Raw genomic sequence first — 72,089 nt, forward strand, 5'->3', positions numbered from 1 at the left:
CTTTAATGTGTGTGCACTGTTTTATGTTTGCACTAGCTTTGCACTAGTTGCACTTTAATGTTGTGTATTGTCCTATGTAGCACCTTGGTCCTGGAGGAATGCTATTTCGTTTCGCTGTGTACTGTAAACACTGTATACTGCTGAAATGACAATAAACTTCTTGAACTCTTGAACTTGAAGTATATATGGTGAGCACCAATTAATCTCAAGTGAGCACCTATAAATATTCAGAACTCACCTAATTTTATCTTTTACACACTCAACTGAATCTAACACTCACTAAATATGATCTGATGTTTATTGAAAATTATTTGGTGCTCACTTAAGCAGTACTTGGTAGTCACCAGGTTTGAGTAAATAAATAAAATACATTGCAACTCTTTTAACCATTGTAAATGCATGAGTGGTGATACTGGATTAAAGAATTATGAAATGGAATCATTAATTCTGACAGTAAGCTTTAATATGGATGGAAAGTATATATAGCATTCACACTGCTTCTGCTGTTAATTTTCTTGGTACTGCAAAATGAAACATGATGGTGAGGTACTGGGTATTCTCAGAATCTCAATGGAGGCTTGATTAAAGAAAAACAACTAGGTCCAACATCTTACTGTGCTGCTGGTGAATAACAACAAACTTTTCTACATCTATGGACAGATCACAGGGTGCATTACATGGTTTATATTCAATAAAGATGTTAATAAAAATGTTTCTGTCATATTTGGTGTTGAATTACCATACAACAATCAGCCACAATATTAAAACCACTGACAAGTGAAGTGAATAACATTGTGTATCTTGTTACCATGGGTATATTATGCAACAACTGAGAAGCCAATTATTGATATTGTTGTTGAAAGCAGGAAAACGAGCAAGTGTAACGATATGATCGTCCTTGACAAGGGCCAATTTGTGATGGTTACTATATTTTCATAGAAATTCTTCAAAACTTCAGGGCTTTTAGGGAGTTCCTGATTTGCAGTAGTGAGGACCTACCAGTAGTGAGGACCTACCAAAAACTGTTGGCATGGTTAGTAAGCCCCATATGCAGCAAACTGTAACGCACTGGGTGGCACGGTGGTGCAGCAGGTAGGTGTCAAGGTCACACAGCTCCAGTTCGAGTCCTGCTCCGGGTGACTGTCTGTGAGGAGTGTGGTGTGTTCTCCTTGTGTCTGTATAGGTTTCCTCCGGGTGACTGTCAGTGAGGAGTGTGGTGTGTTCTCCGTGTCCGCGAGGGTTTCCTCCGGGTGACTGTCTGTGAGGAGTGTGGTGTGTTCTCCCTGTGTCCGCGTGGGTTTCCTCTGGGTGACTGTCTGTGAGGAGTGTGTTGTGTTCTCTCTGTGTCCGCGTGGGTTTCCTCCGGGTGACAGTCTGTGAGGAGTGTGGTGTGTTCTCCCTGTGTCTGCGTGGGTTTCCTCCGGGTGACTGTCTGTGAGGAGTGTGGTGTGTTCTCCCTGTGTCTGCGTGGGTTTCCTCCGGGTGACTGTTTGTGAGGAGTGTGGTGTGTTCTCCCTGTGTCTGCGTGGGTTTCCTCCGGGTGACTGTCTGTGAGGAGTGTGGTGTGTTCTCCCTGTGTCCGCGTGGGTTTCCTCCGGATTACTGTCTGTGAGGAGTGTGGTGTGTTCTCTCTGTGTCCGTGTGGGTTTCCTCCGGGTGACTGTCTGTGAGGAGTGTGGTGTGTTCTCCCTGTGTCCGCGAGGGTTTCCTCCGGGTGACTGTGTGTGAGGAGTGTGGTGTGTTCTCCCTGTGTCCGCGTGGGTTTCCTCTGGGTGACTGTCTGTGAGGAGTGTGGTGTGTTCTCCCTGTGTCCGCGTGGGTTTCCTCCGGGTGACAGTCTGTGAGGAGTGTGGTGTGTTCTCCCTGTGTCTGCGTGGGTTTCCTCTGGGTGACTGTCTGTGAGGAGTGTAGTGTGTTCTCCCTGTGTCCGCGTGGGTTTCCTCCGGATTACTGTCTGTGAGGAGTGTGGTGTGTTCTCCCTGTGTCTGCGTGGGTTTCCTCCGGGTGACTGTTTGTGAGGAGTGTGGTGTGTTCTCCCTGTGTCTGCGTGGGTTTCCTCCGGGTGACTGTTTGTGAGGAGTGTGGTGTGTTCTCCCTGTGTCTGCGTGGGTTTCCTCCGGGTGACTGTCTGTGAGGAGTGTAGTGTGTTCTCCCTGTGTCCGCGTGGGTTTCCTCCGGATTACTGTCTGTGAGGAGTGTGGTGTGTTCTCTCTGTGTCCGTGTGGGTTTCCTCCGGGTGACTGTCTGTGAGGAGTGTGGTGTGTTCTCCCTGTGTCCGCGAGGGTTTCCTCCGGGTGACTGTGTGTGAGGAGTGTGGTGTGTTCTCCCTGTGTCCGCGTGGGTTTCCTCTGGGTGACTGTCTGTGAGGAGTGTGGTGTGTTCTCCCTGTGTCCGCGTGGGTTTCCTCCGGGTGACAGTCTGTGAGGAGTGTGGTGTGTTCTCCCTGTGTCTGCGTGGGTTTCCTCTGGGTGACTGTCTGTGAGGAGTGTAGTGTGTTCTCCCTGTGTCCGCGTGGGTTTCCTCCGGATTACTGTCTGTGAGGAGTGTGGTGTGTTCTCTCTGTGTCCGTGTGGGTTTCCTCCGGGTGACTGTCTGTGAGGAGTGTGGTGTGTTCTCCCTGTGTCCATGTGGGTTTCCTCCGGGTGCTCCGGTTTCTTCCAAAAACACATGAGTGAGTGAGTGTGTGTGTTGCCCTGTGAAGGACTAACACCCCCTCCAGTGTGTATTCCTGCCTTGCGTCCAATGATTCCAGGTAGGTTCTGGACCCATCTTGACCCTGAACTGGATAAGCACTTACAGATAATGAATGTAATACCCTTTGTCCTGACACCTTTCTGTCAAAATTGCATTAACTTTTTTTAGCAGTTTGTACCACATTGGCTCTTCTGTGGGTTTAAACCAGGTGGTTTAACAGGGCTTTTGTTCCCTCACGTATCAGTGAGCCTAGGGCACCCACAACCCTGTTGTAGACACTAAACACTGCATACTTGGAACACCCTACAAGATCAAAAGTTTTGGAAATTTGTCTAGCTCTGGACCTTATCCAACCCCTAACAATGGCCATAGTAGCGAGATGCCACCTGTCCATGTGTTTGGAACATTCTTTATACTCATATTAAAAACATGAGGCCTAGGCCTAGGGCCAGTTTCTATGTAAAGGGCCAGAGGATAGTGCTTGGATTACAACGCCCAGGGAAAGGATCATATTTTCATGATATATGATACTGGTTTTATCCTATTTTATTTAAATTTAATAACTGAAACCTTTAAAAATAACATTCCATGGCTGTCACAAATCTTTTTTCTCCTGTGCTTCATGTTTAGATATTGGACTTTTATTTTTCCTGTGCAGGATGTGAGTATGGAAGCTTAAAATCCTTAGATATAATCTAAAAAAATTCACACAATAATATGTGTAATTTCCAGGGTTAAGGAGGGGTTACAGCTATGCAGTACATATAACCTGGCCCATTGGCCACACTAGTTTGTGTGATGCCCTGGGCAAACCCACCCATTCGTACCACCCCAAAACACACACACACACACACTAGGGGCTGTGAACACACACCCAGAGTGGTGGGCAGCCATCCCTGGTGCCTTGTGGTTTAAGCAGCTTGCTCAAGGGCTCCTCAGCAGCAGATTGACGGATCAGGACAGTGCTGTTCATTCACTCTCACCGTCGCCAATTATCCTGCCGGTCATGGTAATCGAGCCAACATCTTTTCAGTCCTAAGCTCTCTTCAGACCATTAGGCCACGGCTGCCCAAAAAAAGTTCCGCAAGCAGAGAAAACAGCAGAAATCAAAGAAAGTGAACAATGTGAAAATGACTAAAAACCAGTGTTTCTGTTCCTCATGCATCTTGGGCAACTTGCTCATTCTCAACAGAAGCTTGAACCTGTTGGTCAGAAGAGGTCTATTTAGACAGGGTAAGAAAAGTGCTGTGTTGTTTTATTCTTGTGGTATTTACCCAATGAATATCATAGATGCTTCTTTAAGACTCCAGAGCTGTGTTTACTTGTGGAAAAGAGGTAGAATTTGTTCCTTTTAAATCAACAAGTTATGTACAGAGGTCCTGTAACTTCTCTGTCTGTAAGGATGTTTTTTTTTAGTTTACCATTACAAATTAGTTTTCACATTTTGTTTCTAAGGAAAATATCACAGCTACAGTATAATGACATTAAAGGCTTCACATGATCAAAAAATAGAAGGAATACAAATGTTGACCATTTCAATTTTATGTGACTAAAAGCACAGAGAAAACAAATTGTGTCTAGTCTTGTTATCATTCATCATCTTCCCCAGGAAGTTAGTCCTAGAGGCTCAAAGCAATGGAGTGAAGGATCAATGGGCAGGATCTGGTCCAAAACACATCAGGGTCATTCTGTCCACAGGTACTGTATAAAGCTGATGTGACAAAACTGATAAAGAGACATATTCCATTCTTTCACTGCAATATTGCAGCATGTTTAATGTGTAGCATGTTTAACTTCAATTACAGTGTTGGTAGTAAGTTAATAATATGTGGTTGTAGTCTTGGAGGACACATACCAATACATAGCTTTTTGATAATTAGGAAACCTGAGGCACCGTTGAGTAAAAACAATAACAATGTTTGCAATATTTACTAGTTTTGTATTACGAAAATATACATATTTTAATTTATTTGTGGTATATATATATATATATATATATATATATATATATATAGAGAGAGAGAGAGAGAGAGAGAGAGAGAGAGAGAGAGAGAGAGAGATACACATATCCACCCACCCCTAACTCATCCTGCCACCAGATGGAGGCAGAGACCAGTCTCTAAATCATAATCAGAGTAATTCGAAACACCTGTGTGAGCTCTCATTTAGCAGCTCCCTGGAGGCTCTCTGTGCTCAGTCTTAAGGAAAGGAAGAACACCTTCTGCTTATATTTAGAGAAAAGGCTGTTAGGATGATGTTACACCTGTAAGGAATGTGTTAGACTCTGCAAATTAACCTTGGGCGGATAAGGATGTTGAGTGTTGTTTATCTTTTTAGCCTGTAGTTATTAGAGAGAGAGAAAGAAATAAAGAAAGAGAGAGAGAAAGAGAGCGAGAGAGAGCTGTGGAGAATTGAACAAACTGATTCTCTACCTTCCCCAAAGCTCAGGTGAGTCTACACTAGGTCACATGCAGCAGGGGGAGGTAGTGGGAGTCTCCAGAGATGACTGACAGATGAAGTGTGTATGAATCAGGGATATATAACATTGTGGGGCTCAAAGCCTGTTTACACTCTCATTAAGGAGACTTCTCTTACACGTGGGACCAGTAGCTGTGTTGTAGGGTTAGTGTTATGGTGACTTTTCGACTTGAGCACCATTTGTTCCTGGAAGATGGTACGTTTTTAGTCCTTGCTCACATGCAGTTCCACCTGAGCCTAGGTGGGGTCTAAACTGTATGTAAACATTGCAGAGCACCGATTAGCCAGAGAGAATTTTCTGATGGAGAAATGCAGATGTCCGGCACAAACTCGTCCATGTATAAACTCTCCAAGCTACAGTATCGACCACGTTTGTTTTTGTCTGATTCACAACGGCAGCTTGCAAAAATACCCCATGGTCTGGGGCGAGGAGATATGTTCAGTCCTCCCCACCCTGCCCCCCAAAAAATGTTCAAATACATGATGAATAAACAATGCTTAACATTAGCCTTGTCATTGTTGTGGTTTCCAAAACCCATGGTTCCTACCCTGCTCAAAAGTCACATAGTAAAGTTTCTGAAGTGCTGAGCCTGGAGTGGTAACATCAGAGTCTCTTTTTTCCAGTGGAGCATCATGATGATTTAAAGCTATAATTCTGAGATTAAACTAATGTAGAGTTGCTTTAAGGTTTGGATTGTGGTTGGAGTGATGTTTCAGATTAGAGTTTAGGCTGATTTTTATAGAGTTGTCATCAGGAATTCAAAAGTGAGTCGGTGAACTGTAATAAAATAGAAGATATTTAGTAGAACTTCTGTGGCAGTAAACAAACATGCTTTAGTGCACTGGGCCATTGAACACACACACAGACAGATGTGGGCAGCTATTCCCACCACCCATGGGGCAGTTGTGGGTTTGGCACCTTGCACAAGGGCACCTCAGCCATGGACTTAGGGAGGAGGCCAGCGCTGTTCCCCTTAAAGTAACGCTCCCTGACACAAACAAATCATAGTACAGACACAATCTCAACACACAGTGAAAAACTACGGAGCCCCTTAAAGGACTGGGGGAAAAATAAAAAAAACACTATTGATTTTGCGTTCCCTCGCAAATACTTTGTGGGCTCCGTAGTACTGTGCTTGCTGTTGATTATGTGCTTGCTGTGCGTGTCAGGTGAACTATGAAGCAGCTCGTTGAATTTTACTTTGATCTTGGACTGAAATATAAAGATATGTGTGTGTGTGTGTGGTAATGTTTCTGGCAGAAAATGGTATCATTTTTACTGTAGCTTTAAAAAAACAGAATTCCCAGATAAAACGAAATGCATGGTGTAGCGACCGGCTCGCGAGCTCCATAGCCGTGTCTGGAGTGAGCGCGCTGAGCCACGCCTCTGTAAAAATCAGTCCGCAGCGTGCCCTGAAATCTGTGTGTTAAGCCACTACCTTACACCCTCCACCTTGTTATTGAATGACCGGATTTTTAAGAGAGTCTTTGCTTGGTAAAGGTTTTTTGTTAAGATTCTTAGCTTGACCCCTACCCCAGTCAATAACAATAAAAAAACCCAGCCGTCCACACTTTTTTACTTTTTTTTCACGAAGCCGCCTACGTCTCATACACTTGTCACTATGGAGATACGTGGAACTATGCCGTTCTGACTAGCACTTTCAGAATGCTACCGAACGTATATAAACTTGTTGTTTACAACTTCCTCTGATGATATGTGGCAGTTCCTTACATATGTACGATAACGATTCGCACTGGCAACTACTACAACGGAGTTTTAGGGCCACAGCGTTGAAAAAAAAAAAAACAAGATTCCGAGATTAAAGTCAGAATTTGCAATGGAGCGCAATGTATTTGCGAGTGAACGCAAAATCAATGGTGCTTTTTTTTTTTTTCCCCCCCCAGTCCCTTTAGGGGCTCCGTACATTTCCGCCACATTAAATAATAAAAAAATGCACTAACTTATTTTTCATTAATATGTAAACTGGTATCTCAATTGAGAAGTTATTCTACTAATTTTATTCATGATTTTTTGTGGTTTTATTTCGTTTACAGTTACAACCCACAGTTAATCTTTACAAGGAGAAGCTTATTACGATCCCGCCAGCTAAAGGAACAGGTAATTCAGTGAGAAACATGTAGCCTATATCCAGTATAATTTTAGCATAAATACAAACACAAGCTATATGCAAGTTTGTACAGTTCTGCTTAAATGCCATATTTTGTCATTTTTAAATGTCAGAAAGTTAACACATTCTCTAGAGGGAACATATTTAAAATGGCATTTTGATGGTTCTTGTTTTTGAGTACATTCTTGCTTAATTAATATTATTTTATTATCAACTTATTGGAGAAAATAACAACTACAGTTTTAAAGGTGCCATTACTCTTGTACAGGCCAAATTTTTAGTATTTTTCTAGAATGTTAATTCATTAATGATCTGTAACTGTGCATAAAACATACATCAAGTATATAAAAAATATTTACTCCATACAACAAGCACACACACACACACACAATAAAAAACACCGTATTTTTAGTTGTAGGAGTATGAGAAGTTTTCAAACGATTAATGTTACTATAGAATGGGATGTTGATAGTAAGATCTAAGAAATGTTTGATTTGTCCCAAATGATTAACAGAACCATAAAAGAATCTAAAATCCCCATTTAGATTCTGAAAAAATTACTGAAAAAAATACTTTTTCATAGTAAAAAAATCTATTAAAACTATTTCATAGATAATTATTTTAGAATAAAACAAATATCTGATTTTTTATGTTTAAAACAGTAAAAGTAAAAATTACAACAGAATTTCAGTATATTCTTGTTCACAAAATTATTAAATCTAAAATACATTTTGATAAATAATTAATTGTCCACACAGTTATTTTTGGTATGAATTTTTTTTTTTTTTTTAAGTTTTCAGATTCAGATTCCCATTCTGTCACTAGGTGGCATAACATAATGTAACAGTGATTAGCCAAACCATGTACAGGACGATAACCACAAATAAACATAAAATCACTACTCATATTCATATATATTTATGAATAACTATACAATAACTTGCTTTCATGGATGGTTACAGGATGGATGACTTGAGTCAGTTCTTGAGGGAAAGAAATGTTCCTGAGGAAACAATAGAAGCCCTGAAGCATGAGAAGGTACTGTTTAAAAATATATTCTAATTAAAAACTGTCATCAACAAATGTTCAAATGCTAAAACAAATCATCAAATGTTATCTATCCTAAATATGTATTTCTAATAAGTGTTCCATTATCCATGTTTAGATTGATAGGAGGACCATACAGCTGATGACAGATGAGCAGCTGAAGGCTTATTTACTGTCATATGGTGATCGTCTAGCTGTAATGGGATTTTGTATGCGCAAGGAAAGTAATCACCACTAAACTGGGAAAGCAAAGCTTTTTGATCGCCTAAAAAACAGATTATCCAGAAGAAAACTTTCTGATGAAGGAGACAGCAGCACGAACCCAGGGGAGAATTGTCAACCAACTCCAAAAAAGAATGCCCTGAAGACCACGAGAAAGGTAGAAATAGGGTGGATGAACTATGATGATGAAAAAGAGATTTTTAAGCAAGTAAGGACAAAACGTCGAGGGGGAACATGAAGTGTACATGTTTTAAAGGAAGCTCAAAAATAAAATAAAAAATTTGATAGACCAAGCCATCAACCTCTTTTTTCCAAATGGGAAACATATTCTTGGGCCCGTAACAGATTTTGAGCTTGATCTCAAAGATTACCAAGAGGTTGCAGCTGATGATGCAATCACAGTTATACAACTGTACAGTGACACAAAGCTCTCTCTTCTGAGGTTTTACCTGAAGAAGAAAAGAAGTGACAGTTCAAACAGTCAGAGCAGAGATTTGGCTCTTCGTTTGAAGGAAACAGAAGTCTCCCAGAATCACTCTTCTGCTTCTTCTCTTTATGTTGCTACAGCCTCATCATCAGCAGGATTTGAAAAAGTCACCCCAGACGTGATATTTCTTGGAAGTAGCATCAATGATGATGTTTTCCCCTATATGACCTTCCCCTATATCCCACAGAAGAACTAAGTACTGTCAGCGAACATGTTTCTGAGGACAGCAACATTGTGTTTATAGGAGACTTCTCTGGAAGTGGGCAACAAAATGTGGATGACACACAGCCTGTTGAGGAAGAAGATATGTCATCTAGTGGGAGAGTAGAGAGAATATTGATTGTCCATAGAGGGCAGGTACTGCCAGAGCCCATAGGACATTTCTGTGATGATGGAATTCAAGATGCTGACATTAAAATTCAGCTTGTACTTCCAAATGGAGCACATGGACATGCATATGATGACGGGGGTGTTGGGGGGGTTGTGAAGAACTGTCTTTCCGAAATTTGGAATGAGTTCTATGACCAGTTCACAACTGGAAATACATTTAAAGTTCCTTTCCTTTGGCATAATTTTGGACAGAAGCACTGGGAGAGTGTAGGGCGAATAATTGCATTTGGATGGGCAAGGGAGAAGTATCTTCCAACGAAGACTGCACCAATTGTGTTAGAGCAGGCTGCCTTTGTAGGTTTAAAAGCGATGTAGTGGAGAATTTCCTCAAGTACATATCTGAATCAGAGTATGTAGTGTTTGAAACATGGAGATCTGATTTTAACAGTGTTGACCAAGAAGAGTTAATTGAGATCTTGGATAATCAGAACTGCAGAAAAGCACCAACTGCATGCAATGTAAAGGAAATCCTCCAGGAGCTTGCTCACAAGACACTTATCCAAGTGCCTGCCTACGTCATAGATCAGTGGACAAAAATTCTCAGCACAGTTTTTCAGAACTTTGAGGATCTCAGAGCAGTATATGGAGCTTTGCAACCAACTGGCAAAAAGTTTCTGAAGTCACTCAGCTTCCCAGAAACAATGAAAGACAACCAGAAGGACATTCAGCGGCACCTGACTACCTACCTGAGGAATGCTAATTTTCAGAGTCTATGCTTGTTCCTTCGATTTTGCACAGGTTCTGGTCTATTTCTAGAGAAGAAAATCACAGTTGATTTTACCCAAATTCAAGGATTCCAGAGAAGACCTGTGGCACACACATGTGGCTGTGTACTGGAGTTGTCAGTGCAGTATGTCAGCTATCCTGACTTTAGTCCTGAGATGAATAAGGTCTTGGAATCTAATGTGTGGGTGATGAACATAGTATAATGTACTCCATCCAATTGGGGTGTTGAATATAACACTGTCACAGGTATTTTTACAGGAAGTATATTTGTCCCAAACATTTCCTTTGAGCCAGCATGCTGTTATATTGTATGGCTGACCAGGTCTCACTGTAAACGTTAGGGATTTGTATGATTGTTGTCATTGTGGATACTCTGTTGCACACATTTGTTTATGTTAATTTTCAACAGTTTTACTTAATTCTAAACAATATCTTGTGGACTACAAAATCATATAAAATTCTAGATCACTTTATTTGGCCAAGTGTTCATGCATCATATTGAGGTATAGCCTCTAGGCCAACTGTTTTTCATGTACAGCTTAAATGTTTTCACCAGTTATCATTACTCCTGTTACCATCGCCAACTCTCAGATGTTCTCTTATTCAAAGTGTTTTTAATAACAGTGTACTGTTACCATGAATTTTATGGTGAACACTTTTTCATAATAAACGTTACATTTTCATTTCAATAAACATTAATTTGGTTGCCTTTGAAAGCTGTTTCCACCTATATGATAAATTGTAATTACCCAAGTGACATCATTGTACAAGGTTAGTAGCCTAAATGGCTACTGAATATGTACAATTTTCCAGAAATATATCAATATTTCTGTATAAAACTCTTCTGATATTAGTGTTTTTCTTAGTCTGTTATCTGTGGACTGCCACCTCCAAGGGTCTTCAACAAGAGGCAGAAGTGGAATTTTCAAACAATTTATTTAACATGGTAATACAGGCACAGAGATGGCTAATACAAATGTACCTCATAATTTCCCACCCTTGCTCCTGGAGTAGCTCTGCCCTGGGCATTTTAGTGGTTTCCCCACCTCAACTTCAGATCATGATAGGACCAGAGAAGACATTAAAATCCAGGCCAGTGATAATCCAGAACCAGGGTTACTGCAGGCCAGTGGGAACCCTCTGATGTACAGTGTGGGCCATTTATATCGATACATCTTAATAAAATGGGAATGGTTGGTGATATTAACTTCCTGTTTGTGGCACATTAGTATATGGGAGGGGGGAAACTTTTCAAGATGGGTGGTGACCATGGTGAAGTTGGCCATTTTGGATCCAACTTTTGTTTTTTCAATGGGAAGAGTGTCATGTGACACATCAAACGTATTGGGAATTTCACAAAAAAACATGTGTGTTATTCTTTCATGAGTTATTTACAAGTTTCTGACCACTTATAAAATGTGTTCAAAGTGCTGCCCATTGTGTTGGATTGTCAATGCAACCCTCTTCTCCCACTTCACGCACTGATAGCAACACCGCAGGAGAAATGCTAGCACAGGCTTCCAGTAGCCGTAATTTAAGGTGCTGCACATCTTGATGGTATGGTGTGGTATATGGGGTACAAAGATACTGGGGCCATTCTTCATCAGTGGAAACCTCAAGGCCCCTGGATATGCGAAATTGCTACGTGATGATGCGTTTCCCTCTTTATGCACTGAAGCTGGCACGTTCCCTGAGTCTTTCCAGCAAGATGGTGCACCACCACATTATGGGTGTCAGGTCCAAGCATTCCTAGATGAACAGTTTCCTGGAAAGTGTATTGGTCGTCGTGGGCCAGTTAAACTCTTCAGCTGTATTGTGTGCATGTGTGTGTGTGTGTGGGTCCAGTGATTCCCGATGGACCGCGACCCTGGACAGTGAATGTATGAATGAGTGAATGAATGAGTTTGTACATTCCCCCGTGCTGCTGTATTTATGCTTTGAAGTAATTGATGTAATGTATAATTCTGTGTAGAATACAGTGGACACTGACTGTAATTAGTGCGCTGTCATTTAACAACTTTCCCAAAGTCACTATCAGCAGCAGCCTTTAATCCATCGACGATGAACAGATCCCTCCCTCAGTTCACAGATACACAGTACACTTCCTGCAAGACGACACACATCTGTCTGTCTCTCTGTCTCTGTCTCACCCTCTCTGTCCATCTCTTTCTATGGTACCATCTCTGTCTGTTTGTCTCTCTCTGTCTGTCTGTGTCTGTATAACTTACCATCTCTGTCTGTTTGTCTCTCTCTCTGTCTCTGTCTACTCCAAAAGTGTGTAGACCTCTGTTATAGTGAGTGAACTCCTCTGTTTTAAGGTGGACACATCATGCACAGTTTGCAGAATCAAGCAGAAGATGAAGTGAGATGCTGTGGAGCAGCTGCACATGAGCCTCAGGCCACAGCCCAGGGCCAAGTGTGAGTTAAAGGTGAAATCAAGACCAGGAGCAAAAGATCATTTTATTAGTTTTTATTTTAGTTTTTTATGGTTTGTGTGAGTTAGTGTGTGTGTGTGTGTGTGTGTGTGTTTTTTTTTTTTTTTTTTTTTTTTGCTGATGCAGATGAGGCTTCCTTTCTCCATCTTCCAACTTCTACCTCTCCGTATTCATTCTCTCTCCTTGTTCCTTATACATTTCTCTCTTTCTTCTTCTGTGTGTTTTCTCTCGTTGTTCTTTTCTTCTTGCCCCCTGTCTCTCCCATTCTTTTCTTTCTGTCTCCTCCTCTCTTTTTCTCTCCTCTTCACTCTCCTTTCCTATCAAATCTTTCTTTCTTTCCTCTTCTCTCTCTGTCCTCTTCTCACTTTCCTCCATCTTCTTCACTCTCTCTTTCTCCTCTTCTTTCTTTTCTTTCCCTTTCTCCTTCTTGCTCTTTGCATTCTTTCTTTCTTCTGCTCTTCTCTCAATTTCTATTTCCTCCACTTTCTTAGTTCTCTCAAACAACTTCTTTGCTTTTCCTTTAACAGTTTTCTTTTTCTTTGTGACTTCCTTCCTTTCCCTCTCTTCCTCCTGCTCTCTCCATCCTAGGAGAAATGAATGTTTTTTAACTGCACAGTGTAACACTGTTGTGTAGATCATTTTCTTCTTCAGGGTCCAAACCCACAATCTCCTGATGACAGGATCAGGATAAAACCGCTGTGCAACAACTTCAATCACCATGGCAACCACCCAACAACCACCTAAAAAACCCTGAACAGTGTCCTAGTGTTTCACTGCTCTGTCTGTAACTCTCCCACAAGTTGGTTGTGACTGATTTTACTCACCATTCAGCAGCTTCTTTAGGGGCTGAACTACAGCCCACAGCTGGTCCTCCACATTTGCCTCGAGCTCAGCTACAACAGCAAATAAACACAGTCAGTGTGAGACACAAACAGCATTTGATTTGAAAATGAATCCACTCATTGGTAAAGGCAGTGTTATCGTGATGCTGATGATGCTGAATGTTTCTGTTACGCACCCAAGAGACGGCTGCTGGTCTCTTGCTCCCTGAGGAGGCTCTTGGTCTTTTGGAGGAGGTAGATCTCCTCAGGGATCAGAGCCATGACCTCCATGGCGAGCTTAACTGTTTAAAATGAGTAAATATAATCAGTGTTACACTGGGTCATTATCATAGTTCCTGGTGGAGCAATACTGATACTGAACACTGAATATTGGCTGATACTGATCTGAAACCGCATTATTCAACACCACTAGGCCATTAATGAGCTGTTCTGAACTTAGCTGTTTAGTGACACTTTAGCAACCACCTGCAGTAACAACCATTGCCTTTCTACACCCTGTCATCCACCTTAAACACCAGAGCCTCCAACTAGTCACCACTTCACAAGCAGAACCCTGCGTCTTTAGTATTCTCTCCGTCTTTCTGTGATGACCTGTTACAGAATGACAGTTATTTCAGTTTTTGAGAAACGGTAACTGGAATAACGTAGCAAGCACCTGAGATCCCGCCCACGTCCTTAACGCCAGGTGGAGGCTCTTGTGTGTGATCTTTGTGTGAAATTGTCTACACTTACTCAGAGGCTGGTCCTGCTGTGGCCGCTGTGGGCTGTGGTTGTTCACTGGATTAAAGAGAAATTAATTAATAACAGTGATTAATGAACACAGATTAATGCTGATCTTCAACAGAATTCCCACCAATTACCTGAACCTTATTAAAATGCAGTGGTCTTTTTCTCCCCCAGAGATCAAGAGGAAATATAAAGAGATTCGCAACACTTCACATACGAAGTGCCTCGCCATTTGCTATCATTAATTACCATTAATTGTATTAAAAAAGTTGGGGTGGAAAAGCTAACTTACTGTTCTTTTAATGCAACAGTGAATATAAGGCAACAGTCACTTTAATGTGGCACAGGATTCAGTTTACTTATTATTTAAGGTTGCATTGGATGCTCAGATTGAATTTTATCCTTCCACCTTAAATAGTGCAGACCCAGAGCATAACTGCTGCACTGTTTAAGGTGGAACAGGAAAATTAAAACATGAATTTGGGAAATAATTACTTATTTCTAATAATTAATTAGTGATTAGAAGGTCTCCTACCTTAATGAACTTAAATAAAGAAAGACAAAAAACTTAGGAAGAACAAAGGAGGGGAAGACCTGTCAGGTTTTTTTTTTTTAATTGTCCTATCCACCTTAAATTATATAGTCTCCAAATGTAACTGTGACAACTTTTAAGGTGAAATAGGACAATGCGAACAAGTTGTGAAATGATTACTTAAGAATGGAAGGCTAATTAAATGAAGAAACCCCAAATATGAGAAGACCTCATTTACATACATTTGTGCATTTTCTTTTTTTCACATGAACATAAAGAGAGATATACAACTGCAGACTGTGAAAGTACAGTAGAGGTACAATGTTGGTCATTAAAGGTACAAACTGTGTAAATGTACCTTTAAAGGTACAACGATGTTTAAGAGTCCAGTTTTGTTCCTTAAAGGTACATTACATTCTCTTCTCCAGCAGGAGAGATACATGTTTGTAATCTTTCATTATAGAACTGTGTCATATAAAAAACATAATACAAGTCCTGGAGATGAAACGGGGCATATGAAATAAACACAATTTAAAAATCTACAATTATAATAAAATAAGGTACAGTTATGTTCCCTAATTAAAGGTACAAATATGTATCCCTGAGGGTACCACCACAGTGAGAAATTTTCTGACAATATATTTGTGAATATTATTTCAGAAGCTCAACATATTTTTGACCCTAATCCTGTTCCATACTTTTACAACTGTACATTTTCAGTGATATTACCAGGCTTTTCCAAGCCAACGTAAAGCTCCTTGTAGAACTTTCTTTTTCTAGTAAACTATTACTTCATATTTCTTCAGTAGCATGTCCCACAAAGACATTTCAAGTTGATTTTCACAAAATAATTAGCATTTAACTCATGAGCCGACCAACAGTTAATAACACACACTGTTCCCTTTCTAGTTCAGTACATAGTACGATATTCTCAGGTATCGATATTAAATAATCATGAGCTACTATGAATATTCAGTTTCTGTAAGGAATTGTTTAGCAGTCATTACAAATGTGTCAGTAACTGCTCTGAATATTCAGTACTCTGATTGATTCAGTATCTGCTGTAAATAAAACAGATTTTTACTGGTCTACTCACTCAGATAAAGATTCTCCCTCTCTTCCCTCATTGTGAATGTGGGCTCTTCTTGATGTTGTCTCATACTGACCTGAAACATCAGCAGCGCACACTTTTTTCCTTCTTCACCTTTCTGACATCACACGCATCAAAGTTCCTTTGATCTTTTTGACGTCAGAGCACACGGATCTATAAGATGTGGTGGAATGTTGAGGCCCTCAACGTTCTGCAGCAGGTGTTACGCCCATCTTCTGAAATCCCTGCTCCGTGATAGAAACCAATGATGGAGAAACAAAGCGGCTCCGAACCAGGTTCTTTTGGAAAGTTCGGTGAAGTCCAATCAAGACCAAATTTTACATACATATGTAGAGTCTTACCCCGAAGGAGCACGTATAATATGACTCAAATCCATCGAAAGGAAGTGCTACAATTAGACAATTACAAGTTATATGCAGTTTCTGTGTTCATGCTGGATTTCTGTTACTGGGAGGGCCTATATGCCACACAGTGATGAAAGTTTCATATTTTATTAATAATTATTAAAGTTCAGGTCCTTAGGATTCCTCTGATACCACATATGTCCATGTTACTTAAATATCCACAGAGCAGTAGATGATTAAAAAGTCTGTACGTGCATTTCTAACATGAATAACTAACTACTCAGCAGCACTATGTGACAGTAGTGAATTGTTTCACAAGCAGGTAGCACTCTAAGTCCAAATATTGCTTTGTTCATCTACCTTCATGAGATCTTATTTCTTTGTACCAAAGGTCATAACATATGAACATAAATATTTATCATAATTAAAAACGGCACTCACCAGTCCTCATGGTCTCTCTGTGCTGATGTTCCTTACACCAACACTAAGGCCCCAGTGTGCAGATCCTTGCTTAAATGGACATCTCATGGACACGTGACTTCCGGGTAGTGAGCGATGTACTTATTCAGATTCCATGTTGTTGTTGACAATTACTATACACAATGGCTGCCATCGGCCACTGAGATTTTAGCAGCTCTTTGAAAGTCTTAACAAGGCCCGATCATAAAGAATTTTTTACAGGGTGTCTATGGGGCATTTCCTAAGTACATGAGACATTTCATAATGATAGCTGCTAGTTGGAGATATAACAATATCTTAGATTCATTTTTGCCTTGTTTGGCCTAAATGGCCCATGTGTCCTAAGGCCTCATTGTTGGCTCAGACTGGTCAAGGGTCCAGATTAGGCCCATTTGTGTTAGGACCATCTCATTGCCGCTTGCGGCTATATCTTTTTCTTTATTTTTGTCTTGGAATGACACTCACTATCAGGAAACTACACCTTCTGTGCAGTGTTGCCAACTTTTTGAAATCAAAATAAGGAGTGCAGGGGCTTGGGGGTTAGTATGCTCTTGTAAATCCTTTTCGACTGTAGTCAGTCAGACAAAACATTTTTGTTGTCAGACATTTATTGATCCAATTGCCATCAGGATGGACAGTGTCTGTCAGTAGCGCTTACAGATAATGAATGAATGAATGAATGATGTACCCATTTAAAATAACTTTTATATTAAATTGTTCATTTATTACAGTAAGATCTGAAGTGAAAGAATATTATTGGTCTAAGTGTCTAAAAGACATTAAATTATCAGGTGTCCAGTCAAAATGTCATAGAATTAATTGTTTAGTTAGGACTTATATTTGTCTTACACTCTAATTAATATTAATCTATATGAAAATATCTAACTTATTTAAGGTGGAAGAGAACAGTCAGACAGGAAGCTGCCTCCTAAAATGATATTTAAAGTGTAAAAGTACTTACAAAAGTAAGTAATCACTTAAGAAGATAAAATCCTTGTCTAAAGAAAAATTTCATGTGGAAATGTTAAGCTGTCAAGCTGTTAAGCTGCCAAATACACATCAAACAGCGGCAGTTTATTTTACTTTTGTCACTGTAGGTAGATTGTGTACATTTTTCTGTGTAAATATGTTGACTATAGCATATTAATTTTAAGATGTGAAGATCCAAAGTGGGGCGGCACGGTGGCGCAGCAGGTAGTGTCACAGTCACACAGCTACAGGGGCCTGGAGGTTGTTCGATTCCCGCTCCGGGTGACTGTCTGTGAGGAGTTGGTGTGTTCTCCCCGTGTCCGCGTGGGTTTCCTCCGTGTGCTCCGGTTTCCTCCCACAGTCCAAAAACACACGTTGGCAGGTGGATTGGCGACTCAAAAGTGTCTGTAGGTGTGAGTGAATGTGTTTGTGTGTGTGTCTGTGTTGCCCTGTGAAGGACTGGCGCCCCCTTCAGGGTGTATTCCCGCCTTGCGCCCAATGATTCCAGGTAGGCTCTGGACCCACCGCGACCCTGAACTGGATAAGCGGTTAGAGATAATGAATGAAAGATCCAAAGTGCTTGAACTCATCATTGCGTAGGTTGAATTATCTTCAACCTGGCAACCCATGCGAGCTTCGTGTCTGGGGAAGAAGCGGAGGGGCAGTAAACTCTCTCCACTGTTTTGAATGTGGAGTGCAATGCCCATTTGTACCGCATTCTGTCCGGACAGGTCTCTCCTCTTCTGATCATGGGGTTATTTTACAAAGTACAGCTTCTCTAGTGGTTGGCTGTAGATGGTCAAAGTTCAGGATTGTCTAACTTTAACAGAAATGTCCTCCTCCTCTTTGGCAGGTGTGTGTGTGGAGGATTAATACGTCTCAGTGAAATCACGGCCCCTGCGCATGCGCCTGATTAAACCCGCGCTGTTTCTCGTCCAGTTTGATCCGGTTTTTTAACGGTTTCTTCAGCGGAGTGGATTCTCACAAACTCTGTAAATACCTCAGTAATTTCTCTGAACATTGTTTCATTTTGAATACAACACATTCCAGGTGTTTAATTCATATTTTGGCTGTTGAATGTGGATTTTAATCACGATTAAATCTTTGTCTCTTTGTCCGTGGGTTAACCGAGGTAGCGTTAGCCAGTAAGGTTAAGTTACCTCAGGATTTAAAATTCTTCCATGTCCCTTAGCAAATGTCAAATAAAAAATGAATAACGGTTAGCTAATGAAAGACACAGGCACAGAGTAATGTAGTGTGTGAAGTTCAAATTGTTAATAGATCTTAAATTGTTTACAGTACAGTACGCTACCTTTGTTCTGGCCCTGTGCATTAGATTCTGCTAAAGTCAGAAACTGATTTTAAATGTTCTGTTTCTCCTTAAATGATGCGTTATTTTCTGGTGAATCAGAAAATAAGACAATTTAACACTAGACGTGTGTCTTACTGATACCTAGAAGCATCCAGAGCCCATGATCTGATTCGGTTCTGTTAGATATTAAAATACAATAAAATCAACTTGTTTCCACTAGACGTGAAAATATATGACCATTTAATATCAGTGTTTTCACGTTAACAAAGTTTAAACAAAAACAGACCTAAATGAACGATAAATCCTGTGTTGTTTTTTGTTTGCCATATGGAAAGCTGTAAAAGTCATGTAAGGTTAAAATAGTACTGGTTGAATTAGTTTTTTTTTCGGATAGAGTATATTTATAGCACATTTATATTGTGTGCAGAGACTGGCAATGTAATATTGTCATCCGCATATGTACTAATATAACTCATCCACTTCAGCTCTTGCTGCATGTCTATTTCTTTATTCTATATTACGTATTCCCTTAATTTAATAATTGTTGGTAGTCTCTGGGCTTGTCTAGCATGTTTTGCATGTTACATGTAATACATTTGTGCACTCATCGTGACAAATTCCTTGTATGTCCAACATACTCTAGGAAATAAAGTGATTCTCATTGATATTTAACCCAAAGCAGCTCAAGAACAAATGATTAATTGTAATTCCATTACATGCTGTTATTTTATTAGTATAATAAAGGACTTTTATTTATGTAGAGTGTCTTTATTTCTTGTAGATTTGTCTTTGCCATTTTTCTGATTGAAAATAAATGGTGCAGGTCAGCTGATGCTAATATAATTGTCCTCAACAACGTGTAGTTTATAGTTTATGTATGTAATTATAGTTGGAAATGAGGTCAGTAAGGTAAAAGAATGTTAAGAAAAATGGCTGTCAAACACTCAAAGAAAAGTGTGGTGAAATAGTGAATCCAAGTCCATTATTAGAGAACTCCTCTTTGAAACACATAGAGGTGGGTTTAAATGGAGTGTACTGGGTGAATGATGGTGAAAAAAGACAATGTGTTCCTTCCTAAATATTTACAAAATCCATCCATCCATCCATTATCTGTAACTGCTTATCCAATTTAGGGTCGCGGGGGTCCAGAGCCTACCTGGAATCATCGGGCGCAAGGCGGGAATACACCCTGGAGGGTGTGCCAGTCCTTCACAGGGCAACACAGACACACACACACATTCACTCACACACACACACGGACGGTAGTGATGGGAATTTCGGCTCTTTTGGCTCGGCTCTTCATAAAGAGCCGGCTCTTTCGGCTCCTAAATGGCTCTTTGTTTTACCACGTATTTCCACTGGTACAGAACAATATTACCTACATTTTACATGACTATATGGACAATATATTATTGTTCAATATTAAAAATAATAAATAGTGTTGCAATGGCCAATTGTTTTTATGGCTGTCTTGTAATAACTCACTGATTGCACTCACACATTCAGTTGTATAAATAACTGGATTTTTATTTAAACACCTTAATAAAACATCACTTGTAAACTCTGAAATATAGCCAATGGAACCCAAAAGGTAGGTATTACAAGATAGCTTATTAAATTAAATAATCCTCCATTTCTGGGTAATAAACTAAACAAATACTCTGCAAAGTGCAAAACAGCAGCATTCAGCGGTAGTGATTAAAACAACCACAACTGTCAACAAACATTTAACTGATTTAACATTTTCTTCAACTATTTTTTGGAAGGCAGATCGGCATTCAGGAAAACCAAGTGTCTCAGCTCGGAGGGTTGGAGGGTTGGAGCTTGCTTGTTGTTCTCTGATTGGTTGAATGACAAGCCTTAGAAAAAATGGCTCGGTCTTAGACGGGAACCGGCTCTCATCGTTCACTAACAAGAGCCGGCTCGTTCGCGACCGACACATCACTAACGGACGGACACTTTCGAGTCGCCAATCCACCTGCAACGTGTATTTTTGGACTGTGGGAGGAAACCGGAGCACCCGGAGGAAACCCACGCGGACACGGGGAGAACACACCAACTCCTCACAGACAGTCACCCGGAGCTGGAATCAAACCCACAACCTCCAGGCCCCTGGAGCTGTGTGACTGTGACACTACCTGCTGCACCACCGTGCCACCCCTATTTGCAAAATCATGAAGGAAATATACTATGCACTAAGCATAATAATTAATATTTTGCCCAAATACACAAATATAAAGTTATCCTCATTTAGAGTTAGCTTGGGTGTGCTGTTTTTTGTTGCATTTTACCATTTAAGGCCACCTTAAATGAAGAAGGTTTATAAAACATATATATATACAGCTCTCCAGAACCTTTTGTAATGTATTTAGTAGTAGACTAATGTAAAATTAATTGGGAAACATTCATCATATACATTTGTCCCGTTTAATCATTTAGCAGTATATCTGTAAATGAAGGTAGTGTGTTAACCTAGTTTGTAATTTGTGTGAGCCCTCAAAAAAGTCATCCTTACATATAAAGAAGACAAGTTATCACTTCTTAGTACACAAATATCAAAGCAACAATCATTTTATATAATGTAATTGACTAAACTTTGCTGAAAATAGCAAAACTCATATGAATGAGAGGTCCCAAATGACCAAAGTTTTGTCATGACATTGAGTGAGGTTCCCTGAGACTGAATGGACATAAGTGGGTCTATCTCAACGTTGGCAAATGTGATTGGTGTTCAATTAAACAAAGGACATGGAAGTAACAGATGGCTGGATTGGTTAAAATAATGAGTAGCACACAATATTAATCTATTTTTATTGAAATTGACTTTAAATCTGAAAGTGTCCTTAAATGCCACATGCACTTAATTTGTACAGTTACCCTAGACAACAAGCAGCCGTTTGTATCTGTTGTAAAGAAATGCGTCTTCCTGCGTCTTCTAGGAAGAACAAGACAGGCTTCATTTAGATTTGTATGTCTGATATTGGGTGCAAATTAGACAATGTACTGTGATAGTCAGTTGTTATAATGTACAGATTATGTAAATGTGCTCCTCTCTCTTTGACCCCCTTCAGGTTTTACATGGGGTCTAAAGGATCACCTGTGTACAGATCTCAAGACTACATTTCTGACATCACTTGATGAGTGACTCAACGCACTAATGAAAGACCAGAGACTTTGGAGGAGAAAGGAGGATTCTCGTAGTAAAACTTGATGACCAGGTGATTATGGGTTGATTATAATTCAGTATACGCTGAACGATCACTGGATTGGGAACATGCACCTTTACACTCACTGTCCATTTTATCAGCTCCACTGACCACACAATAGAACTTTGTAGTTCTACAATTACAGACTGTAGCTCATCTGTTCCATTCCACTCTGTTCCTCAATTGTCAGGACCCTCACAGTACCTCCACAGAGCAGATATGATTTGGGTGGTGGATCATTCTTAGCACTGCAGTGACGCTGACATTGTGGTCATGTGTTTCTTTGTGTTGAACTGGTGTGAGTGGATCAGACACAGCATGGCTGCTGGAGTTTTTAAAGCCCTCAGCATCATGGCTGGACTGAGAATAGTCCACCAACCAAAAAAAAAAATCCAGCCAACAACGTCCTGTGGGTAGAGAATGGACACAAACCTGAGCAGCACTGCTGTGTCTGAGCCACTCATACCAGCTCAACACACACACTAACACACCACCACCACGTCAATGCCCCTGCTGTGCTGAGAATGATCCACCTGGTGAAATGGATATAATAAATTATTCAGAGCAACAGGTGGACTAGTCTGTAATCGTGGAACCGCAATTAAAAAGTCCTGCCGGTATCCAGCAGTTTGATGGTCAGACACAACAGGTTCTGCTCATCTGTGAGAGCTGCATGGGCCATGTGTGTGTGGACCAGAACCACAAGGAGATACAAAAGTTGAAGAAAAATGGGGCTTTAATTTTGCGCAAAGGGCAAAATAAAAAAAATGCTGTAGGTAAAACAAAAAGGCTAGACAGTGTCTCTCCGTCCTCGACAGGGCCAGGAATGTGGCTCAGCAGCTCTCTGTGAGGCGAAGGCAGGTCCGTATCCAGTCACAGAAGTTACAGAGGGAGAAAGAATACAGTGTTAGTCCACATCACCGTGGAGCCAAGATACTCACCCAACTGCACGCTGAGGTCTCAGCAATACCATTGGATAGAGGCTGGTAGAGAGTAAAGCCCCACAGGCGTGAATGTTGAATTACAAACCAGAGCTCTTCAGATCTGGACTGTGTTTCCAGGTTCCAGGCTGGGATTTTAAAATGGCCGACAGATGTGACACTACAACTGCAACTGCTATCGCTCCGTCCTGCCGGCGTTGTAAATTCCCGAACAGGAACCAGGATGAAATAAATTGATGAAAGAAGAAATATCTGACATAAGTTAATCAGATCTAATATTTAATAATATTTTCATCACTGTGCAAACATAAGTGTGTGTGTTCGAACACAATATTGTCCAAAAAGTTTTGGCCTGAATTATCTGTTAGTACAAGGGTGTGTGTAGTGTTGGGAGTGATATTGAGATTGTGGTCTAAACAACAGCTGTGGTAGAGTTTTGATATTAATGGTGTATAGTTAGTGACCAGTGTAAAATGAACCCGAAAATACAGTAGAACTGAAATATTTTTACAAGTTCACAGTAGTGTTTCTGAAAGAGTGTAATTACATTTTTGAATGAGCACAACAGGGCACCATGATCTATTTATTTATTTATTTTATTTAGGATACCAATCCAGTGGAGTCCTACACAAGAGGAGAAACAACGACCATCTTTGACGTGATTGAGGGTGACGTTGCTCAGGCAGCACCACAGACACCTGTGAACAAGGCCATAGTCATCAAGGGAAGAGTGGTAACACAGTCTTTGTGTCATGAAGCTTTTTGGACTGTTGCATGCACTGAACTTGGAATTTCCAAAGGGACAGGAATACACATTTGAGGCAGTGCAAAACATATTTGTTGGACTATGAGACGGGAGCACGACAGAGTTTAGTCCTTAAAGAATTATTTCTTTAAAGCGTAGATTATCACTCTGAAGTCCCTCTTCAAAGTTCAGTGTCTTTTTTTAAAAACATTATTATTAGAGTACTGGAGTGATGCTGGGTCGGTAGCTACACCTGTTTTCTTGTTTTCTCTCTGTAATCTCTTCTATTTTTGCTCTCTCCAATTCTCTTCTTCCTAGGAGTAATGGCTATTATAACTGCACAGTGTAACACTGTTGCATTATGTTCTTATTCTGGGCTCAAACCCACAATCTACTGATGACCGGCACTGTGTCCGGATTGTCTCTCCCTGAGAAAAAATCCAGGTTCTATTTTCCTGAAGATGTTTTTTATTTGTGAGTACTGTAACAAACAAATCACAAAGCGGCTTTGTTTTCACAATGCACAAATCAAATGGAAATCGTCCACAATCGAACTTGAACGTTTGGTTTGTTTTGGAGCGGTGTAGAGGGTGTGAGTTTGTTTAACAGGGGTGTGAATCTCTCAGTGTCTGGTGATTCGATACGATTCCTATTTTCAGATTATATTCAAATAGTCTATAAATTTTATTTAAATTATGTGATTGACAAGATGAAACAACAATGTAAACCAGTAGAACATTTATTTAAAACAAATTAAATTAGATTCCTTACTGTATCAAATCTTTTTTGCATCATTTTATATTAATACCAAAATTTTACCAGGATTGTGCATAAAATTCTGTAACTTAAATGACCAGAATTAGGTTTGCTTAGCTGCCTGGATTTTTCTTAAGTAAAACAAATAAAAAATAAAAAAATCTACCAATGAAAAAATAATTCAAAATATATTAATACAAAAGTAAACAGGCTTCAGTCTACCATAATGCACTGACCTTTAACTGAAAATAAAAAGTCATAGTGCATTACTGCATTTACATTTTGTAAGTCTTTAAAACTTCATAGTCTTTTTAACTATATTGCACTAACATTCACTACATTTACAAAACGTAACCTTCATATTCATATCAGGTAAATTTTGAACAAGATTTTGAAACCTGTGCAAGTCTACATAAAAACACTTCTAAATTGTACGTAATTTATAAACCACCCAAATTGTATTGTTTAGAACTTTTGTTAATCAATAATGACTAGATTCTTTTTGCAGAAAAAGAGGCTGATCAACATGGTCAGAAGTAAGTGTGCTGTGCTGTGCTGTCACAATGTCCCCAGCTGTAGAAAACACTCGTTCTGTGGCAACACTGGTGCCAGGGATGCATAGGTAGCGTTTAGCTATTCTAGACAGTAGAGGAAACTCTCCCTCATGAAATCTCCACCACTGGAGAGGGTCTTCTGAGAGAGTCAGTGGAGGGACTTCCAGGTACTTCTTGAGCTCCTCTTCAGCTGTGGTTCTGGTGGATTTACTGACCTTGGTAAATGTCTTTGCTAAGAGATTAACCAGTGCTGATTTTCTTTTTGGAGAAGGACCTTCATCTTGGCTTGCTGCTGGCCCCTGGCGATGTTGTGTGTCACCTGGCCTCTCTTCAACCTGTTAAATAGACTCATATTATGTTTTTTTATAATGTGTGTGAGTATATATATATATATATATTTTTTTTTTATTATTATTTATTTATTTATTTTTTTTTGTATAATGTGAGAAAAAAAATTACCCCTTGAGCTGTAGCTTCATCTATTACTTTCCCATGGATTTCCTGATGCTGCTCTTCAGTGTGAAATGGTAGTGTTTTGAATCTCAGATCCAAGGTGGAAGCCGTATACAGAAGTGTCTTACTCTGCTTACTTGAGTATCTGCTAAATCTTCATTGATTGCTTTTTTAACTTCACGGACAACTGGTGTATCACAGAAGTTTGCTTATGTGTCAAGAAACAGCTGAGCATCCAATGGAGCGATTACTGAGAGAGTTGGTGTAGAGTCCTCTGACATTATGTTGATGGCATCTTTCAGAGGCTTGAGAGTCATAGCTGTTTCTTCAGCATGGGTGATGTCAGTCTCATTGACAGTGCAATTGTCATCTGCCTGTCCATATTTTCCTCACCTGGGGTGAAAGGAGGGCAGCGCAAATTGCAGGCTGCTGCTCCAGAAAACTTTCAACCATCTCATAACAGCTGTTCCATCTTGTAACAACATATAGCAGGCGATGGAGCAGGAAGTCTTCACAACCCTTGGGGTATTAGCTGGAAGGTTGTTGCATTACCGTTGTGCAATTTTAATATTTTAATTTCTCTCCTCTTCTCTCTTCACTTTCTTTCTCCTCTCCTTGTTCTCTCTCTCTCTCTCCCATTTGGTTCTCGATCTGGCCACTGCTCTCCAGGCTTTAGCTCTCTCTTCTCTGCGGACTGTAACAATGCGGGGTGTCATGGTGACAGAGATATTAACAGGAATGGCGACAAGTGGAGGAGACTTTTAATAACAACGACAACAGAACTAGACAGAGAGGCTAGGGAACTAGACAGAAGGGCTGAACACAAGGGCTAGGGCACTAAATACAAGAGCTAAGCACAGACTAAACACTAAACAAGAAAGCCAAACAAAGCTAAACACTAAACAAGAAGCTAAACACTAAACAAGGCTATACTGAACAAAGGGGTTAAACACAAGGCTTTAAACATAGACCCACAGACAGCAAACATGCGTACAGTGACCACAAACAAGAAACACCTGGACACGTGGGGGGGACAGTCACATGACAAGGGGAGCACAAACAAGAAACAATACAGAACACAAAACAAAGCACATTACATGGATTTTCTCTCCCTCAGCTGTGCTCTCCTTTCCTTCTTTCTCTCACTGCTCTCTTTGCTGCCTGTCCCATGTCTTGTATTTCTGCTCTTTTATCTTCTTTGTTTGCTTTGTCTTGCTCCTCTGGCTTTGCTTTCTGTTTCTCTTTTTCAGTCTTAGCTCTTGACTTTTTCTCTTCTATCTGCCTCTGTCTCTCCTCTCTGCGCTTTCTCTCTCTCCTCTTCTCTCTGCGCTTTCTCAGAATTCAGAAAGCTTTATTAGCATGACTGTGTAAGTTACAGTGTTGCTAAAGCATTATAACAGTTAGGATGATCAAAGTATTTAAACAGAAATTACAAATACAACAGAACTACAGGTAATAACCACGTTAACAATAACATTCTTATTAACGTTGATATTATTGTTTACGGTGTATCAAAGAAGTAAATTACTGGGGGACATTTGGGTTTGGGGCTGGGTTCAGTGGGGTAGGGGTTCGGGGGCAGGGTTCAGTAGGGTAGGGATTTGTTAATGTTACCCACTGTCTCTCAGGCAGTGACATGCTGTTACATATTTAGCAGCAAGGGCTGCAGTGTGTCCCTCACCCAGAATTATTTGTAATTTCTCCAGTTCTGTACGTTGATCAAGTCGTGGAATTATTTTAATGAATTGTTTTGTAAAAGATTCACGTATATTTTTACATTTTTCATAGTGAAGAACAAAGTGCAGTTCTGTTTCAACCTCTGTCTGTCGCATAGTGAACACACAGTCTCTGGGATGCAAGACTTTTTAAACCTGCCCATTTCTACGGCCAGACTGTGGTCACTGATTCTGTACCTGGTCTGTTTCTGCTCTGTATCTCTGACAGACAAGAGATACTCTTCCAGTTTATACTTTGTTTTTAGAGTCCTAAAGCATTTTAATTTACTCTGATTGTGAATGCCTTTTTTCCCAATGCTCCAGATAATCTTTCTGAGTGCTTTTGATGATGTGGTGAATGTTGAGTTTTGGTTGTAGAGCAGTACTGGAGCGAGGCTGGTGTTTGTTAAAAGATGTTAGAGGGTTAATAAGCCTCAGGACCAGCTGACTGAGGGAGTTCTTTTCAGGGGTCAGTTCTTGGCTCTGTAGTGCTTTAAAATGCAACGTTTCTCTGGGGCTTGTCTTCAAATGCATCCAGAAATTTAGAGCTCTTTTTTGTATATTTATGTAGAGTGGAAATCGGCCTAATTCTGCCCTGCACGCGTTAGTTGGGGTTTTCCTTCAGACTTTAAAAACCAATCTACAGAATTCAGCATGCAGGGCTTCTGTTGCATGCTTGTCCTATTTAGTGTAGCTGTGCTCACAGAGTGGACCCCACACCTCACTCCCATACAGCGCAATGGGCTGGATCACACTGTCAAATAATTTACACCAGATTGAGATGGGAATGTCAATGTTGTATAATTTCCTCCTAATTGCGAACAGTGCTCTGCGAGCTTTGTCCTTTAGTGCATTCACTGCCGTACTGAAACTCCCAGATGCAGTAATGATCAGGCCAAGGTACACGTACTGCATCGTGTGCTCCAGGGCAGTGCTGCCCAGAGTGAACTGGTACCTGTGTTCCTGACACCTGGGCTTTTTCTGGAAGACCATGACTTTAGTCTTCTTGAGATTCACTGCCAGGGCCCAGTTCTGACAGTACTGCTCCAGCAGGTCCAGGTGCTGCTGTAGCCCCTGAGCGCTCGGGGACAGCAGCACTAGGTCGTCTGCGTAGAGCAGGAACTTCACCTCCCCGTCCTGCAGAGTGAGACCGGGGGCTGCAGACTGCTCCAGCTGCACCGCTTACTCATTAATGTAAATTTTAAAGAGTGTTGGGCTCAGACTGCAGCCCTGCCTCACTCCTCTTTTCTGCGTGAAGAACTCTCTACATTTTTGGCCAATTCTTATCCCACATTTGTTTTCCAAATACATTGATCTGATAAGATCATACACTTTACCTGTAGAGGTTTATAGAATCAAAAGCTTTCTTGAAATCTACAAAACATGCAAAGATTTTTCCATTTTTAGTTTGATGAATGTGTTGGTTGATCAGGGGGTGTAGGGTGTAAATATGGTCAGTGGTTTTGTGATTTGGGAGGAGGCCAATTTGATTTTTACTCAGGATACTCTGTTCGTTAAGGAAAGACTGAATTCTGTTGTTATTGAGCACTTTCCTCAGATTACTGCTCACACAGATGCCTCTGAAATTGTTAGGGTCCAGTTTGTCTCCACTCTTATGGGTGGGGGTAATGAGTCCTTGGCTCCAGGTGTCGGGAAAACAGCCTGAACTCAGGATGAGGTTGAATAACTCAGGAGTGCTGCTTTAAAGCATTTCATTTCTGATGCTGTCAGGGCCACAGGCTTTTTTTGGGTTTTTGGCCAATTCTTCTGGAGTTATGGGGTACTGATTGTTCTGACTGTTTTTAATTGTATGTTCGAGTAACTGTAGTTGTTGAAGGATCAGATTGTAATTAGAATGTATTTCTTTTTGAGAGATTTCTTTGTAAACTTTTTCAAAATGTTTTTTCCATATGTCACTGTTTAGAAGGAGTGTGTCTTGTGATTTTGCTGTGCTCAAGCTTTTCCACATCTCCCAGAACTGATTTTGTTAGATTGCGTTTTCAATTTCTGTTTTAATAGTTTTAATAATTTAGTTTTTTGGTTTTGATTATGCATTTATATTTTTTTTAAGGATTTCACTCTATTGTTTCCGCAGATTTTGGTCTTCTGGCTGTCTGTGTTTTAGATTTGAAAGCTTTCTTAATCCTTTTCTAATTGATTGGCATTCAAAATCAAACCATTTCTCTTTTTCCAGTTTTTTTCTTTGTTTTCCTTTTCCTTTGGAAGTCAGCCATAGAAGCTGCTGTTTGGAAGATGCTGTTTATTTCATTCACCGCATGGTAAACATTGCTCTTGTTATTTTCATAATGGGTGCTGGTAAAGTTAGCGATTTGATTAGATATCAGATCTGATTGAAGAGCCTGGGTGAATTTTTCACTGCTATCCAGAGTCCATCTGTACATCCTAGGGACTGGGAACAGGTCACTGGACTCAGCTACAGTGTATTGTGTTTTTGTGGCCATTTTATGTACATGCTAATTTGGTTATGGTCTGATAAAGGAGTTTGTTGTCGGACAGTGAATGCACTGAGGGAGGAAGGGTCCATGTCAGTAAGAGCATAATTAACCACACTGGCTCCAAGAGCTGAACAATATGTGAACATCCCTAAAGAGTCTCCTCTGATCCTGCCGTTAAGGATGTACAGACCTAAGGCTCGACAAAGCTGCACTAACCTTTTACCACTTATTTACACTAGAGTCCAGGTTATTTCTGTGAGCGAGGGTAGGTGTAAGGTATAGGGAACTTTGGCCAAACATGTTTGTTGCCCTGTGGATCTATACAGTCTGTTTTGGTTCCAGTTCGTGCGTTAATATCCCCACACAGCAGCACATTTCCCTGGGCCTGGAAAAGGCTGATCTCTGTGTAAAGGTTACTTAGGAACTCCTCGTCATAATACGGTGATTCTACTGGAGGAGAATAGATGGCACAGAGATATATATCGGTCTCTGATATGCCAGTTGTTTTACTAAGATTTAGCCTGCAATGTGATTTCCCAAATTTTACTGCTGAAATGTGGTCGGCTAGGTCTCCTCTGTACCACACCAGGATTCCTGCAGAGTCTCGACCACATTGAACTGTACTTAGTTTGACTGAGGGCACAATCATTTCACGGTAGCCTGAGGGACAGTGGGTAGGCGTGTCCTCACGACTCCATGTCTCATTCCATGTCACATTGAGAATGAGGATGTCTGCACCTTCAGTACTCTTTAGAAAGTCGGCATCTCTACTCTTCAGTCCAAAAATTGAGAAGTGGAGACCCTGGATGTTCCAACAACTTATACAGAAAGAGCGCATCAGGAAACTATATCAAAACAAGCGGAGTCCGTCGTACATGTCATGGGGAGTTAGGGTGGGGTCATAGGCTAAATGGACATTTGGCAGAGAGGCACGTCATCTGCTGATGTCTGCGTTAATGCCGTTAATGATATGCGGAGGTGTCTCCGAACGTGCCAGCAGAGTACAGATCACAATGTGGCACTCTGGAAACTTAACGCTTGCTCTCTCTGCTACGTTCGGTATGGCTTCAGCAGTATTGCTCCTCTTGGTGTGGAGGTCCGTGTGGATGACAATGCACTGAGGGTTTTCCAACGTTTCTTCTTCAGAAGTTGGAGGTCGTGGGATGTAGTGCTGCAGCGTTTTGCTGTTACGTGGTGTCCAGGGAAAAGTTTTTGAGGGTCTAGGAATTTCCTGTTAGAGTCCATGAGAAGTACTACATGGGGTCTCTGCTGGAGTGGTTTGGCTATAGTGGGCTGGGGGTAAGGCGAGGTCTCAGATGAAGGAGTCTGCATGTCGGGTGGGGTATCACTGTTTGGTGCTTCGTCTTGTGAGTGAGGAGGATTGGACATTTCTGTACTTGGGATGTTTGTAGTTTTGGTTATTGATTGCTTTTCATTGTTGGTGTCTAAGGGTGTGTGTGTAGAAGCAGGGGTGCAGAGTTTGATGTTCTGAAGTTGTTGTTTCAAGTCTTGTATCTGTGTTGTTAAGGTTCTCTTTAGTTATTCCGTCTTATTTTAGTTTAGTTATTTGTGCTCGGAGGCTGTGGTTTTCCTGCTGTAACTCTCTCAGGCTTTCTCTGAGCTCAGCTACACTGCTCTGGTTCTCTCTCTTTAGCTGCTGGACGTCCTCGCGGAGTTGCTGGATGAGGCTGTGGAGCAGGGAAAAGATCTCCTCAAAGGAGTTCAGGCTGATTTCATTGCCCTGCACTAACACTGTGCCTTTAGTGTAATAAGTGATGGTCAGTAGAGGGTCAGAGTCCAGGTTTTCATCTGCACACACAGTAATTCTTCCTCCTCTGTCGACGCCCTCTGTAGAGGTGAACTTGTAGTGGTTGCAGATTGCAGACCTCAATACAGATGGAACAGCTGTGCGAAAGATCAAGTTATTCTTGATCCCTTTGCCGTTTAAGTGAATAAAGTCTACAAACAGAGTGTGTAGATTTTCTATTAGGATCTTTTCTTTGTGTTTTTTCTTTGCCTAAGCGCTCCTGCATTTCTCAAGATATTCCACTTCTCTGCTCTGCACTGAAGCTGTCTCCATGGCAACCAAACAGTGTTACACTTTCTAACTGCCTTGATTGGGAGGTGCTGCAGGGAGCTGCTTAGCTTACTCAGAATTACTTAATTCTTTATTTTTAATAGTTTTCAGCTTTTAATTTGTATTTTTCTTTCTGTAGTTAATCCTACCTTGCTGAACTATCCTGTGCTGCTGTGTGTCAAGTCCTTTTGTCTTTATCCCTGTCTTTTTGTCTTAATGTGAACTGAAGTCCAGATTCAGTTAGCACAAATCCTCTGTCAGTCTAAAAAAAAAATTTGATTTCTTCTTAAGTTGTTTTCTTGAAGGATTTAGTGCCAAAAAGTTCAAAAACGTTTGTCAGCAAATGTCAGAAAAAATGTTTATAAGTTATTTCTTGTTTGTTTCATTTTAAGACCTAAATTATTAGAGTATTTCAGGAGCTCATTTAACAGTGGTCGCTTTCTCTCTCTCCTCCCTTCACTTTCTCTCTCCTCTTCTCTCTGCGCTTTCTTTCTCTCCTGTTCTCAAGCTGTTTAGTGACACTTTAGCAACCACCTGCAGTAACAACCACTGCCTTTCTACACCCTGTCATCCACCTTAAACACCAGAGCCTCCAACTAGTCACCACTTCACAAGCAGAACCCTGCGTCTGTAGTATTCTCTCCGTCTTTCTGTGATGAACTGTTACAGAAAGACAATAATTTCAGTTTTTAAGAAACGGTACCTGGAATGACGTAGCGAGTACTCGAGAACCCGCCCACGTCACTAACGACAGGTGGAGCCTCTTGTGTATGGTCTTTACTCAGAGGCTGGTCTTCTGTGTAAGAACTTTGCTCTGAATATTCAGTATCCTGGGTGATTCAGTTTCTGCTGTAAATAAATGCTCATACTGGTTTACTCACTCAGATAAAGGGTCTTCCCCTCGTCCTTCATTGTGTAGGTGGGGTCCTCACTGATGTTCTCATACCAACCTGAAACAGCAGCAGGGCACACTTTTATCTCCCTCTTCACCTTTCTGACATCACACCAAGTTCCTTTTGGTTGATTCAGGATCAGCTATAAATAAAGCAGATTTTTACTGGTTTACTCACTCAGATAAAGAGTGAGTAAACCTCTTCCTCCATATTTCTGAAACCAGGAGAAACAATGTTAGTTCTGGAGTTTGAAATAATAGTAGAAGTGTTGGGAGGACAGTCACTGATGAAGATAATAATGATGTGACAAATAATGAAAGAAAACTATGGGTTAAAACACGGTTTGGGGAACAGAGGTGTTTCATGATCTAATATCTTCATGTCATTGGTGAATAAAGCTGTATTGATGTAGGGCAGTGGTTCTCACACATTTTAGACCAAGTACCACTCTTTATCAAACCAGAACCTCCAAGTACCACCTATGAGTCTAATCACTGAATCAGAGTCATGCGGCTCTGGTTCTTCCTCTGTTCCAGGGGCAGGTGGGGGCATAAGGCAAAGTCTTGCTTGAAATTTTGCAGTTTTTCTTGCCTTTTTACTTGAAAGTCGCAGGCTTTAAAACAAAGTTATAGTAAAACAATTACTGAACTTTATAGAGAGAATACAAATAACTAGGCCTTAACTGAAGGTTTTAAAAACAATTATACATTTATTAGAATATATAACATTAAAGTTTTTAACCCAAACAAAAGTCATTGGAGAATAATTATGAAAACTGTGAAACATCATCTAATTCACTCATGAGAGCTTTAGGCAGCTCAGTCTAAAATACTCTGCACTTTTATTCTGTAACACCACTTTAGTTCTTTTCTTTTATTGTTTCATTTTAAATTGTTTTAACCATTTTACTCTTTTTATGCATTTCCTTTTACTGCAATATTTTAATTGTTTTAATGGACATTTATGACTTTTATTCTTGCTTTTAATTGAACTGTTTCTTCTGTAAAGCACTTTGATTGCCTTTGTATAAAAGGTGCTCTATAAATTAACTTGCCTATTTTTTATATTTACAAATGACATGCTGTGACATGCTTAACCCCTCATATTTACTGTACTAAAAAATAAATTCACTGTATTTTACTTAAACACTTATTTTAAGTCTTTAATTAAGTACCCTGCTATAAATATGGAGATTAATCGCTCCAAATTAAATACACCAGGCTCTGGAGAATGTAGAGGGTCACACAGAATGAGGAACCCAGACAGAACAATGACTAAAATTTCATCCATTTTGTGAAGACAGAACTATGAAGTCACACAAAGTAATTGGTCTCAATCAACATTAAACACACCACAAATGGCACCTCTTCGACCATCAACAACAGGACGCAACTGTAACGGAAATCCGTCATAACAAAGGAGAACTTTAATCCCTGGGCTCTATTTGGGACACAGCTCATAGTTGTTTTGCTGTGCTGCCGGTGCTGACTGAGGCAAAAATACACATGAAATTATTTGGATATGTATCCGATCTAAGAACACATTCCAACTGAAGTTAACCTTAAAGGAACAGTCTGTAATATGTTTACTGTACTCAATCATAAAGTGACCAGAGTGTGTGATCGGAAACATGTTAAGCTGAAGTACTGGCTTCTCTGAAGTGAGTAAGAGAACAGAGATAGCGTTAAAACTGTATCGAACCTAAAAACCTGGAGGAAAAAGAGGAAATTCATTCATTCATTATCTGTAAGCCTTATCCAATTCAGGGTCGAGGTGGGAACACACCCTGGAGGGGGCAACAGTCCTTCACAGGGTGAGACACACACACACATTTACTCACACCTATGGACACTTGAGTCGAGAGGAAACTCTGGAGGTAGTTTTGAAAGATGGAGACAGCTAGAGCCCATCAGGACGACAGGACAGACGCAGGGTCGCCTCCTTTTCTCCTGATCAGGTAACAGCAAGTTATTTCTGAAAAACTGTAACAAATGCATTTGTGTGGATTAAAGGTGTAAACTTGTGGTTTTTATGTTTTACACAAGCAAATTCAGGAATACAGACTGTTGTCCAAAAGCTATCTTCACACACAGTAGCTTATTTAAGGTTAATTGAAGTAAGACATTGAATAATGTCAATGTTAGCCTCGTAAATTGAAACAATTGTAAGGTTTGAAAAATGTGGAAAAGAGGCAAATGTCTACCTCTTAAAATGACATTCATGGTCAAAAGGAAAAAACTAGACAGCTCTCTCCACTCTTAAACACTTGCTGTCAAAATTACAGATTGCTCCTTTAACGGCTGCAGTCTGACTTTTTTTTAAAGTTAACTGTTGCACCTTAGTAACAAATGATAATTTGTGGATGAATTACTTGATAGTTTTATAGCATTTTAATACATAATCACATGCTGTCAGTTATTTAAGATAATTCATAGCTTACTATAATTAACAACTTGAAACGGAACCCAAACAAAACCAAAGAGATGGTCGTGGATTTCAGAAGATCCACCTGCACAGAGACCACGGCCCTCCTCATCAATGGAGTGGAGGTGGAGAGAGTGGAGCACTTCAAGTTCCTGGGAGTACACATCTCTGCCGACCTCACATGGGCCTTCAACACCCAACACCTAGTGCGGAAGGCACAACAAAGACTCTACTTCCTCAGGAAGCTGAATCACTCCCACCTCCCTAAACACCTACTGGTGAACTTTTATGGAGCCACTATTGAGAGCATCCTAACATACTGCTGCACCATCTGGTTCGCCAGTTGCACAGCACAGGACAGGAGAGACCTGCAGCGAGTGGTGAGAGGGGTGGAAATAAATTATAGGAACCCCACTACCCCCCCTCAGCGACATCTACAACAGCCGACTCCAGAAAAAGGCTACCAGCATTTCAATGGACATCACACACCCTGGACACACTCTGTTTCCCCCCCTCCCCTCCAATAAGAGATTCCGACAATTAAAAGCAAAAACAAACAGGTTGAAACACAGCTTCTATCCCCCAGGCTGTGAAAGCCATCAACCCATCAGCCATCAACCCCCCCCCCCCTATTTTTCCTCGCGGAAGGTTGATAAATCATTTTCACGGTCTTATCTTAAAACCTAATGATAAACGGCGATAACGAATTGTGGTATAATCGCAATGATACACTCGAGGTTCGTGCTAAAACGTATTGAGTAAATATATATTTTAATACTTACTGACATCATTAATCACACACACAGGCATTACTCGTTCAAACGGTGTAGTGTTTCAGTTTGGGATTGAGACAACGCCTACATTGCAGCTCCGACACAAGGCCCTACGGAGGGAACGCGGAGTGATTTGAAACACAGCCGCTGTGTGTCGGCCGTTCGCTAACGGCTAAAGCTTTCACAACATAACCGACAAAAAACGCTTGAAACAAATTAAACATAAAACAATTTGCATAGAAGCAGAGTTTTATGTATTGTCAGATGTACAATATTTTAATTATCTCAGCTCGCCCTAAATATTTGTAATTGTAATTTGGCAGTTTGGCTGCGATACAGCGCCAAGATAAACACAAAGGTAGTATTTTTGTTAGACCATATCTCAATAAACATTTATTTACCACAGTAATAACACTTAAGTAAAATTGCCTAAATGTGTAACACGGCGACTGTGTGTGTTTTCCTCTGCTATTAATTCAGACCGAGGAGGTGAAGAACGGGAACATCCTGCTGCTGACGGCTGACGAGGCGCTGTTTGTGCTGTGTTTAATGTCTGTCTGAGTTACAGAGCGAACATTTGCGTCCCCATCTGGCAGGAAAGAGAATTACAGCTTAGGAAGAATAGTAGTAGGAGGAATCCCAAGAGAAATCTTTTCTAGCTTCACCTTCACATGAATGGTTTAATATGGAAGCCTGTTTCCGCCACATTAAATAATTTAAAAAAGACACCAATTTTTAATTTTCATTAATATGCAAGTTGCTATCTCAATATTTCTAGATACTAACTCATTATTTTGAGATACTAAGTCAATATATTGAGATATCTCATTATTTTCCATCCATCCATTATCTGTAACCGCTTATCCAATTTAGGGTCGCGGGGGGTCCAGAGCCTACCTGGAATCATTGGGCGCAAGGCGGGAATACACCCTGGAGGGGACGCCAGTCCTTCACAGGGCGACACAGACACACACACATTCACTCACACCTACGGACACTTTTGAGTCGCCAATCCACCTGCAACGTGTGCTTTTGGACTGTGGGAGGAAACCGGAGCACCCGGAGGAAACCCACACGGACACGGGGAGAACACACCAACTCCTCACAGACAGTCACCCGGAGCGGGAATCGAACCCACAACCTCCAGATACTAAATCATTTATTGGAAAAAAAACTAAAACGTGTGTTGCCCATTGAGTTGGATTGTCAATGCAACCCTCTTCTCCCACTCTTCACACACTGATAGCAACACAGCAGGAGAAATGCTAGCACAGGTTTCCATTGTTTTGCTTGTGAAATTCCCAATAGGTTTGATGTGTCACATGACACTCTTTCCATTGAAAAAAAAACAAAAGTTGGATCCAAAATGGCCACCATGGTCACAACCCATCTAGAAAAGTTTTCCCCTTCCCATATACTAATGTGCCACAAACAGGAAGTTAATGTCACCAACCATTCCCATTTTATTAAGATGTATCGATATAAATGGCCCACACTGTACATCAGAGGGTTCCCACTGGCCTGCAGTAACCCTGGTTCTGGATTATCACTGGCCGGGATTTTAGTGTCTTCTCTGGTCCTATCATGATCTGAAGTTGAGGTGGGGAAAACACTAAAATGCCCAGGGCAGAGCTACTCCAGGAGCAAGGGTGGGAAATTATGAGGTACATTTGTATTAGCCATCTCTGTGCCTGTATTACCATGTTAAATAAATTGTTTGAAAATTCCACTTCTGCCTCTTGTTGAAGACCCTTGGAGGTGGCAGTCCATAGATAACAGACTAAGAAAAACACTAATATCAGAAGAGTTTTATACAGAAATATTGATATATTTCTAGAAAATTGTACATATTCAGTAGCCATTTAGGCTACTAACCTTGTACAATGATATCATTGATCTATGACGTAGGCAGGCACTTGGATAAGTGTCTTGTGAGCAAGCTCCTGGAGGATTTCCTTTACATTGCATGCAGTTGGTGCTTTTCTGCAGTTCTGATTATCCAAGATCTCAATTAACTCTTCTTGGTCAACACTGTTAAAATCAGATCTCCATGTTTCAAACACTACATACTCTGATTCAGATATGTACTTGAGGAAATTCTCCACTACATCGCTTTTAAACCTACAAAGGCAGCCTGCTCTAACACAATTGGTGCAGTCTTCGTTGGAAGATACTTCTCCCTTGCCCATCCAAATGCAATTATTCGCCCTACACTCTCCCAGTGCTTCTGTCCAAAATTATGCCAAAGGAAAGGAACTTTAAATGTATTTCCAGTTGTGAACTGGTCATAGAACTCATTCCAAATTTCGGAAAGACAGTTCTTCACAACCCCCCCAACACCCCCGTCATCATATGCATGTCCATGTGCTCCATTTGGAAGTACAAGCTGAATTTTAATGTCAGCATCTTGAATTCCATCATCACAGAAATGTCCTATGGGCTCTGGCAGTACCTGCCCTCTATGGACAATCAATATTCTCTCTACTCTCCCACTAGATGACATATCTTCTTCCTCAACAGGCTGTGTGTCATCCACATTTTGTTGCCCACTTCCAGAGAAGTCTCCTATAAACACAATGTTGCTGTCCTCAGAAACATGTTCGCTGACAGTACTTAGTTCTTCTGTGGGATATAGGGGAAGGTCATATAGGGGAAAACATCATCATTGATGCTACTTCCAAGAAATATCACGTCTGGGGTGACTTTTTCAAATCCTGCTGATGATGAGGCTGTAGCAACATAAAGAGAAGAAGCAGAAGAGTGATTCTGGGAGACTTCTGTTTCCTTCAAACGAAGAGCCAAATCTCTGCTCTGACTGTTTGAACTGTCACTTCTTTTCTTCTTCAGGTAAAACCTCAGAAGAGAGAGCTTTGTGTCACTGTACAGTTGTATAACTGTGATTGCATCATCAGCTGCAACCTCTTGGTAATCTTTGAGATCAAGCTCAAAATCTGTTACGGGCCCAAGAATATGTTTCCCATTTGGAAAAAAGAGGTTGATGGCTTGGTCTATCAAATTTTTTATTTTATTTTTGAGCTTCCTTTAAAACATGTACACTTCATGTTCCCCCTCGACGTTTTGTCCTTACTTGCTTAAAAATCTCTTTTTCATCATCATAGTTCATCCACCCTATTTCTACCTTTCTCGTGGTCTTCAGGGCATTCTTTTTTGGAGTTGGTTGACAATTCTCCCCTGGGTTCGTGCTGCTGTCTCCTTCATCAGAAAGTTTTCTTCTGGATAATCTGTTTTTTAGGCGATCAAAAAGCTTTGCTTTCCCAGTTTAGTGGTGATTACTTTCCTTGCGCATACAAAATCCCATTACAGCTAGACCAGGGGTCGGCAACCCATGATTTCTCTTTGATCCCTCTGATGAGGCTCAGCTTTTGAAAATAATTACTGAGTATTTAACTAAAATGTATTTTATTTTAGTTCGTTCATTTTCAAAATGTAATTCTATGAAGATTATGGCGATCTTTTAACATCTAAAATATTTTAATATTTAAAATATTTTTGTCGCTCTTAATACACGTCACAACTTCCAATGTGCGACACCCGCCAGTGTGCGGTTTCTTGAACTTTTTGACAGCTGACTGCACGGCGCCAGAATAGAAAAAAAAGAATAGTCTGAACTATTTCTATATATCCCATGAAATAAAAAAAACACCCAAAAGATGGTGCCTCTTTGGGCTTGGGGAAGGGTAGCCCAGGGCCCCTAAAACACGTAGGCCATATAATTTTTAGAGGAGAGCCATGTAGTAATCTATATTCATTAACACCAAAAGGTATATGTTCTGTTCAAAGGGGGGGGGGGGGGGGGGTTCTCTTCTAGGCCCTAATTCACTTTGATTCTTTAGAGACAACAGATGGGTGGCCTGACAAAAGGGGTGAGTCTTCTACTCTTCCCAGGCTTGAGTAAACAATAAAAGATAACTTGGGCTTCTGGTTGACTTGCATAAGAGGTTTATTGAGGTTTGTCCAGTGTCCACTAGACATTCCCGCTTTTGCGGGTCTATTATTCCGCAGGGGAACATGGAACCAAAAAGTATAAGGCTGAGTCTTGAGGCAGGAGGAAGATAGTCAGTAGACACATTTAAGCATACTTTCAGAGTTGATGCCTTTAACACATGCACCTAGTTGTAATTATTGTGGTGGTTGTGAGTTTTCTCAATCCTTTATGAGAGTATCTTATTCATGTACTACCCGGAGGGTTGGTTCATCATCTTCACCTTCAGCTTAACTGAGTGTTGCCCGTGAAAAAAAAAACATTTTTACAAATCCAGGTTGGATTATATCAGCGATTTCAAGAACATAAGTATGTTTGTAAAGTTATACCACCTGGATTGACAAGATTAAATTGTAGGAAGGAATTGTCACAGATGCCAGAACAAAGGACGACTTTGATGTCCCGTGGCATTGTAACTTAAGGCAGCTACTGGGGGGCACTTTCATTCCGTGTTGTTGCAGTTGTTCTTCAAAGTTTATTTAGGTTTGGTGTCACTTTAATTGTCATGTGAAGTCTGTTATGTTGTACCATGTACACAAGAAGGGAGATTTCTTTTCTTTTTCTTTTTTTTATGTTTAAATTCCATGGTTTTAATTATTTAAAATAATGCTAATAATTTTGAGTTGATTTATTTAACACCTCTCCTGAACCACAACACTAAAGCTACATTGAAAGGCGAATTATACAAACACAAATAATAACTATTATCTAGAAGAAGTTAGTCCTGCAACAGGGATCAGTGATGATAGTTTTAACTTTAAAAAACTGTTTAAAATAATCATAAGCTCTTTCATATTTTTACAGTGCACAACCTGTTTCTTACACAACTCATGAATTTCCTTAACAAAATTAGAATTTGTAACTTGTTATTAAGAGTGCTTCTATACGTTCAACTTGTTTCTGAATAATATTATCATGTGACCTGCCTACATTTTTTAATAGAGATTGTTGTGATCTCCTGTGACATCTGTCTCATCAGTGTTATAAACTCGGCCGTTAGAACAGACAATGCCCCACCTAATGTTGTTGTTTGTAATTTTGATTGGCTCTTATTTCATCCCCAAAAGCTACTCTTGGTTCGATCAAGGCATATTTTAGTCCATCATTGTGTACAACTGTAACAGTGTCATCGTTCTTTACTGTAAAACTGTAAGACACTTCATGTCTTCATTGGCTCATCAGACCATCCGACGACACACACATCAGGGTCAACACGGTCCTCATACACAGACAGATCATAGTTGTCTAAATCTACATCGCTATCCACCCTACAGTGTTCTGAGCTCCACTGCATGCACCTGTGTTTACGTTCTGTGCTCTGTTCTCATTGGCTGTTGACAGGACTCGTTCAACCTTGAGTTGGCGAAGAGTTTACACTATGCAACTGCGCCCAAAGTTGGGTCGAAAAAATCAAACATGTTTGATGTGCTGTGAATGGCCTGAAACGTGATTTGGAGGCAAAAAAGTCTGAGCCCCACACCACACGGCATTCCCCCCAACAGACACCTGCAAGTGCACCAGAGTCTGCAGACTAGAGCCAACCAGCACAGACTTGGACGAATTTGAAATCAGGCTTAAAATCGGCTAAAAGTCGTGTAGTCTAACCCCAGCTTTTGAGTTCAACTCGTGTCTGTTCTGATCCGCTGAAAATCATGTTTATTTATTAAAATGCTGCAATAACTTAATGCTTTAATGTTGTCATTATTGATTATAGACTTTATAAGGGCTATGGAATTTAAATATCAGTCTTATTTTAGTAACAAAGTAACTACTCATCTGTGAATCATGAATCCATGATTTCATAGGAAATATGAGGTGTATATAGGGAATATAAAAATCATCTACAAAGTTTGAAAATATGATCTGAGGAAACATATTTATGGGGGTATAGAGACTGTGGAATTGAATTGATTGTGTTTGTGGTAATCTGGGAACAGAACATAACATAATACAGAAGAGGAGTTGGTGTTCAGTCCAAACAAACAGTTAGGTTGACATTTTTATTTAAGAATAAAAGTTTCTGCACAGTGTTGGGATTAAGTCTGTTCTTGTATGCAGCCCAGTAACTCAGAGGATCCTTTGACCTTGGCAGATGTGCATCTCTTAAATATCTACAGTAACAGTAGAACAATACAGTAAATACATTTACAAAATACAATGTATTTTAGCAGCAAAACATAAGTAATACATCACCTCTGCAGTAGCACTGGGATTTTGCTGCTCTACATCTATGTGGCTATCACGCAGGCCCTAAAGCATCCTATACTATATAGCACATCTGAAGCATGTGGTGGTTATGGCACTGTTGGGACAGATTCCTGTGGCATTGTAGGCTCAAATTAGCTGTCTCATTCTCTGGTTAGAATTTCCACTGCTGCATGAGCATTGCTTACATTACAGAAAGCTAGTTTCTTGTATCTAGGGTCCAGCAATGACTAAAGCAGTCATCTTCTCTATGACCAAAAAAAAATGGTAATTTGATTTTGTTTTAATGTTGTTGGGCAGTTTTGCACCAATGTGATGCTTGATGTATACACACTGTCTGATATTATGGTGTTTTAGCATCTTCACTAGAGGAATGACTTTAGAGACTCAGACCCTTTTTCTCTTCAGAAAATTCTAATGTAGATTGATGCTGTGACCAGACTGCTTGGATTCACTAATTGTTTCATACCCCTCTGCTGAAAAGGTAACGTGTATATGCTTATCAGAGCTGCTGCCAATGGTTCCCTTTGATCATAAAGTCTTTAAAGCCAATGTCTACCTCCTAACTGAGCTTGGGTTTTGGCCTGCCTATTGTATAATATTTTTTTCATCCAGCTGTTGTTGTCTATGCACAAAAAGAATATTGAAAATAAGCCAACAAATAGACATGCATAAATATTCGCATGTAAATAGACTGTATAAAAACTGAATGTTCTACCCATATTTACTTTAAGCAATTATTATATTTCATGATCAGTTATTTTATAAAAGTGACAAAAATATTTGATTAAAATCGTCCCCTCCAGGGTGTATTCCTGCCTTGCGCCAGGTATTCCAGGTAGGCTCTGGACCCCCCGCGACCCTAAATTGGATAAGCGGTTACAGATAATGGATGGATGGATATTTGATTAAAATCTTAAAGTAATAATTAATTCATTCATTCATTGTCCAAAACCACTTATATAATTCAGGGTCGCAGTGGGTCCAGAGCCTACCGGGAATCACTGGGCGCAACAAGGGACACATTCCAGAGGGAGGAAACCGGAGCACCCAGAGGAAACCCACGCGGACACGGGGAGAACACACCACACTCCTCACAGACAGTCACCCGGAGGAAACCCACGCAGGCTCAGGGAGAACACACCACACTCCTCACAGACAGTCACCCGGAGGAAACCCACACAGACACAGGGAGAACACATCACACTCCTCACAGACAGTCATCTGGAGGAAACCCACGCAGACCCAGGGAGAACACACCACACTCCTCACAGACAGTCACCCGGAGGAAACCCACGCGGACACAGGGAGAACACACCACACTCCTCACAGACTGTCACCCGGAGGAAACCCATGCAGACACAGGGAGAACACACCACACTCCTCACAGACAGTCACCCAGAGCGGGAATCGAACCCACAACCTCCAGGTCCCTGGACCTGTGTGACTGTGACACTACCTGCTGCACCACGATGCCGCAAAGTAATAATTAAATGAATATATAAATAAAAGTAACAATTTTGTAGAGTTACAAAATAAATAATTGTTGGAACTTTTACAGTGGATGTATGTTTTTATTGAATGGAAGGTTAGACAATAATTAAATATGATACCAAATGGTGATCTCTCAATATTGCCACCAGTATGTGGTGCTGCTGTGCTTTTATGTTTAGTACGAAGGTGTCTTAGCATTGAAGATGTGTTGTTATTAAAGGACAACTCCTGTGAACATTTTTGACATTGCACCTTTCAAAAAACAACATTTAATTAGAATAAGACTCTTCATGGTTTATGTAAAATAACACAAGATACATTATGTTTAGTACTTACCCTATTTCTATATATTTCATCAAGTTTCCCAAGCTTTGGAATGCTTGTTTGATGTGGAAGTTTCTGTTTTTAAATGACTCTCTGGGGTTGTTGGAACATGCACAAAACAGAGAAGTGGGGGCAAGAAAGAATCTGCCCATGAAACCGTCTGAGATTTCCTTGACTAGGAGAGAAGTGACTGTCAGACTCAGATTCAGCAGAAATTAGGTTGTCGGCCAAGAAAGAAGAGCAGGGCACAGTGGCCAGTCCAGACAAAAAGCCAAAAAGGCTATTTAGGAGGCAGCACACACAATCAGAGTTGGGGTGGCTGCAGAGGCATGCTGTGAGCATCACAGCGACACTACCTGTTACACCACCACGCTGCTTAGGACTTGTTTTAGTGAGCAAAATAAATACATTTAAAAACAAAAAAGGGGGGGGGGGGGGGCTGGAAACAGTGGATAATGGATGGAGGCCAGTGCCAAAAGCAACAAACACCTCTGCTAAGTATCCCACAAATAACGTACTAACCCAATGCAGAGAAACAAAAGACAACTGCTTACATGATCTCCCTGAGAAATGGGGAAGAGCAATCTCAAAGTCAGAGTATTAAATGAGTCAAAACCACTGAATCACAAAATACAGAGCAAAAAAAAAAAAAAAAAAAAGAGAACAAGAGCTCATGGCTGGCTGGTAGTGTTCAGAGGACACTTCTGTTTGACAAAATGAGTTGTGCTTAATATAACCAGGGACATGAATTAACAAGGTAATATAAAATGTCTGTTTTGAGGCTGACTTACTTCATGGAGGTAAGATGTAGAGCACAATCAAGAAAAACTGCAAAAACCAGAATACATGGTACAACTGTGTCCTCTAGTGGCACACAAACAGGAACGAGTATACATGGTTGCTTGCAGAGAAAGGTAGTAACCAAACAAAGTGTTAACCCAACAAACAAACAAAAACAAATCTTGCTGTTGGAAAATAGACTTAGTTTGGAGGCACTTTTTGTTACTCAGTATGTTTGTACATTTGAGAATGAATTGGCACAAATTTTGGTGTGTTACCACTAATACACACTACCATCTGATTTGCAGTTGTGGTCATTTTGTATAATTTCCTCAGAAAATATTTGCCAGTCAAATGATGAATTGTACAGCATCACATGAGCTTTGATGTCCCCATACTCATTTCAAAGCCTTTTTCAGAAGAAAAGATCATTCATTATCTGTAACCGCTTATCCAATTCAGGGTCGCAGTGGGTCCAGAGCCTACCTGGAATCACTGGGCACAAGGCGGGAATACACGCCAGTCCTTCACAGGGCAACACAGACACACACCCACTCACACACACGGACACTTTTGAGTCACCAATCCACCTACCAACGTGTGTTTTTGGACTGTGGGAGGAAACTGGAGCACCCTGAGGAAACCCACGCAGACACAGGGAGAACACACCACACTCCTCACAGACAGTCACCCGGAGGAAACCCACGCAGACACAGTGAGAACACATTACACTCCTCACAGACAGTCACCCGGAGGAAACTCACGCGGACACAGGGAGAATACACCACACTCCTCACAGACAGTCACCCAGAGAAAACCCACACAGACACAGGGAGAACACACCACACTCCTCACAGACAGTCACCCGGAGGAAACCCACACAGACACAGTGAGAACACATTACACTCCTCACAGACAGTCATCCGGAGGAAACCTACCCGGACACAGGGAGAATACACCACACTCCTCACAGACAGTGACCCAGAGCGGGAATCGAACCCACAACCTCCAGGTCCCTGGAGCTGTGTGACTGCAACACTACCTGCTGCGCCACCGTGCTGTCCTATTATTATTATTATTATTATTATTATTATTATTATTATTATTATAGTTTTTATTTATTAGTATTAGTGCTCCAGGGACCTGGAGGTTGTAAATTCAAGTTTGCTGTGTTCTCCCTGTGTCCGCGTGGGTTTCCTCCGGGTGCTCCGGTTTCTCCCACGGTCCAAAAACTCACGTTGGTAGGTGGACTGGTGACTCAAGTGTCCATAGGTGTGAGTGAATGTGTGAGTGTGTGTGTTGCCCTGTCAAGGACTGGCACCACATCCAGGGTGTATTGTCGCCTTGCGCCCAATGATTCTGGGTAGGCTCCAGACCTACCGCGACCCTGAACTAGATAAGCGGTTGCAGACAATGAATGAATTATTATTAGTATTATTATTAATAGTAGTAGTACGTCCTACTAACAGTGGAACATCTTGACAAAAGTGCGTTACAATATTCATAGTCTAACCTTGAAGTAATAAAGGCATGTACTCATTTTTTCAGCATCATACAAGGATAAGACATTTCTTATCTTGGCAATGTTAGGAAAATGAAAACAGGTGTCCTAGTGATACTACTTATGTGTTGATCAAATGATAAATCTGAATCTATTATGATGCTAAGGCTTTTTGCTACTGAACCATGTATAATAGGAAAGTCAGCGAGGTTTAAAATGAAATCTGATCATTTATTCCTTGCCACTTTTGGACCCAGAAGGAGAACCTCTTTTTTTGTTACTGTTTATAAGGAGGAACTTACTCAACATCCAGCTTTTCAAGTCTTTTATACAGTCCTCTATTTTCTTTAATCTGTGATTGTCATACATGGCAAAAGCTTACTAAATGAAGATGGAAAAGTTATTTCCCAAGGAAAATAACTCTAAACGTCTATGTGCATGGACTCAGTCTTTGTAAAACACTTTATATTGCCATTGTGAACGAAAGGTGCTATAAACAAACTTGCCTGCCTTGCCTCAGATAAAGAAAACTACTTTTTTGTGCATGTACTATGACACACACCCAGGTCATCGTATGCTATGCTGTACTTCATGAATCTGACCAATAGAGCAGATCTGCAGAGCATTTTACACCTTACTTGCATAAAGAGGACAGTAGGGGGCACCGTAGTGTCATTTTTAAATCTCAGCAGCAGAGAGCGCCTAAATGCACCAGCTGACAACAAAACACTCCTTTTTCAACGTGTGCAGGTCTGTGCATAGCCTTGAAGGTACTTTATGGGTATGTGGATCTCACTGAACTGCACAGACCACACTTTTATTTTTATCATTTCAGTGCAGTTTCTTCACCTGGATACGGATGAGCCGTAGTGACACTGAACAAGTCCTTCGTTTGTCTTTGCAATCTTCATCATCAGAGATAATAAGCATGCAGGAATGGTGTTAATTATCCTCCCAGCATGCTACAAAACCACACGTGGTTATAATGAGGACTTTGTGTGACTTGGTGCATATATTTTAAAAAATAAATAAATAAAAAAAACTCCATTTTTGTTGCTCCTGTTTATGGGAATTGTTATTTTCCTCTATTTCTGATTATTATTCATTGTCAGATTGAAAGCTGTAATCACCAACAATTTAGAGAATTATGCAATGATCATACTGATGATATTATAGGGGACATATGAAACCCGCCCCCAAAAAACTAAATCACTTGTTCAGTGCATTTGCATATTCATTTGGGAAACAAGGCGTTCTGATTGGTGAGTATTTTATGTAGAAAGACAAATTATCCTGCATCCTCGTTAGAAAGCCTCCAATCACAGCACTGAAACTTTGTTCATGTGAGAGTGCAAAGAAAAAGTTAAATGGAGCAAAACAAACAACACACACACAAAAATATGTGTACTGATTAAATATGAAAAAGAAAGAAAACCAAATGGAAATGACTGACAATAAACCAGCATTTCTGCTCTCTCCTGGGCTCTTGTATTTGGGGTAAATTCTGAACAGGTGCTAAAACCGGTTGTTCTGAACAGCGCTGTTAAAATTGGGAGAAATACTGCAGTGTTTAATCCTTGTGGAATTTTGACCCAAGCAGGCCAAATTTTCATTAGGTACCTTAATCTTTAGAAAGGCACGGTGGTGCAGCAGGTAGGTGTCGCAGTCACACAGCTCCAGGGACCTAGAAGTTGTGGGTTTGATTCCCGCTTTGGGTGACTGTCTGTGAAGAGTTTGGTGTGTTCTCCCTGTGTCTGCGTGGGTTTCCTATGGGTGACTGTGAGGAGTATGGTGTGTTCTCCCTATGCCTGCGTGGGTTTCCTCTGGGTGATTGTCTGTGAGGAGTGTGGTGTGTTCTCCCTGTGTCTGCGTGGGTTTCCTCTGGGTGCTCCGGTTTCCTCCCACAGTCCAAAAACAGGTGGGTGGATGGGCAACTCAAAAGTGTCCGTAGGTGTGAATGTGTGAGTGTGTGTGTTGCCCTGTGAAGGACTGGCGCCCCCTCCAGGGTGTGTTCCTGTCTTGCGCATCAATGAATGAATGAATGAATATTTATTTGCTTACCTGCTAATTGTGAAGCCCCAAATAATCAATATATTATACATGTTGATAAGGGATTTAGTATTGTTTGATATAAGTGTTATATTTTGAGATGACCTCTGCAATTTCCTGTATATTTCTATATGTAAACTCCTTCATCAGCCCCATTTTACTCTGCTCTTCAATACTCAGGACTCCCAAAATCACAAAGCAGGTATGATTTGGGTGGTGGCTCACTCTCTATTGCTGCAGTGACACTGACGAGGTGTTGTGTGAGTATGAGTGGATAAGAACTGAAGATAGTCCACCAACCAAAAATGGGCAGTATCCAGTGTTCACTGATGAAGGACTAGAGTAATGCAAACTATACAGCAAAGGATGAGCTACTGGACTCGATATCCTGGACCAACAAATTGAGTATGGCCAATGAGTGGGCACAGTGTTTAAAACACATACTGGGACCTGATCCCTCTTTCTTCAGGCAGAGAAAAGCTGAGCTCAATGAGAGATATATATATTTTTTTCCTTTGAGACAGTGCCTGTTTTCTCTGTTCCAGGCTAGTTTGCATGGTCCTCTGTTTAGCTCCTAACAAGCTGTTGTTGGCATCCGTCTCAAACATCTGATTGGCCAAGAATTCACTTACTGACAACACAGAGCCAATGAAAGAGCAGCTCTGAGGGACAGCAGGTGCATTCTGCACCTGTGTAGCAACAGCACGTTGTTACTTAGCAACAGAAAAAGCCTCTCAGCCTCTAATAGCGAGGCTAAAAGTGTGAAGCAAGCGCTAACTCAGAAACACATACCCACACCATTACAATAAGACACTACAAGACCAAAATAACTGAAATATGTTCAAATATATAACAGGTTGAAACTTAACTAAATGTCCACATTTTGGTTGAAATCTATTGAGTAATAAAAGAAAGCATTATTAAAACTGCTGGATATGAGACTCAGATCAACATTCCCAATGCCAAGTATCACCTAAGGGTGGAAACCCCCACAGCATTAGTCTGTAGAGCAGTGGAAGTACATGTGCAACATCACTACTCGAAACATTTCTGGAAACAGCGCTGCCTTCAACACAGAAGGAATGTAACTGGCTGCCAGCCAACAGGAGGAATGAATGTAATTGGTTAACAATATAACTACCTCAGAGGAAGCTGCAGAATGTTATAATTCTCTGCACTTGATATACATTTTTAAGTGATGTTTATTTTAGTGTTTTTATCACTGTGTTCCCTAAATTAAGGGCTAAAAATATGCTTACTAGACAAACCTGTCAAAAGGGGTAAGGTTTCAACTTCCCTTCTATGTAGGAAGTAGGCTGTTCCACATCTCTTCAAAAGGTTTGGCACAGCTCTGTATTGTTTGGGCTTAAAAATGTATTAAGTTCTAATTGTTAACAGAAAACACCTTGATCCACTTATTTCCATATCTGGTTATATACTGAGTATGTAATAAGCAATTAAAACATTGTTTTATGTGTGTTAAGTATGTTTTGTTTTCAGTTGAGTGAGGTGGATTAAGATGTCATTTAAAGGGGACTGTAAATTTTGAAGTAAGATAATAGATATTAACTGTTTATAGAACATTCTTTTATGTTCTTTGTTGAATACAATTAGCTCAAGTTGATACTACAATATATCTGCTTTAAATGTCTTTTGCATACTGTGCAGATGTGTTGAGTTGCACTGTGAAATATATGCTTTCATTATTTGTACTTTTTCTTTTTTAAAGTAATAGAAAATTATGTATATATATATATATATTTTTGGGAAATCACCATTTGAGAGGTGGTTTCACAGTGGGGGATGAGGCCTGTTTAATAAATGCGCATTTACACTACTGTGTCTTCGATCCAATTTCCAAGCAAACATTGAACAACAAATCACAGACATAAAGCTCACGCCATGTTTTTGTGTATTTACAAAGTAAGAATGGGACAATGGTGCTACAGTGCATAATCTAGCCCACACCCTTTTGTTTCTGTGTACTTACAGAGTAAGAATGTGAGCATTGCCTTTGTGATTTCTGTGCAACTAATGTCTAAAACCATTTATTTATATCTTTGCTTGCCTTATTATTCTTTTTATTTACGTGGTAAATATCAGAATGTTACACACAAAGTGCCCAATTGTTACTCTCTTGTCTTAGTAGAAACTGGTAAATAATGTACTGATACATAGAGGGAAGCTCCATAAACTATAGGATGATGCTCTATATGTACTGAGAATGTGCATCTTAAAAAACTGGAAAGATACACTGTAGGTGCCAGGGAAATACATTTAAAAATGTGGGCTATATTATATACCAAAATCGAAGCTGTAGCTTCATTAAAAGGGGAAAAACTCAGTTTTCATAACCCTAATTTGAGAAGGAGCAGGTGTCTACAAAGTTCTAGTCACACATTGTAGATTGGTGTGATCATGAAACAAGTTAGCCTTAGCTGCTAAGCCTGTGTTAACATATTTGACGGGCGTTAGTTTTGTGGAAGTATTTCTATAAAATACAAGAAACATTTTTGTAAAATCCGCAGCATCTCCTGAAGATGCTGACTACAAACCTTTGATGTCTGCTGGCTCTCACTGTGATAAGTCTGCAGCCAGGAGTATCTGTCTGGATATTTTTAGCTGCCTAATGCTACCATATGTCTTCTTTGCTAAAGTAGTGTACCTTCAAAGCTGATGGGAATTAGACTGAAATCCTGCATTGCTGTTAACAGACCTGATGCTTGTCTACAGGCCTCCCACCCCTCAAGAAGATTTCTCCTGGTATTAAAGGAATATTTGAGCTAATCTCTATCTACAATATGTGTACCATATGCCTCATCATTTACATTTATAGCATTTGTCAGACACACTTATCCTGGGCAGTTTTTAATCATGTTGCTATGGTAATTAACAGAGCATTGGAAAAAAAAGTAAGTTATGGTATTTTTGCTACTAGGCTCCCCCTACATTTTCTGAGTTTAATTCACTTTTACAGCACTGCCTTGAAGTCAAGGAGGAGCAGTTTCCTAACCTCCTCCAAAAGTTACATAGTACAGCTTCTGCAGTACTGAGCCCAGAGTAGCTTAAATCAAAGGGTTATTCTCCTGATTACAGATCTGTGAAGCATCACAATGATCTTGAAGCTGTAGATTTTGTAAAAATATTCCCTAATGTTTTTTTGAGGACCTCCACATAGCTTCCTGTTTCTGCTTGAGATAGGAACTGAGTATGAAGATCTGCCATATGAAAGGGAGCATTTTTGCCCACTTTTCTTTCCCTGTTTGGTGAACACCTGAGATAAAACCTACATGAAACCCACATGAGATAGTGTCAAACTTTTCACTACCTCCTGATTAAATGCAGGGGTTGAATTACTGCTGTAAAAGGACATCTGTCAGTTATTTGACAGATCTGGTCAGTTTGCGTTCTCGTTTGACACACTAAACTATTCAGTAGTATTGCATCAGCAGCCGTTAAGAAAATGGGCTGGCCTCCAGTACCTTAAATTACATATGTCTCTGTCCTTCAAAGGCAGGTGGCACTGAATGTGATCAGGAGAGATTCAGCAATTGGAGGTGGAATTGGAGACAACTAATAAATGCGGAGAACGTTAAAAAAATAGAGATAAACAGAAAACTAATCATCAACAGCATGTAATCAGTAATGGTTTCTATTAAACAATGAAAATTAGAAAAGACAAATGACATGTTTATGAGAAGAATTAGTATGATGCTCATGAAACTTTACATAAATGCATTCCACCTTAAAAACATGACAAAAATACATGTTCAATTATCAGGGGTATCTGCAAATTCTGGCGATTATGGTTTTGTTTACAAGTATTTAACAGTGGTTGGAAATGGACTGAAATGTTTACGTCATTTTATGATACTATTATATTTTTCATTTTTTTTTTTTTAGTTTGTTTTAGTTTCTGCAAAAGATTGAATGTGTGTGTGTGTGAAAGAGACAGTGGAAGTGGTGGGGGTGGGGGGTGGCGGGGTGTATGAGGAAAGTAAACAGTCTCAGTTAGGGAGGTCCGTCATAGATAAGAGGCGCTTTTCTTTTCTCTGTTCCCTAGCCACACAGTGGAACAGAGGAGAGGCTAGATAAAACACACACACACACACACACACACACACACACAGTCAGTGCTGCATGCAATGGCCATGGAATACTGATGCGGTTTTAGCACTAAAGCCATCCAGGGAGGGAGATCTGAGCTGTGTGTGTGTGTGTGTGCGTGTGTGTGTGTGTGTGTGTGCGTGTGTGTGTGTGTGTGTGTGTGTGTGTGTGTGTGTGTGTGCTCTTTCCACATACCATGAATGTGTGTGTTTAGTTAGTGTGCCCGCTGAACTGTGATTTTATTTTTTATCCCCTTCTCTTTCTCAGTCTCAGTTTCACTTTGAAAGGAAAAGGCACAAGACAAGAGCCAAACCTTTTCAAGCTTTATCCCAGTGGAAGGATTCTAGCTACAGCTGACTGTCACAGTTCTGCCCACAGTTACATTCTTTTATACAAGAACTTTCACCAATATCCCCTTCGACATACTGAGACATTAGAACTCTCACTTTGTAAAGAGCCACTGTGTAACGTTTAGTTTATTATTTAAAATCCTGTACTAAAACATGTGCTATGGTCCTGTAGCTGAGAGACACTAAGCTGGTTTAAAGCAATAATGACACATTTTGCAGCCATAGCAGAGTGAACATATACCCATGCACATATACGGCAATAACACATAGGAGTTAGAAGATTTTTGTCTCTCTCTCACTAAATACCCTTTTCCATTGCTAAGCAACACACCACTGTCAACAAAATGTGTGAATAAAAAGTGTCACCTTGGCAAAGTTGAACATTACATTCGTCACTGTCCAAAAAAAAACATGTAATAGTTACTTAATAAGACATTTTTTACTAAGAAAATAAAAAGTTACTGCATAAAAATCTACTACATTAAATTTTAAATGGAAGTTGATGTTAAAAGATTTTATTCCAAATTATTCTGCAGTAAATCTATTGGTCCATTATGACATTTTCACACAAAGAAACAGCTGCTGTGTTCTAATGTAGTAAACTCAAAATCCACAATGGGGCACATGCTTTACTTTGCGCAGGGTTGATATATACACACTAGGTTAAAGTTGGCTGACCACTGAAGTCTGTTACCTGATTGGCTGGAGTTGAAATGATTGAGTGTTTTGCCCAATATACCTCCCCTTGGCAACTGCAGCTTTCTCAGTGTTTTGGTGCCAGGAAGTTTTGACATGCCCCCGGATCAGTTACACCCAACTAGTAAATATGACATTGTGGTGTCATTAATGTGCGCTTATCTCATAATTATGACATTTCTGATAGGGTTCCAAGGCCGCACATGACTCCAAATTGGGATCATTCATCACCATTTCACAGTTAGCATTTTGTGCCCTTTTTGGAATGCTTGTAGACGTAAAGTTGTAGAAAAAGTGAAGAGAAAACCAAGTAAAATTACAGGATTCTTTGAGATTATAATACGGTTACCATTAATAAGACTTATTAGGCACTGTAGGGGATTGCTTGTTGTTGTTGTTGTTGTGTGTGTGTGTGTGTGTGTGTGTGTGTGTGTGTGTGTGTGTGTGTGTGTATGTGTGTGTGTGTATCTGGGAGTTTGCAAGAGTGGGAGAGTGAGAGTCTGACCTTTTATGAATGTCATACTTTATATGTTTTCTCTGAATGGAGAAGCGTAGCGGTTTTCTCTCATCTCCTCCTCAGCATGGGCTGTCACTCACTGTCAAACCGCTTTCCCCAGAAGGCTGTGGGGCTCATAATGAATCTCCTCTCACTGGAAGACCCAGACACTGCATATTAAGTACAGTAAGAACCTTTTATGCCAGGAATATAGAGTATAAAGGCTAAGCAAGATGGTGTTTGGGTTGGATTGGGACACATTATTTTGTATACGGTGGCCCAGAGAGTCAAATCATAATGACAATTAAGGATGAAAACAAAAGATACAATCCTGCCAACTTTCAGCTATAAATATGTGAGGGGTGGGGTGACAAAAGGAAAAACTAACACAATAACAGTAAGGGAGAACACAACACCACAAACTTCACTTAACCTTGGAACAGAACTCTAGGTGCATGGGTCTGGGACGCCAGACTTCACTGTTAAGCCTTCTGAAGGTGTAGTGGGCTCACTTCAGTGAAACACTGAAAAGGGGAGGTGCCTACCTGATGACCCATGTGAAGAGGCTCAGTTGGGCACACAAGGGCTGGACCCAGTGAGTAAGCTTCGGGGTTAGGTGAAGCTGGTTGCTGATTGGATTGTAAATGGCCACAGCAAACCCACTGGTTTGAGTTAGGATTTAAACAGCCAAAGGATACATGAATGTTGTAGCTGCAGGGAGAAAGAGATTGGGGTGTGTCCTATGTGAAGCTCTGATGGATTGGCATAGGATATTTTACACCTTAGCCTGTGTATGATTATTTTTATTATCATGTTCTACCTTAAATATTCTTTATTGTTTATTTTGGCCGTAATGTGGTTGTTTTCTTGTCAATTGCTGGTGTCCTAAAAACTATTTTGAAAGTATGACCCTCCAAGGTTTTTCCTATGTGTTCAAAACAAAGTACACACAGTGTACTTCACCTTGGGTCACTTCCTGTGAGGAGTTCCCTCCAGGTGCTCTGGATTCCTCCCACAATCCAAAGACACATAATGTTAGTTCTAATGGCTGTGTGAATGTGTGCACAGGTGTGAGTGAGAAAGTGATATGTCCTGTGATGGAATGGTACTCATGGTACTCTGTCCAGAGTGTGTTCCAATTAGTCTGCTTTTGGACTAACATGAAGGACCACCCTCTTTACTGCCTGATGTCTGCCTGAAGATGAACCATAAATGTCAGCAGACACTTGATTCCTTTCCTGTTGGTGCTCAGTGAGGCCTGCAATGCAACAGTTCCATGTCTTGTGCATTTGAGAGTCTGAGGCTTTGGCCAAGCCAGAACTATGCATCCACTTACCAGTTATCATTTCTGTCCTTTGACGTGGTGGCTGTGTACAAATGCAGACTTTATATATATATATAATTAACACTTTGTGGGAAATAAATGTCATGCTCTGCACTGTATGAATGGTCAGTGTACCAATAAAGGTAATGATAACAGGTACCAGTCAAGGCTATTGTGAATAGTTCCTTAAATAAGTGAGTGATTACTTGCAGGGAGCCAAAGTGGAATTCCTTTGCTCATCTGTATTTAATATTTTTATTAAATGCTTCTGTACCTTTGGATGTCTACCTGATTTCCTTCTCATTTTCCCAGACACGGGAAGAACACACCACACGCTTCACAGACAGTCACCCGGAGTGGGACTCAAACCCACAACCTCCAGGTCCCTGGAGCTGTGTGACTGAGACACCTACATGCTGCACCACCGTGCCACCCTTTATTGTTTATTACTTTCTATAAATAAAATATATATATATGTTTTACCATAATCTGATTGCACTTTAATGCGTGGCACGGTGGTGCAGCAGGTAGTTAGGTGCTCCGGTTGCCTCCCACGTTCCAAAAACACACGTTGGTAGGTGGATTGAATGCTCAAAAGTGTCCTTAGGTGTGAATGTGTGAGTGTGTGTGTCGCCCTGTGAAGGACTGGCGCCCCCTCCAGTGTGTGGTCCTGCCTTGCGCTCAGTGATTCTTGGTAGGCTCCAGACCCATCGCGACCCTGAAATGGATAATTACAGACAATGAATGAATGAATAAACAATGAAGCATGAAGTAAATACAACATTTACTATATAAAGTGACTAAAACTACCTCAGAGAAATGCATATATAAATAGAAATATTTTAGTATAAGACTCTTTTTGAACATATGTCAATGTAGGGTTGATCATAACCTCCATCCTCCAGTGAATGCAATCAAATCCTCACAGAAGTGCAGCAAAAGGGGACAAACTGCCAGTTACCCACATATATGTCAAGTGTTTGTAAGATATCTAAAAGTAACTGTGACCTCAGACCATCTGTTTGTTTTCTGAGTTTAACCACAGCAAATTTAGCCTCAAGCAGCTTCCACCCCAACAAGCAAAGTCACAGAGCTGACCTAAGCACAGCATAGTGGAACTGCCATGGAGTCAGTGTGAGAAAACACCAACGTGTGGCAGGAAAGGTGAAGAGATGTGACAGCTCTCTCCCTGGCTGCACAGAAGATGAATGAGAGTCTTGTTCTGAGCTAGCCTCATTCCATCTTTCCATTCAGACTGAAGTGGAGGAGAGAACAAAGAACTCCTCCTCCACTTTAATGTCTCCGACAAGAAACGCTGGTCAAATATAATGGTGTAGAAATGCTCTAGTCCCAACTGTCTTCACTAGACCTCTCCCTGCTGTGAAGTGGAACGAACGCCTCCTTGTAACTTCAAGCATGTCGTTGTGAAAACCACCAGCAATAACGTCCTAATTAGACTTTCAAATTTCTCCGGTCTGCAGTTTTACTGTTTAAAAAAATCATTAATATTAATGCCATCATTTGCATTAATGAGGATTGGCAGTTTTGTCACAAACCCTTGCATGCTTATATAAACGTATGCATGCATATACGCATACTCCATCTCTAAAAGTACCCCTTTCTAACAGTTGATGTCAGTTTTTTAAGGTGCACTTATATGACACAGAGGCTAAAATGCACATCTAAGTCTTTTCCAATATTCAAGGCATTCAATAGAATAGGACACTGCAGGGGCTGCAGGCACACATGACCAATGCCAAGAGCTGACCAGAGGCTATACACTGAATGATCACTGGATTAGGAACACCAACCTTGTATCTACACTTGTGTTTATCAGCTCCATCATTGCACACTGTAGTCCACCTGTTTCTCTGCATACTTACTCCCCCATTTCATGCTGCTCTTCAATGGTCAGGACAACCACAGAGCAAGTATGATTTGGGGGATGGATCATTCTCAGTGCTGCAGTGTCACTGAGATGGTGGTGTTGTTAGTGTGTGTTTTGCTGGACGAGTGGCTCAGACACAGCAATGCTACTGGAGTTTTAAAACACCTTGGTGTCAATGCTGGACTGAGAATAGCCCACCAACCAAAAATATCCAGCCGACAGCCTCCAGTGTCCACAAACTGTGCAGCAACAGATGAGATACTATCTCTGACTTTAAATATACAAGGTGAGACCAATGAGGTAGGTGTGTCTTGAGTGAACAGTGAGGGTACCCAGTACCAGAGGGTGCTCAGTAAACAAGGAACATCCCTGGACGTTCAAAATAGGTCTAAAAGTAGCCTGTCCGTCAAGGACATATTTTAAACGTCAATGGATGTCCAAATTCCATCTTAATAAGTTCGTTAAGTGGTGACCAATCGATAACATCAATGGACGTCCAAAATACGTCTAATAGTCGTCTTTTCAATGTCTGTGTTTGGACGTCTTTTCAACTTTCATTTTCAACCTTAAGAGAACGTTGATTAGACAGCAGTCATTACGTTATTACAACGTTGAATCAACGGCTAAAAGTTTACTGGGTAATACTTTTATATAATATTAAGTTAGCTATAAGGTTCACCTTTCCTTGTTGAATTAGTGTCTAATTAATGTCTGAGTGCAGTAGTATTACTTTTATTATGTGATGTGCACTATGTAGGGTGTGTGGCGCTATTTTGTGACGTGGTCCAAGCTCCACTTCTGGCAAACAGATGAACAGAGTTCGGTTTACAAACGTGATACGGAAAAATGATTCAAGGATCCATACTTGTATTTATTTAAGTTTAACTACTAAGTGAGGGCACCGCGACCCTGAAATGGAGAAGCAGAAAAGAAAATGTATGTATCTATGTATGTACTAAGCGAGGGCAGTGTTATAAGAAACAATAAAACTATTTGGACACCACGGATTTCTTGATTTGAGTTGTGTGTCTGATTAATGAGTAGGTACCCACTATGGCAGCTACTATACACAGTGACATCAGCTGAACAGAGGGAGATCCATCACTCCAGAGAACACAGATTTACTGCTCAACTGCTCTGGGCTAGAGACCTTTGTAGCCCACACTTGGCATTGAGCTTGGTGACCTTAGGTGACAAATGTAGTGGAATTTATAAAAAATGACACATTACCAAAGGCCTAAAGGTCAGTGAATTTCAAATTCCACTGTGATAAAATGTTAGAAATTCCTTTTGTGTGTGTGTGTGTGGGGGGGGGGGGGGTGTTGAGAGAGAGAGAGAACTCTATAGTTCATAATTACTGGTGGAGTCCCTTAATGCGTGTGCTCTCAGAGGAGAAAAAGAATGGATGACACTGCTGTCATATTTAATCACAGACATAAGTTTTCATAATGTGATACTGACACTCTCTCTCTCTCTCTCTCTCTCTCTCTCTCTCTCTCTCTCCATGCACTTGAATTACATGTCATGTCTTCCTTGCTGAGAGGAAATTGGCCTCTACTGCAGGGTGTGCTATGGGAATCTGGACATAATCATTTTCTTGAAGTTAGCATGCACTGAAGTGAGTTATATTGATACTGTTTTAAACTGAATGAATGGTTATTAATTTATGTTAATATTATTACATTTAAATAAGCCGTTGCTAGGACTGCATAATAAAGACAAAATGCCTTAGTGACATAGCATATAAGAGCATGTTGTAGATCTATAATCACAGATTGCACTCCATCTGCTGCCCTACATACTTCCTGAGCCTTCTTTCAACTTGTTATTCCAGAGGACCACCTCTCAGCACTGCAGTGACGTGGTGGTGGTGTGTTGGTGTGTAATGTGCTGGTACGAGTGGATCAGACACAGCAGTGCTACTGGAGTTTTTAAACACCTCTGTGCCACTACTGTATCCAGTGTTTACAAACTTCAGCAGCACTGCTATGTCTGATCCACTCGTACTAGCACAACACACTGATACACCACCACTATGTCAGTGACACTTCAGTGCTGAGAATGATCCACCATCAAGGATTTAAAAGTGTATGCAGAGCAACAGATGGATTACAGTTTGTAATTGTAGAAATGCAAAATGCACCTGTATGATCAAATGGACAATGAGTGTAAAAACATGGTCATATTTAATATTTTGGGGGAAAGGTATATTTAAAGCACAGCAGCTGAATATTGGCCTGCAGCAAATTATATATTGTTCATGTATTGAGCACATGGATTAAAAGGCTTCAATCTTTAAATTGTGGATCTCTAAGGAGCAAAACTGAGTGGAATTCGGGGACAAATCCCTCCAAAACAAATACAGGATGAATAATTTATCAGTTGCTCTTCAGAACACAGGAAGCATATCAGGCCTTAGGGCAGGTTTAAGAGTCCATCTCTCCAAAGGCATCATTGAAATGCTATTAATTTCAATAAAGGTTCGTCTGTTTGTTCACTCACTTGGTGGTAAAGATGATGATGAAAATAGTTTTTGCATGAACTTAAAAGTGAAATCCAGATTTGTACTGGTTTAATCTCTTTTGTCTGTTTTCCTATTACAATCAATCAATCAATCAATCAATCAATCAATCAATCAATCAATCAAATTTTATGTATATATAATGATTTTCACAGGAGAAAGTTGCCACAAAGCAGCTTTACAGAGATCCGTGTCCGAGCCAGGGGCAACAGGGGCAAGGAAAAATCTCCCTCAGCACACGAGGAAGAAACCTTGGAAGAAACCAAGACTCATACTAGGAACCCATCCTCCTCGGGTCGACAGTCACTATTGCAGTCATTAGTATCATCACTGCCATCATTAATCATTATTAATCATGGCCATTATCACAATTGTCATCATCAGGCATAACCATGATCACAATCATTGCCATCATCAGTCATTCTAATCCTTCATCATCATCAATCATCATCATCACCAGCATTAGTCATGACCATCATCATCATCAGGCATAACACGATCAAAATAATCATTATCATCATCACCATTACCACAGTCATCATTATCATCACCATCAAATCAATCACTATTACAGTCATCACTATCAGGTATCATCATCATCACCACAGTCATCATTATCATCACAATCAAATCAATCACTATTACAGTCATCACTGTCAGTTATCATCATCATCATCATCATCATCATCATCATCATCACCACAGTCATCATTATCATCACAATCAAATCAATCACTATTACAGTCATCACTGTCAGTTATCATCATCATCATCATCATCACAGTCATCATTATCATCACCATCAAATCAATCACTATTACAGTCATCACTGTCAGATATCATCATCATCATCATCATCATCATCATCATCATCATCATCACAGTCATTATTATCATCACCATCAAATCAATCACTATTACAGTCATCACTATCAGATATCATCATCATCACAGTCATCATCATCACCACAGTCATCATTATCACAATCAAATCAATCACTATTACAGTCATCACTGTCAGATATCATCATCATCATCATCATCATCATCATCATCACAGTCATTATTATCATCACCATCAAATCAATCACTATTACAGTCATCACTGTCAGTTATCATCATCATCATCATCATCATCATCATCATCACAGTCATCATTATCATCACCATCAAATCAATCACTATTACAGTCATCACTATCAGATATCATCATCATCATCATCACAGTCATCATCATCATCATCATCATCATCATCACAGTCATCATTATCATCACCATCAAATCAATCACTATTACAGTCATCACTGTCAGTTATCATCATCATCATCATCATCATCATCATCATCACAGTCATCATTATCATCACCATCAAATCAATCACTATTACAGTCATCACTATCAGATATCATCATCATCATCATCACAGTCATCATCATCACCACAGTCATCATTATCATCACAATCAAATCAATCACTTTTACAGTCATCACTGTCAGATATCATCATCATCATCATCATCATCATCATCACAGTCATCATTATCATCACAATCAAATCAATCACTATTACAGTCATCACTGTCAGATATCATCATCATCATCACAGTCATCATTATCATCACAATCAAATCAATCACTATTACAGTCATCACTGTCAGTTATCATCATCATCATCATCATTACCACTGACAACCTTCATCCAGTCATCTTTATGACATCATCAAAGACTTCATGATCATTATAATCATTCATAATCAGTATCACACTAGATTTGACTGGAGTGCAGTATCATAAACCGGGTGAGGATTAGAGCACTTCACAGTTAACATCACAGTTCTGCTGCTGTTTGTTTTCCCACTCTGTGCTTATTACTTTTCAATAGGGAGCCAAGTGAACTGGAAGATCAACATGCAATTTCCTGGGCCCTGGCATTCAGTGAGATATATAGCCAACTTAATTCAATTTCTGCATCTGTGTCTGCGACATTCTCTGTGAAAACACCCAAGGAGGAACCTTAGGTACAGCACTGGGGAGGAGATTAGAGACCTCCGTCCTCCAAAAAAAAAACAAAAAACAAAAAACAAAAAAAAACACAAGCCTTCTCTAAGATGACTGAGGAAGAGGGGGAGGAGGAGGATGTCTGTGGGAGAAGTGCAGAAATGTTATGTTTGTCTCCTGAAGTTGGCGGATAAGCCGATTAGCTGTCGCCCAGCGCCGAGGGAAACGTTTTTTTGAAGCTGCCACAAAGTCAGGACAGGTCCGGGTGGCGCTCTGCCTCAGGGACATGCTGTCACAGCGCGCTTCGGAGGGTTTTGATGGTGTTTAAAAGAGTTTATTTTTTGTGGGACGTCTCGGGAATGAGTTACAGACCGGCGCAGGGCATCTGATAGCGTAAATTGGGTTTTAACTGTAGTTGGAACATTTCTGATAAGATGTCCTTATGAAATTCAGCTCTAGACATCAGCAGCAGAGTTGGAGCCTGACATCTTTCTTTGGCAAAACATTAAATTTGCTTCTGCCACTCTTAAATCATTCTGAATCTGACAAATAGGATGATTCTGGGGGCTCTGGGGATTTTCAGATGTGCTGGTTGTCATGAACTGGAACAGCCTCAGAGTGAAGATGTTTTAAGTTTAAGTGTGTGTGTGTGTAAGTGTGTGTGTGTGTGTGTGTGTGTGTGTGTGTCACAGAAGCTGCTGAATATCGAGTCAGAAGAGAGTCATGGTTAAGATGACTCACCTATCACACCAGGAACTTCCACATAGTGAGACAGCATTCACATGTTGAAATGTAGAAGCAAGGTGTCCTTGAGCTGTTTATGGGGATAGGAAGTGTGTGGAAATATTAATATGAACTGATCAAAATATATTAGGTGTACAAGGGCTAAACATTTTTTTGTGCAACTTTTTCATTCATTGTAATGAAATGGATAACCCTGTAACCCTTATCCAGTTCAGGGTCATGGTGGGTCCGGAGCTTACATGAAATCATTGGGCGCAAGGCAGGAACACACCCTGTAGGGAGCGCCAGTCCTTCACAGAGCGACACAAACTCACACAGTCACTCACACACTCACATCTATGGACACTTTTGAGTTGCCAATCCACCTACCAACTTGTGTTTTTGGACCATGGGAGGAAACCAGAGCACCCAGATGAAAACCCACGCAGACACAGGGAGAGCACACCACACTCCTCACAGACAGTCACCTGGAGGAAACCCATGCAGACACAGGGAGATCACACCAACTCCTCACAGACAGTCACCCGGAGGAAACCCACGCAGACACAGGGAGAACACACCAACTCCTCACAGACAGTCACCCGGCGGAAACCCACGCAGACACAGGGAGAACACGCCACACTCCTCACAGACAGTCACCCGGTGGAAACCCACGCAGACACAGGGAGAACACACCACCCTCCTCACAGACAGTCACCCGGAGAAAACCCACACAGACACAGGGAGAACACACCACACTCCTCACAGACGGTCACCCGGAGGAAACCCATGCAGACACGGGTAGAACACACCAACTCCTCACAGATAATCACCTGGAGGAAACCCACACAGACACAGGGAGAACACACCAACTCCTCACAGACAGTCACCCGGAGGAAACCCACGCAGACACAGGGAGAACACACCACACTCCTCACAGACAGTCACCCGGTGGAAACCCACGCAGACACAGGGAGAACACACCACCCTCCTCACAGACAGTCACCCGGAGAAAACCCACACAGATACAGGGAGAACACACCACACTCCTCACAGACGGTCACCCGGAGGAAACCCACGCAGACACGGGTAGAACACACCAACTCCTCACAGATAATCACCTGGAGGAAACCCACACAGACACAGGGAGAACACACCAACTCCTCACAGACAGTCACCCGGAGGAAACCCACGCAGACACAGGGAGAACACACCACACTCCTCACAGACAGTCACCCGAAAGAAACCCACACAGACACTGGTAGAACACACCAATTCCTCACAGACAGTCACCTGGAGGAAACCCACGCAGACACAGGGAGAACACACCAACTCCTCACAGACGGTCACCGGAGGGAACCCAAGCAGACACAGCGAGAACACACCACACTCCTCACAGACAGTCACCCGGAGGAAACCCACGCAGACACGGGTAGAACACACCAACTCCTCACAGAGAGTCACCCGGAGGAAACCCACACAGACACTGGCAGAACACACCACACTCCTCACAGACAGTCACCTGGAGGAAACCCACACAGACACAGGGAGAACACACCACACTCCTCACAGACAGTCACCTGGAGGAAACCCACGCAGACACAGGGAGAACACACCAACTCCTCACAGACAGTCACCCGGAGGAAACCCACGCAGACATGGGTAGAACACATCAACTCCTCACAGACAGTCACCTGGAGGAAACCCATGCAGACACAGGGAGAATACATCAACTCCTCACAGACAGTCACCCGGAGGAAACCCACACAGACACTGGGAGAACACACCACACTCCTCACAGACAGTCACCTGGCGGAAACCCACGCAGACACAGGGAGAACACACCACCCTGCTCACAGACAGTCACCCAGGAGGAAACCCACACAGACACAGGGAGAACACATCACACTCCTCACAGACGGTCACCCGGAGGAAACCCATGCAGACACGGGTAGAACACACCAACTCCTCACAGATAATAACCTGGAGGAAACCCACGCAGACACAGGGAGAACACACCAACTCCTCACAGACAGTCACCCGGAGAAAACCCACACAGACACAGGGAGAACACACCACACTCCTCACAGACAGTCACCCGAAAGAAACCCACACAGACACGGGTAGAACACACCACACTCCTCACAGACAGTCACCTGGAGGAAACCCACACAGACACAGGGAGAACACACCAACTCCTCACAGACAGTCACCGGAGGAAACCCACGCAGACACAGGGAGAACACACCACACTCCTCACAGACAGTCACCCGGAGGAAACCCACGCAGACACGGGTAGAACACACCACCCTCCTCACAGACAGTCACCCGAAAGAAACCCACACAGACACGGGTAGAACACACCACACTCCTCACAGACAGTCATCTGGAGGAAACCCACACAGACACAGGGAGAACACACCAACTCCTCACAGACAGTCACCGGAGGAAACCCACGCAGACACAGGGAGAACACACCACACTCCTCACAGACAGTCACCCGGAGGAAACCCACGCAGACACGGGTAGAACACACCACCCTCCTCACAGACAGTCACCCGGAGGAAACCCACACAGACACAGGGAGAACACACCACACTCCTCACAGAAGATCACCCGGAGGAAACCCACGCAGACACAGGGAGAACACACCACACTCCTCACAGACAGTCACCCGGAGGAAACCCACGCAGACACGGGTGGAACACACCAACTCCTCACAGATAGTCACCCGGAGGAAACCCACGCAGACACAGGGAGAACACACCAACTCCTCACAGACAGTCACCCGGAGGAAACCCACGCAGACACAGGGAGAACACACCACACTCCTCACAGACAGTCACCCGGTGGAAACCCACGCAGACACAGGGAGAACACACCACCCTCCTCACAGACAGTCACCCGGAGAAAACCCACACAGACACAGGGAGAACACACCACACTCCTCACAGACGGTCACCCGGAGGAAACCCATGCAGACACGGGTAGAACACACCAACTCCTCACAGATAATTACGTGGAGGAAACCCACACAGACACAGGGAGAACACACCAACTCCTCACAGACAGTCACCCGGAGGAAACCCACGCAGACACAGGGAGAACACACCACACTCCTCACAGACAGTCACCCGGTGGAAACCCACGCAGACACAGGGAGAACACACAACCCTCCTCACAGACAGTCACCCGGAGAAAACCCACACAGATACAGGGAGAACACACCACACTCCTCACAGACGGTCACCCGGAGGAAACCCACGCAGACACGGGTAGAACACACCAACTCCTCACAGATAATCACCTGGAGGAAACCCACACAGACACAGGGAGAACACACCAACTCCTCACAGACAGTCACCCGGAGGAAACCCACGCAGACACAGGGAGAACACACCACACTCCTCACAGACAGTCACCCTAAAGAAACCCACACAGACACTGGTAGAACACACCAATTCCTCACAGACAGTCACCTGGAGGAAACCCACGCAGACACAGGGAGAACACACCAACTCCTCACAGACAGTCACCGGAGGGAACCCAAGCAGACACAGCGAGAACACACCACACTCCTCACAGACAGTCACCCGGAGGAAACCCACGCAGACACGGGTAGAACACACCACCCTCCTCACAGACAGTCACCCGGAGGAAACCCACACAGACACAGGGAGAACACACCACACTCCTCACAGACGGTCACCCGGAGGAAACCCACGCAGACACGCGTAGAACACACCAACTCCTCACAGATAGTCACCTGGAGGAAACCCACGCAGACACAGGGAGAACACACCAACTCCTCACAGACAGTCACCTGGAGGAAACCCACGCAGACACAGGGAGAACACACCACACTCCTCGCAGACAGTCACCCGGAGGAAACCCACGCAGACACGGGTAGAACACACCAACTCCTCACAGAGAGTCACCCGGAGGAAACCCACACAGACACTGGCAGAACACACCACACTCCTCACAGACAGTCACCTGGAGGAAACCCACACAGACACAGGGAGAACACACCACACTCCTCACAGACAGTCACCTGGAGGAAACCCACGCAGACACAGGGAGAACACACCAACTCCTCACAGACAGTCACCCGGAGGAAACCCACGCAGACATGGGTAGAACACATCAACTCCTCACAGACAGTCACCTGGAGGAAACCCATGCAGACACAGGGAGAACACATCAACTCCTCACAGACAGTCACCCGGAGGAAACCCACACAGACACTGGGAGAACACACCACACTCCTCACAGACAGTCACCTGGCGGAAACCCACGCAGACACAGGGAGAACACACCACCCTGCTCACAGACAGTCACCCAGGAGGAAACCCACACAGACACAGGGAGAACACATCACACTCCTCACAGACGGTCACCCGGAGGAAACCCATGCAGACACGGGTAGAACACACCAACTCCTCACAGACAGTCACTCGGAGGAAACCCACACAGACACAGGGAGAACACACCAAAACCCGGAGCGGGAATCGTGTAATTAAAAATTCAAACATTCTAATAATCTTTTGTGCCCCCCTTTTATAGGTGAAAATATGTTTGCGTCCTACCTTCCCCCCGTATTGACACATGTACACATCTTTTATTTCTAAGCTCCACTGGATTTTATTTATACGTTCATTCAAAACTGCAAATACTTATAGAAAACAAACAAACAAACAAACAAACAAACAAACAAATAAATAAATAAATAAATAAATAAATAAATAACATTTCAAATGCAGTGTTAAGCTTAAAAATACTAGCATTGCTGTCCAGCAAGGATTTAAACCCCAGGCTCCAGCATAATAAATTTCTTTTCCATGTGCTATCTAACTGCAAAGAACCATTCACTGATTTGTCCATTTGTTCAATTGTTTGTGTGTTTGTTTATTCATCAAATTCACACACTCTCACAGTCACTCAGACACTCACATCTGTGGACAATGTTGGACAGCGACATTGTTTTTAGACAGTGTGAGGAAACTGGGCAACCCAGAGGATACCCACAGAGACACAGTGAGAACAAAACAAACTCCTCACTATGACCAGAGGCGAGGATCGAACCCAAAATCCCAACACCCTGCTTCTGTTTGGCTGCCTTTAACCTTACAAACAACCCTTGAGTGTGATTCTTTGTTTGTTTAAGGTTCTTACAATCATAACCACTTGGTTCAGCAAGCTTTTAGTGCCCCTTTCTTCAAATATAAGCACAGGGATACTGAGTGGAAATCTCCACAGTAGTTCTGTACTTCTCCAGAGAGGGCGCTCACAAGCAATAAAGCTTGTGTAACCCTAACAAGCCCAATTCCCAGAGTGTTGCTGAAACAGATGGTGAACAATGGCCATGTGAAATAAAATTATCATACACACTGACCTAGAAGTCACTTATACAATCTTATAACAAAGGGACAGGGGCCCAAAACCCCTCTTGGGGTCTGTCTGGGCACATGCTTATAAATCTGAAACCACTAGAATTAGCAGTTATCCCTGTTGATATTATATATGATATGATGTAGTGTAATGCAGCTTTGGCTGGATATTAAGACTTTTATTAATATTTTGTTAGCACAGGAAACGGTTAGAGAAAGGTCACTGGTTTGATCACTTAAAGTTACAGGAAAAATCGGGCCAGAGGAGTGAGGGAACAATGATTTCTCCTCCATCAACACACACAGCTGAAATTGTTAGGTGCCTTAAGCTAGGCACCTAACTCTTAACTACCCTGGGTTAAGTATATAACATATTGCAATAAGATAGCAAAAATGAATATTTAAATGCATAAGACATTGTATATTCATGTAGAACAGGTTAAGTTTTATTTTGATTGGTATTTGATGCAATTATAATAATCTTCATATACATCACATTTAATAGGAGTGGAAAGAGTAAATATAAATCAGATGTTATATATAAACAATGCTGCCTTTTACAGAAGGCCAGGGTTTGAGTCCCTGCTCAGGTAAGCACATCATGCTACACAAGTAAATAGACACCTAACACAATTCACCCCCTTCTGTATTATGATTACAGCAGCTGTAATTCTCTCTGGACAAAGGCATCTGCTGAATGCCATAAGTGTTTATATAATATTTTACTTAGTTTTGGTTTTCTTAATAACTACGAATCTTAATAACTATGATTTCCAAAAAACTATCTGGCTCTAAGGGTTAAAATTTCACCCTGAGCTAAAGAGATCAGCTTGTCTCCTGTGTGTATTCCCTCCTCTGCTGCAGTGTGAACACACTCAGGCTTTGGAGAAAGCTCAGTGGAGAGAGATGTGTGTAAACACTCTGCCCATCTCCATGACGAAGGGCCAGTTTAAACTCCTGACCTGGCAACCCACCCCTCAGGGGCCAGGTAATAACCACTGGGTGACCCCTGTACCATAAAATAAAGGCTATTACACCAGTAGTAAACCTGCTCATGTTAGCCTGTTCTCATGATGGTCATAGATTTATTTGTGGTAGATTACTGAAAATCACTGCAATATATGAACATGTCTGTCTTCTTTGGGATAAAGCTCTAAAAACAACATGCATTATTGTTTTAAACAGAATTTAGTTATTCAATATTTCTAGCCCTTGAAATGAGGAAAAGTGAACAATCTCCACTTTCAAGCCATACTCCTTTAATGTTTGTATGTAGAAACACAGATGGTTTATTAGATTTGGAATCAGGTGGGACGTTTTGTTCATTGTACATTAAAACAAGGGCCAAGCTGACAATGCAAAACACTGTGCTTTAAATGCACAAAGGATTTTGCAGAAAGCCCTGCTTTCCACCATTGAAAAGTTGATTTTTAAACAGGAACAGCCAGTGATACTTTTTCAAAATAACAGTGCTCAAAGACAAAGGTCCTTCAGGATTTTGTTTAGTTCTGGATTAAGTCCAGATAAAGATCCATTAGAGAATATTAAATTTAGTACAACATTTGGGTCAAACACAAACTAGCTTAGAAATATTTTGAAGCCAACACAGAGTAGAACAATACTTGTCTGCCAGGATTCAGCATTTAAAGAAAATGGGCTTTGTGTTGAACAGCTTTGATTCCTGGAGACTACAAAAACAGTACAGAAACATGAATCAGAATCAGAATCATTTTGATTGTCATTTCAACTATTTGCAAGTACACAGTGAAAAAAAGATAAAATTCCCCTAGGACCACAGTGCACAGTGTAAATATGATAGTAATAGTAATGATATCATGAGAGTAATGACATGGTAATGATATCATGAAAGAAATTACTTGGTACTGATGTCATCAGAGTAATCACAAATTGTCATGAGATCATAATAATAATCGTAATAATGGTTCATACATGGGAATACTGTAGTAATTACATTGTGATAACGTTAGACTAAATACAATGTAATGCTGTCATTAAAGTAATTACATGGTAAAGATATTCTGATGATATTTACATGGTAATGATGTCATGAGAACAATTCCATGGTAATGATTTCATGATAGATGTTACAGGGTAGTGATGTCGCTATAGTAATAACATGGTGAAGATATCCTTACTACTATTGATGATGTCTTGAGAGTAATTACATGGTCACAATGACATGGTGGTCATTACAGTGTTGTGAATAATAATATCATGATAGTAAGTACAGTATAATGTACACAGTATAATGTCATAATGGTATTTTAATGGAAATAAAATCATGAAAGCAATTAGATCAGTGATATTGTAATTACATGTAATGGCATGTGATTACATAATTATGTTAATTACATAAAAATGATATGATGATTATTAGGTAATGGGGATTTTATGGGATTAGGTGCATGGTGATGATGTCATGATGGAAATTGCACACATGGACACTTCCTGACCTTTTAACCAAGCCCACAGAGACCTGGTAATAAACGCAGTGTGACCTCTGTGCAATAAAGTAAAGGCTATTAGAACATGGGCTTACTGCTGTGCTCTGAGCATCATTTTGTTCTGATAGTGGCTTGTTTCTTGGTTTGTGGTCACTGCGAAGACAAACGACATGTCACAACTGCTTCTCTGGTCACATTTATCTTCGTGTGAGGGGCAGGGGCTTTCAGAAAATATCAGATGACAAAGACAAGCTGAATATCAGGTGTGAGGGGACAGTGTTGGGTCCATGGTGCAGTGTGCAGTTGAGCTGTGGGACGCGCTATTGATCAGGTGACCTTTATCCAGACAATGTCAGAGGAGAGCCAAGGCTGTGGTCAGCAGAAATCAGCCAGAAGGCAGTTTTACAGTAACGCCATCTGGAATAGGCTCAGACGGGACCTGACATGGGGGTGTTGTGTTAGTGTGTGCTTGTATGTTTTTAAAGCACTTAGTGTCATGGACTGAGATTAGTGTGTGTTCATGCCATTTAGTCAGTGAATCCAGTGAGGCTCTAGACACACCATGACTCTAATCAGGATGTAGTAATTATGGAAAATAAATGAATATATAAAAATACCGAAAAAAAAAAGTTTTTTTGGAACCCCAATTTGTTGCCCCAATAGAAATTGCAGGTGGGTGAGGGTGAGATATTATGAGATTTAAACTGTCATAAAACTTGTTTTATTTGCATGCTCTGACATTTTCTTGTTGTTCAGTTACTGATTTTGTATCACTGGTTTATTATATTTTTTAAAGCATAGAGAGAGGCAAAGTTTGTGTGATGTGAGAATCACAGCATCCTGGAGTTTTAGCAGCTTATGGATGTAAAGGCTCTGCCCTTCTGTTTCTGTTCTGTTTCTGATGCTTTTTCTGTTTATTGTTCACTTTGTAATTCTCAAAGTCTGTTGCTGTGTTCCATTGATGTCGGAATGTGGGAAATTTTCCCACTTGTATATTGCATCTGGGCGGCACGGTGGTGCAGCAGGTAGGTGTCGCAGTCACACAGCTCCAGGGGCCTGGAGGTTGTGGGTTCGATTCCAGCTCCGGGTGACTGTCTGTGAGGAGTTGGTGTGTTCTCCCCGTGTCCGCGTGGGTTTCCTCCGGGTGCTCCGGTTTCCTCCCACAGTCCAAAAACACACGTTGCAGGTGGATTGGCGACTCGAAAGTGTCCGTAGGTGTGAGTGAATGTGTGTGTGTCTGTGTTGCCCTGTGAAGGACTGGCACACCCTCCAGGGTGTATTCCCGCCTTGCGCCCGATGATTCCAGGTAGGCTCTGGACCCCCCGCGACCCTAAATTGGATAAGCGGTTACAGATAATGGATCAATGGATGGATATTGCATCTGAATGGCTGACATAGTAGTATATACCACTGGTAAAATCAGGATTCTAGATGATACAGACGTTTATGAGATGTAACAAATGTCATGACCTTTTACCTCTTCCCCTGAGGAAAATGGAAAGTATGCTTGTGAATCATCTCGTTGTGTATGTTTTCTAAAGTTTAAGATTAAATATTTAGCAGGTTTGTTATTACCTAAAAAGTATTTAGTTTTAGGTAAATCACTTTTGTGGGACTGTTGTGTACAGTGGGTGGATCTTCAGACAAGCACCTGAATGAAGTCGTATTTACTCCTTTTGTCACCTGATATATACAACCTTTCGATGAACATCCGACCACAATGTGTCCTTTGCCATGCCCTCTTCCTCATATGACATTCCCAGGTGTTTCTCACAAAATGTCCTGTCCTCTGACCTGCAACTCAATGAATTGTTCTTTGCAGTTAGATATCATATGTAAAAGGAGCTTATTATGCTGGAGCTGGGGTTTAAATGCCTGC

At 41.2% G+C, this 72,089-nt stretch overlaps 1 protein-coding gene and 2 long non-coding RNA genes across 3 annotated transcripts; 1 reads left to right on the plus strand and 2 right to left on the minus strand.

Moving 5' to 3' along the window:
* The first annotated feature begins 4,907 nt into the window (after positions 1-4,907).
* On the plus strand, positions 4,908-10,719 carry LOC136692829 (uncharacterized). The gene is made up of 4 exons (XR_010801989.1): positions 4,908-5,142; positions 7,228-7,291; positions 8,264-8,339; positions 8,467-10,719. It is a non-coding gene; the product is annotated as an uncharacterized lncRNA (long non-coding RNA).
* A 2,045-nt stretch (positions 10,720-12,764) lies between these two features.
* Positions 12,765-15,864, minus strand: LOC136691459 (uncharacterized). The gene is made up of 5 exons (XM_066664018.1): positions 15,805-15,864; positions 14,183-14,227; positions 13,627-13,731; positions 13,433-13,501; positions 12,765-13,192 (listed from the first exon to the last, which is right to left on the minus strand). Exons 1-5 carry the CDS (start codon positions 15,833-15,835, stop codon positions 12,765-12,767), a joined length of 678 nt encoding a protein of 225 aa, XP_066520115.1. The 5' UTR covers positions 15,836-15,864.
* An 8,581-nt stretch (positions 15,865-24,445) lies between these two features.
* LOC136692647 (uncharacterized) lies at positions 24,446-28,402 on the minus strand. The gene is made up of 3 exons (XR_010801962.1): positions 26,656-28,402; positions 25,565-26,252; positions 24,446-25,440 (listed from the first exon to the last, which is right to left on the minus strand). It is a non-coding gene; the product is annotated as an uncharacterized lncRNA (long non-coding RNA).
* Between the last annotated feature and the right edge of the window lie 43,687 nt (positions 28,403-72,089).

The sequence above is a fragment of the Hoplias malabaricus genome, chromosome 3 (assembly GCF_029633855.1).
Source record: "Hoplias malabaricus isolate fHopMal1 chromosome 3, fHopMal1.hap1, whole genome shotgun sequence".
Taxonomy (NCBI): Eukaryota; Metazoa; Chordata; class Actinopteri; order Characiformes; family Erythrinidae; genus Hoplias; species Hoplias malabaricus.

Bases quoted from the DNA above. Each gene is read 5' to 3' on its own strand.
- LOC136691459 (XM_066664018.1), bottom strand. From the start codon at position 15,835: ATGAGGGAAGAGAGGGAGAATCTTTATCTGA. The intron at 13,732-14,182 runs GTAAGTGTAGAC...CATTTTAAACAG, and splicing joins ACAGCAGGACCAGCCTCTGA to TTAAGCTCGCCATGGAGGTC. The intron at 13,193-13,432 runs GTGAGTAAAATC...CATTTCTCCTAG, and splicing joins CCTAAAGAAGCTGCTGAATG to GATGGAGAGAGCAGGAGGAA.